Source organism: Pinus tabuliformis, chromosome 5_1 (assembly GCF_031772625.1).
Source record: "Pinus tabuliformis cultivar Carrire ecotype Pingquan chromosome 5_1, CPIR1, whole genome shotgun sequence".
NCBI lineage: Eukaryota > Viridiplantae > Streptophyta > Pinopsida > Pinales > Pinaceae > Pinus > Pinus tabuliformis.
Genome location: NC_142305.1, coordinates 794,025,924 through 794,098,012, shown reverse-complemented (window position 1 = coordinate 794,098,012; position 72,089 = coordinate 794,025,924). Strand labels below are relative to the sequence as shown.

The 72,089-nt window shown below is 36.9% G+C and overlaps 1 protein-coding gene and 1 pseudogene across 1 annotated transcript; one reads left to right on the top strand and one right to left on the bottom strand.

Annotated features, from left to right (window-relative positions):
- The first annotated feature begins 39,706 nt into the window (after positions 1-39,706).
- LOC149167330 (protein CYSTEINE-RICH TRANSMEMBRANE MODULE 12-like) lies at positions 39,707-40,408 on the top strand. Its single transcript, XM_089431508.1, has 3 exons — positions 39,707-39,890; positions 40,004-40,094; positions 40,201-40,408. The coding sequence occupies exons 1-3, from the start codon at positions 39,827-39,829 to the stop codon at positions 40,244-40,246; spliced, it is 201 nt and encodes a 66-aa protein (XP_089287634.1). The 5' UTR covers positions 39,707-39,826; the 3' UTR covers positions 40,247-40,408.
- Positions 40,409-41,266: 858 nt separating this feature from the next.
- Positions 41,267-41,710, bottom strand: LOC149167329 (receptor-like protein 4 pseudogene; annotated as a pseudogene).
- Between the last annotated feature and the right edge of the window lie 30,379 nt (positions 41,711-72,089).

Sequence of the window (72,089 nt, the reverse complement as noted above, 5' to 3'; positions counted from 1 at the left end):
TCCTACGACGACGTCGCCACTCATGTATATGATCAGATATGTGGGTGGCAGTCGTCTGTTTGAAGTTGGTAAGGAGTTCTATTCCCGTTTCATACCTTATTGGTAATTGAAAATGGGTTAAAAAGGTTGTGGCTAAGGTACTGAAGTTGTCGAACGAAGCTCTAGGCAATTCAATGTACCATTTTGCCGCTGGACCCGTTAACGTCCTCTGAAAGAGGCGAAGTCTTATCGAATCATCATTCAGGGTGTTCGATGAACACCATAGATGGAATGTCATCACATGATTCGACGGGTCTTCACCCGGATTTCCATTAAATTTAGGAATATCTGACGGAAGTTTATGTGGAAACGCTGGCCACCAAGGGGCATAAGCAATTGGATCATTCATCAGCCGGTTTAGATCTGGTAATTCTAGAGTTGCTACAAAGGGCAACTGTTGATTCAGGTTCAGCGAAGCATACCCAGGATAAGATGGGATCGCCTGAGCAATGGGTCTTTGCAAACCAGCATAATGCTGGCAACTTTGACAAGGTTGATGGGCATAACCATTATAGTATGGTTGCCCATTACTTACAAAGACTTGTTGCTCAGGTCCTTGATATGATTGCTGGAATGGCGGTTGTTGTGATTGAACCAGCTCTGATTGTTGGACCATTTGCTGTTGACCAATACTGGATGATTGACCAGGATGAGGAGTCACAGTACTTGTTTGAGCCTGAGTCGCTCCAGATAAGGAGGCACTACCCTGAGATTGAGATTGAGTCGTTAAGACAAGAGGTTGTTGTATTGCAACCTGAGAAACTTGGGGTTGACATACAATAGGTGGAGCTTGTACTTGCGACACATTCACTATAGCAGGTATGGTGGGAATATTCGACACAGGGTGTACTGGTTGCATTGAATATACAACCCCTGGTTGTTGAGGCAGTATTGGTACCCAACCGCTGGATATAATTCCAGTTTGACCTGAACTTTGTTGTAAACTCCCATATGGTTGTTCTCTGGGAGGGAACAATGAAAGAGCATACTGCCCTCCATATGGTGGAAAACCAGTACTTAAAGGGTAAATTGGCCTTTGAAGACACATTGGATCAATTTGTTGAGTTTCAACATAAGAAATACCAGATGATAATCCGGATGAAGAAATAGGAACTAACCATGTCGTTGTCCCTGATTGGACTCCGGCTTGTTTTCGATAACTTGCCGGCTCAGATGGTATACCGGCGTACATCGTTGGAATAGCAGCAGGAGGCTCTGCTGCTGCTGTGTCGGACGACACAGTCCTAGATGTCGACGGTTGTTCAGACATATCTAGTCTATCCAAAAGATTTCTTAGCGATTCTACAAGAACTTACGATGCCAAAAGACTAACTTCGAAGATCAACGAGGGAATGGTGATGATTATCCTGTTTAAAATAAATTTTAACGTCGCTTTAGACACAACTTGCTTTTTCACTTTTTAAGAGTCGAGAAAAAGCTAAAGATGACTCTAGTCTCCTTCGATGTTTTAACGAGCCCGAAGTGACAAATGCTCAGATGGACTTTTTCAGTTATAGAGTTTGAAAAAGGCCAAAAGAAACTACTCTGGAGTTCTAGGCAGAGGGTGTGCCAAACTTTTCGCAAAACCACAGAATACGTTTTACGGTACGGGTGGTCGATCTTCGTGAATGCTGTGTTCACTGCATTGCGATCAGTAGGGCGGCTGACACGGCTTCCTATGGATAAAGGCTTTATTCCTATAGGGGTCTCCCAATATATACGCGACGGTACGTGGGAGCACAAGTCCGTATTAGTGCCACCGACTCTCAGGAGGAATCACCCACCTTCGTAGAGATCGACAGTCACTACGTTTAACGACGCCGAAACACGTCTCTAGCTTAGACCTCTATGTGTTTGCGTTATGTTTCAATCCGTTGTTATGTAAATTCAATTTATTTTAAGGTTGATCTTGTTTAGCAGTTTGCCTTTATGGATCACCACGAGATGTATGGTAACACTCCTAAATGCAGTCTAAGATGATAAGCAAGCTTTTCAATCTTTCAACTTTGAAAATCTTAACTACTGAGGGAAAAGAAAGACAACATCTTTTCACACAGATCATAGAGCACACACTAATGCACTTTTTCCTAAATCAACATGCAAGCTGTCATAATGCACATGCACAATGCAGGTATTTCTTTTCTCTTTCTTAATGTTGGTGCGATACAAAAAGAAAGCTGTTGTATAACTTTGAATTCAATTTCAAGTGAAATCAAACAAGCTTGTCCAAAATCAAAAGACACCTTAAGATTTACTTGTTTCGACACTAGAAATATATAAATTCAAACCATATGACGAAAGCAAAAGCTCAATCAGCTATGAACAACAAATAAACTAACTCTTAAGATCAAAACGACACTTTTCACAGGTCTAGATCTAAGAGGCCACAGCAAGACTAGTTCACTTTCGTTATGGGAAACTGTAAATGATACAAGAAATACACAAAGAACAAACACAGTTTCTTTATACAACCGAGGCGGAATAGTGGCAAGGAAAGTTGGTTTCAGATAGGTACATTGACTGGTAACAGGCTGCAAAAACAAGGGTGAAAACAGGGCAAGAAACAGCAGGGAACCCCAGTAGCACAAGGCAAGACTGGTTCAGCGCAGGTGGTACACTGTCAGTTTGACATTCAGCGCAGGTAGCCCCTTCAGGAACTGCGCTGAAATGCAGACAGCCTTCACACAGCCTGCACTGAAGAACGAAACTTTCGTTTCTCTTGGTTTCCGGGTCACAGATTGCTCAAAAATTCACAGTTTTTGGCCAAATCAGAAGCTATCAGTCAAGTACACACTAAGGGATGAAAAGGAGGATGAAAAGCTATCACTAAGAGCTATTTAGAGTCCTTGTGGATCAGCTCTTCAAAGCATAAACTTGCCCAGAAACTGAGCTAGAGTAGCTGCCCTCTACTTTGCATTTGAAAGATCCAAATGTAGTTCGATTCGGTACTCCCTTTGTTTATGAAATGAATAGCAAAAGCACAAACAACCAACAAGAGAGTTTCCCCAGCGGAGTCGCCAATTTGTTGTTGGGAAAAGTATCCAATACGGAATGACCCTATCCCACTCTAAGGGTGATAGTACCTCAGCAACAACCGAATGCAAAGCTATTCGAGATTACTTCTTTATGAGATGTAAGAGGGGGGAGAAAGAGATCCACTAACCGTTGTCTTCCGCTAATGATTGATCCAATATTCTCTCTTTGCTGCTTGCTCCCAGCTCCTTGCTCTTTCACTGGCCCAGCTACACGAAGATCCTGCAAAAGGGTAAGAGAGGGAAACTACAAGAAGCATACATTCATAATTGATTCAAGGATTAGAATAAATCAAATACACAAGTATAACAATTCACCATTGAGACACATGCATATAGAAGAACCTAAAATGCTTTATTAATGGAAGAAGTAAAGTTCTGAGAGTGTTACAACCATAAGAGGCCCAATCCAACAACACCTCCCAGCAGAAAGAAATCTCCTCTTCACCTCCTTCAAGCAAATCACCCAATAGTTCTATACTCAAACCAACAACACTTCCTTACATTCACAAGATTCCAGCCTCTATAGACCTCATGAGAGAGCTCTATATATAGGAGTTTTGGAGAAAGGATGAGTCAGCTTGTAGCTGGCATGAAGCTGACTAGTGTCCTCTCCCACTTCAGTTATTCTTCAGTTCTTGAGTCCACTTGGAGGTTCTTGCTTCCACTTGGAGATCTAGACCCTCTTACTCATCACCAGTCGAATTCCTTGATGCAAGTGTCATTTTGGAAGCTTCCTGGGCTCTGACACCTTGAGGAATGAGTCTGCCACATGTCCAAACTCGTTCAGCGCAGGTAGCTAGTGTTGGAGTTGACATTCAACGCAGGTAGCCAGTGTAGCAGTTGACATTCAGTGCAGGTAGCCAGTGTAGCAGTTGACATGATCCAGAATTGGCTTGTTTTTGAGTGTTTTCAGGTGGAGAACTGTTATTCAGTGCTGTGGTTTGCTGACCTTGTTCCTCTAGGGGTAGGAACAACATGTTTAGGGACTTTGGATCCCTTAGATTATTGACATTTCATGCTTCATGCTGTAAGGCACGAAAATGTCTATAACACTTCCTCAAAGGAATATAGCTCAGTCTCAATACATTCCGCAAAAAGGGCCATGTATCCAGTGTACCTATTAGGTGACCTCCTCTGTCTGCACTGAGAATATGGTTCTCCCACATTCTCTCTCACATCTGACAATAATTTGTCAGCTTCCCTTGAGTGCTTTTTCCCATCTCTGGAAGACTCTGCTTGAGTGGATTCCTCCACTCCTCAAACCTCTACATGTGGTTGCTTTGCATCAGTCTGAGGCTCATACTCCTTAGGAACCAAAAGTTCCTCCACAACCTGTAGTTGGAGCTCCCTCTCAAGGGACACTTGCATGGCCTTCTGCTCATAAAACTTTAGATCTCTGCGTACCATTGTCCTCTGACTGGTATACAAGTACACATGATAGCTGTGAGGTGTACCAATGTACCCCACAAGTATCCCCAACTCAACTGTCGGCTCAAGTTTCTTCTGGGCATCCTTGGTCACATGGAAAAATACTGATGAGCCAAAGATCCTGAAGTGATTGACATCTGGTCTCTTCCTGGAGAAAGCTTCTTCTAGTGTCTTCATCCCAAGTATGTGATGCAAGCTTCTATTTTGCAAATAGACCGTTGTGTTGCATGCCTCAACCCACAAATGAAGTGGTAGGCCTTGGTCATGCAGCATCACCCGAGCTGCCCCCACAATCGTTTTATTCTTCCTCTCAGCCACCCCATTCTGCTGTGGGTTATGAGGTGCCATCAATTCCCTTTTAAGTCCTTCGGCTACACTGAACTCCTTAAACTCTTGAGAGACATACTCTCCACTGTTGTCACTTCTCAAGGCCTTGATCTTCTTCCATGATTCTTTCTCAACCAAAGCTTTGAACTCACAAAACTTTGAGAAGGTTTGATCCTTCTTCTGCATGAAATAGATCCAGCATTTACAAGAAAAATCATTCATGAAAATCACATAATACCTTTGTTTCACAGTGGATACTCTTGAGAATGGTCCACAGACATCTGTATGAACTCACTTGGAGATCGCCTCAGCTGGACTGTCTCGATCATGAAAGGAAGACTTGGCATACCTTCCCAAGGTACAACCTTTGCATGGATCCACTTGCTCAAGTTTACCTTTGGGAAGTCCCGTAGAGATCTGTTGCATTATCTTCAAGGCCGCATGATGCAAGTGGCCCAACTGTCTATGCCATAACTCGCCAATGTCTTAGCTTTGCGCCAATTCTACTTTCGAACTCAATGTAGCACAATCATCTACCTCTAGTTTGTAGATATTCTTGACTTGAATCCCAATCCTCTTGGTCTGACCAGTGGCTATGTGTCTCAGGAATGCCTTTCCTTTACTAAAGAGAACATTGCAGCCTTTTTCTTCCAACATCACAATTGATACCAAGTTCTTCATCAGTCTAGGCACATACTTCACATCTGTCCAGGTGAGAGGAGCTCCATGCTCTCTCTGAAAAGTAACCATGCCCACTCCTGAAACACTGTACTTCCCATCATCACCCATATTTATGCGCATCTTGAAGTATTTCTCCTCCAAGGTATTGAACAAACTCTTATCGCCGTCATGTGGAATGAGGCTCCATTGTCAAGGTACCAAACACAAGCCACCATCAATGAAACCATACATGCGATGAGGGTAAAATCCAATTCGAACTGAGAGGTTAGTGCCTCACCTTCAGATCCTTTCAAGGATCCCTTCTCGGATTTCTTCAATGGACAATTAGTTGCATAATGGCCCACTTCATGACAATTAAAGCATCTCACTTTAGATTTGTCAATCTTCTTCCCACAATGAGAAGAACTTGATTTGGAATAGGAAGCCTTGCCTTTCCCTTTCCTTGCCTTACTAGCTAAGGCTAGATTTTATTCATCAACATGCTTAGATGAAGAACCATCTCTGGTGCTTCTCTTAATCTCCTCCTGCATCAGATCTGACCACAGTCATTCCCAATCCGGTAGTTTCTCTCTTCCATTCACAGAGTCCTGGTAGCTATGCCAGCTCTTAGGAAGACCAAGGAGAGCAAGACTCACCATATCATCATCGGCTATAGTTATTCCTACACTACCAAGCTCATATCTGCAGGTGGTGACCTTGTTCAGATATGTAGAAATAGTGTCGCCCTTTTCACACTTCATTTTCTAAAGCTTTTCCTTGAGCAACAGTTTCTTTTGGTCACTACTATTCTGATAGAGATCCTTCAATGTCTTCCACATTGAAAATGGAGTCTCCTTCCCATAGAGACTTGAGACAATATGGTCTCGAACTCCCTCTAGAAGAATTTGCCTCACCTTCGCCACACACTTCTTCCATTTAGGAAATTCTTGGGCATTAGCTGCAACAGGCTTGGGGATTTCTTGATCAATGAAATCCTTCAAACCATTGTATTCTAATACCACTTCCATGCTATATAATTCAAGCTGCCATCCAGTGCATACTCGATTCTCAAGCCATTGAACGCCATTGGTGAACTTAGAGGTATGATAAGAATTTGATTTAACTTCTCCAACCAAGAACTTAAAACTTTGAATTTTCCCTTATTCAGTATACTGTTTACTGCTTCAATCACCTTTTCTCTGATACCATGTAGAAATTCTCATTATAGATCAACCTGATAATGCAATATACTAAAGCAAAATACTTAATCTACTTCTACAATCAAACTTGCGGAAGCTTAATCAATTTGAGCAAGATCAAACAGAACACATATAACAGAGAAGAAGAATCAATACACATGGAACATAGAAGAATACTATGGAGAAAGGCTCAGCTAAAAACCCTGCTATCTATATTATCATACAAGTGGAAATATCTCAGGATTACACAAAGCTTTAGCTCTCATAGCTCTCCATCTCCCAACACAATCCCTCACTGCTGCTCATAGATAGAATAGACAGCTCATATGCCTTTCCTCTACCCTCCAAGCCTCCTATTTCCTTGCGTAGTTTTCCCTGGGTGTTCCTGCTGTAACCTTCTGTGACACTGATCTCACACACTGCTCCAACACAGTAAAATTGTGCAAATCTCAAGGAATGAATTCCTTCTGCATGCAAGATATTTTCTTATAGGAAAGTTCTTGCAACTGATAGTACACTGTCCCTGCCTTTAATCTCTACTGGGTCTTTGTCTAAACTGACATGCATGGGTTAATTATGAGAGAATATTCAGTTATCTGGAGTACACTAGTTTCATGCATGCACGCATTAACTGACTGAACTCACAATTAGTTCCTGCAATAGTTTGGAACTAATTTAACTAGACTTAACTCAGTTAATTGAGCTAACTAATTACAACTCAAATACAAATCATCCTTGTCTCCTTAATTAAGGGATAAATTCCTCAATCAAAGGGATAACTATTGCATGACTTCACATAGACTCCATGTTTAAATTTCTCCAACTAATTAACTCAAGATGAATTAATTAATTATTTTTCAAATAGCTGGTGAGACTAAATTCGAATTTTAACTCAAGGAAAAATTAAAATTGGATTATTCTTGTTGCCACATTTCAACATATCGAACAAGGAGAAAATGGAAATCCATTTAAAAGATTTATCATATCAATTAGTGCATGGAGTGGATTTTTGGAAGCACCACAATGGTGTCCTTACACTGAGGTGCCTTGGGCTGCATGATACAGAGAAGGTCTTGAAATGTATACACGTTGGACTGACAAGTGGTCACTATGCGGGTGGCACTAGAACACATAAATTTATGAGGGTTGGTTATTATTGGCCCACACTATTTAAGGATGCCCGAACTTATGTTCGCAAGTTCCAAGCATGTTAGTGATGTGTCGGTCATGATTAGAGGCCAACTACCCAATTGCTACCAGTAGCAGTTGAAGAACCATTCCAACTATGGGGCCTTGATGGTATTAGAGATATATTTCCTCATTTTTCAATGAAACACCATTATATTCTAACAACAACATACTACTTCACTTGGTGTTCAGAGGCAGTCCCTCTCAGATAAGTAAATGACTAGGAAGTCATCCACTTTTTGCAATAGAATATTATAACCAGGTTTGGCGTTCCAACATCACATCTTTGATAATGTCACATATTTTTCATCGTTAAAAGTTTATGAATTCACATTAAAAATGGAATTATATTGAAGCATGCATCAAATTATTATCCGCGGGGAAATGGTTTGGTTGAATCAATGAATAAAAACCTTATCCACATAATCAATAAAACCATATTCTCTGAACAAAGGAATTGACATAAATATTTTACAATGCTCTTTGGGCCAACCATGTAACTCCAAAACCTTCCCTAAGAACCTCACCTTACTTCATGATTTACAGTAAATAAGTTATCTTACCTCTCATCCTGTATCTTTCGGCCTTGCAACTCTCTCAAGAGTCACAAGGTAAACCTTGCCTTATGGTTCAAAGAAGAATATATATGCTACTTAAACTTGAGGAAGAAAGGCACAAGGCCAAAGAACTATTTTATGTATATCAAAATCATGTAAATCATTGGTTTGACAAAAAATCTGCAGGGGAAAAGAACTTTGATGCGGTTGACCTAGTATTGAAGTGGGATAAACCCCACGAAGACATAGGTAAACACACAAATTTCTAGCCATTATGGATTGGAGCATCGATTATTAAAGAGAATCTCGGTCATAATGATTTCAAGATGAAATATTTAGATGACAGGATTGACCCCCTTCCCGTAAATGGCTGAGAATTGAAGCATTGTTTCTAGTAGAAACTACGAGTTGAGCTTTCTATACATATTGTTTTGTGTATCTTCTTTTCTTTTCTTTTGTTTCATAAGTGGTTTGTATGTTATGTTTTCATGTCTTGTCGTGTCTTATTTTCAGTCATTTTACATAAATAAGACCCTTGTGTAAGTGCATGGCTCAAAAGGCTTTGTGGTTTAGTCAAATATAAGTGTGACAACCACAATCCTTGGTTTATATTGTTTTCCTTCCTTGTTTTGGAAATTTCCATAGGTTTAGCTGAGGCTAAACAAAAAATATGATTCGTCCAATATGAGAACCTTGAGGGAACCTATAAGATCAATGCCTATGTTGGTATCTAAACTACTCTACTTAATTGTTTGTTAATGCTTGTCCAATATAGTAGAGAAGGGATAAGGGGAAATCTAAAGTGAGAAAACTAATATCAAAGGTCTCAAAATACTTCTCCGAAGGGGTAACCTCCTCTTCTCTTAATAAGTGAGGATCCCTGTTCTGCCCATTGAAAATAATAATTGCCAATTCACAATTCTAGTAAAATAAATAAATAAAGGGTGAAAGAAGAGAAAGGCTTGCTACATAGGGAGGTGAAGCAAGTGACTTTGTTGGGGTATTGTCCAGGCTCCCTGGTAGCAAAGCAATGTTTGTGCTCCTAAAGTGACCTCATCAAGGTATTGTCTGGGCCTGCTAGCAATAGAGAAACACTAGAGATGAAAACCTAATACTCTAAATATTATTAAACTCATTGCGCATATTACCCTTTCCTAGATTGAAAAAATTGAGATACGGTGTATCTTTCTATGTGTCCAACCAAGTAGATAAAAAGTGAATATGTTTTGTATAAAACCAAGTCAAAAGGAGAAATCGAGGCAATCACTACTTCCTGAAGGTCTCATCCTCAACCAAAAACTATTCCCTGATAAAGAAGTTGAAGTTCACCCAATGTGTTGCCAGGTGTTGTTGTTGCTACAACACCCTCCAAAATTTCACTACATTTTAATTTTGGAGCCTACTATCATTGTTTTATTATTGAAAATGCAACAAGAAAGTCTTAATTTTGATTTTTCCTTAATTAAATTGAGGAATTCGAAATTCCATATAAGCAAACAACTTGGAGGAGTTAATTGAGGTGACATGTCTCTTATCACTCAATTAAGAACATTCAATTCGAGTAAATGAGTTGAAATTTAGTTTTCTTGAGTTGATTCCTAAACAATATGAGTTCAGCTCAGTTAATTCGAGTTAAGGGCATTAAGTTCAGTTGTGTGTAGTGATTCAAAAATTTTAAGAGCCTAGGTTGAGTTAATTTTATTTTTAGCAATTTAATTCAGTTAAATTGAGTTATGGTTAGTTAAACTAGTTCCAACTGCTGGAGGAACTAGTGGAGGTAAAGTTGTGGAAGTGGAACTTCAACCACACTTAGTGATCAAGCAGTTAACTAATCAATCAGCCTAAAGTATCTCATGCATGTAGAGAATTCGAGTTACCCTATTGAGATGGAGATTCCAAGGCAGTGTACTATCAGTTGTAGACTATTCCCGTTTGTACATGTGGTGCATGAAGTCAGAGGAATAACCTAAATGAATTACGAATCCAATTGAGGGAATTTCCTAATTAATATGGGCCTAATTCCTTAAGGAACGATGTAAGTAAATAGGAGCTTAGGGGGCTTGAAAATTGGCTAAGTGTCGACTAGATTCAATCAGTCAGATAGAGAGATAAACTATAAACTTGCACATTGTTCTCAGCCATGAGCAATCATATGTACTCATCTCTATTTTTTTATTAATGAAATACAAATAGGAAGGGGTTTTGAGCAGTTTCTTTCCCCAAGATAAATATATGTGCATTTGTGATCTTCCCTTTTGCATGTCTATGATTTGTGTTCTATATGGTGAATTAACTTCCACATATCAACAGAGTAACTTTAAGTCTTATGATTTAGTAAATTTCATGAGACATTTTGAATCTGCACATTAATTTCTACATGTTATTAGAGCAGGATTCACAATAGAGCATAAATTTCAAATTTGTTATAGCAGGAGGATCGGATTTGAAAGATCAATTCTTCAAAGCTAGAAGGATGGATTTCTATGGACTAAGACTTGAGTATGCCCTTAAGGGAAGCTCGAATTATGTTGGTTGGAAGGACCACATGGAGGAAGTGATGGAAGATAATGGATTGAAGGAATTTGTTGATAGTGACATTTTGAAACCAACAACAAATGATACTCAAAATCTAGAAGAATGGAAGAAGTGTGTAGCCAAGGCATGGAGAATCATATTGGATGGAGTACAAGACCATATTGTCTCAAATATCCATAGGCAAGAGAATTTTTATGCAATGTGGCAAGCACTAACAGATTTGTTCCAGAGTAATATTGACCACAGGAAGCTGGCACTCAAGGATAAACTTAGAAATATTAAGATGTAGAAGAATGGGACTATTCTGAATTAACTAAGTAGGTTGACATAATGTCATGATGAACTTGGTAAAACTGGTGTTACTATTGTAGAAGATGATTTGGTAAGCCTAGCCCTTCTAGGCCTTCCCAAGAGATGGAACAACTACCAAGGTTCGGTGAATGGGAGGGAGAAACTACCAAATTGGGAGCGCTTATGGTCTGACTTGGTATAGGAGGAAATAAGGCGGAACACCTAAAATGGAACCTCATCGAAATAACAGGAAGAGGAATTTCCATTAGTCAGAAAAGGAATGAAGGCAAAGGGAAAGATGTTCCAAGGTGAGGTTGATTCTAGTCAAGGGGGCAAGAAGAAAGATTTTTTTTAAATCAAGTGTTTCAATTGTCATGAATTTGGGAACTATGGCATGAGGTCTCCACACAAGAAGGAGCTTGAAGTAGTAGTAGCAAGTGAAGCTTTGGCTTCACATTTCAAGCTTGAATTCACTCTTGTCACATGGATGGTGAGCATAGTTATGGGGAGTGTGTGGTACCTGGATTCAGGCTCCTCATTCCACATGATAGGAAATAAATAATTTTTGCATGACTTGGAGGATAAAGACCTCAAGATGAACATTGTGTTTGGAGGGAAGGTATAGTGCTACCGAGATCAATACAATAACCTTTAAGAGGGAGTCAGGATCCCCTCTTTGACTCAAATATGTTATGTTTGTGTCGAGTCTGAAGAAGAATATCATCTTAGTAGTAGTGTTGCAGGATTGTGGTTACGATGTGATATTCAGCAAAGAGAAAGCATTCTTGAGAAAAATAGCCACAGGATAGGTGATATAGATCGTTGTTTGACTCAAGAACCTGTATACAAATGAGATAGAAGATGCATGCACAACCTTGAGGAGAATGGCAAGGGTTAGGGACTTGGTGGTTGAGAGGGAGCATGATTTACCTCTAAAAATGGAGCCTCAAAAGCATCCTTAGGAAGTTGTGGAGTAGCCACAAATGGAGAAGCGGACAAGAGGTAGAGTGGAGACATCCACTCAACCAAAGACCTCCAGTAGGGGGATAGTTTGAGCTAAGTGAGCAGAGGGAGTGCATGCACCCATACCTCTAGGTATAATATGGGGTGATGTGAAGCCTTGTTCCAAGAGTTGCAGAAATATGAGTAGGGTCCATTGAGGTGTTCCCCTCATGGATCATTTACCTTGCTACAAGCACCCACAATATTAAGTAGCAGAAGGATCAGTGTCAGCAAGATACTGAGGAGTGCAGAGGAGAATTGACAACAGAGCAGGAAGCTTAGTAGTAGAGTCAGAAACAACATAGTTTTCCCAGTAGACAGTTGCAAACACAATTGCTTTAGTTTGTTTTTTTATGCTTCTTAGTCGCAAATGTTGCAGTAGTAACAAAAATAGTGAGAGGTGTTCCATGCAATACATTCCACAGGTGTAGGATAGTGGTGGTTGATAATCCCTTTCTTTCTAAGAGGGAGTATTGAAAATGCAACAAGAAACTCTCAATTTTTTTATTTTCCTTAATCAAATTGAGGAAATTGCAAATTCCATATTAGAAAACAACTTAGAGGAGTTAACTGAGGTGACATGGCTCATGCTACTCAATTAAGAACACTCAATTCAAGTTAATGAGTCAAAGTTCAGTTTTCTTGAGTTGATTCCTAAAAAATAGGAGTCTAGCTCAGTTAATTGGAGTTAAGGACATGAAGTTTAGTTGTGTGCTTTGATTCCTAAATTTTAAGAGACTAGGTTGAGTTAATTTCAATTGTAGCAATTTAATTTAGTTCAATTGCATTATGGTCAATTAAACTAGTTCTAACTGTTGGAGGAACTAGTGGAGGTCAAGTTGTGGCAACGGAGCTTTAACCACACTCAGTGATCAACAAGTTAATTGATCAATCAACCTAAATTAGCTCATGCATGTAGAAAATTCAAGTTACACAATTGAGATGGAGATCCCAATGCAGTGTACTATCAGTTGTAGACTATTCCCATGTGTACAAGTGGTGCATGTAGTCAGAGGAAGAACCTAAAGGAATTGCACAATCTAATTTAGGGAATTTCCTAAATAATAGGGGCCTAATTCCTTAAGGAATAATCCAAGGAAATATGAGCTTAGAGGGCTTGAAAATTGGCTAAGTTTTGGCGAAAGTTAGTCAGTCAGGTAGAGAGAGACTATACAAATGGAGATTGTGCTTAGGCTTGAGAAAGAATATGTATTCATCTCTATTATTTAATTAATGAAATGTAGATAGGAAGGGGTTTTGAGCAGTTTCTTTCCCCTAGATTAATATTTGTGCATGTGTGATGTTTCCTTTTGCATGTTTATGGATTTTATTTTTTTTTTTCTTCTAGATGGTGAATTAACTTTCGCAGATCAGTAAGTAGCTTCAAGTCTCGTGATTTACTAAATATCACGAGAAGTTTTGAATGTACACATTAATTTCTACATTTATCAAGTGTTTCCTTGGTTTTCATGTGTTGTTCCAGGTTGCTTTATATGTTTTAAGTGTTCTTGAATTTTCTCAAGTGTCGTCACATTGATTAGAAATTCTCTAGGTGTTTATGGCAGAAACATCTTTGCTTTTGTAAAACGACACTTTTGGATTGCATATGCACACAGTTCACTCATTGTACTTGGGGAATGTGTATAAAGTGGATTTTTGATGTATATTCATTCTTAATCAATCTTGTATAAGTTTTCTCGATGATTTGGTATGTGTCACACATTGTTTTATGTTTAGAATTCATCTTGTTCACCTCTTTCCCTATCGTCCAGACTTAGAAAATTTTTGTTTTCAAATTGAACCCATTAAGGCCAAAAGCACATGATTTCACTTCAAAGCCTCAATGGGAAACCTTTTGTTGTTTGAAAGTTCTTCTTGCACCCTCCAAGAGGGAATAGCACACTTATAAAGCCCAATTACTCTTCCTTGTTCCGAACTATACCCTTTGAAAATGACTAAGTCTTCCTTGACGACACTCCTTCAACTCAAATAAGTGCACCCACCTTGAGCACACTAGCACACCCTAAAGACTCAAAGCTCAATTCCTCATCCTTCCCCTATGCACCATGTTACCTCCTATATTTCTTGAGTGTGTGAGTGCATTCAAAAGGCATGAAGCCTCAACCTTCAACCTTTAAGAGTGTTCCCTACACCCTCCCAAAGGCCTCTTGAGCACATGAGTGCACCCCAAAGGCATGAAGCCTCACCCTTCAGCCTTCAAGAGTGTGCCTTGTGCCCTCCATCTCTCCCTTGAGTGTAAAATGCACTTAGGAAGCATGAAACCTTCCCCTTCATCCTTTAGACTTTTGACGTGTGCCCTGCCTTGAATGTCTCTTTATCTTGAGTGCATGTGCTGATGCTGAAGCCCTAAATCCTTCCCTCTTCATCCCTTCAACCTTTCAAAGTGTGCCCATGCACCAAGAAGCCCCTATGCCCCTTTTGAGCACACTAAAAAAGGAAATAATAGAAAATATGCGTCAAACATGATAGAATAGGATATTTTTAGGTTGATAGTTACTCGTCATGGGTGATTGCAAAAAAGGTATTCCAGGAACCTCACGACAAGCACACATGAGGAAGATTGGTAAAATAGAACAAGGAAAGGAAGAATGGAAAGAACAAAGAACACACTTGAATCTTGATGACTAAAGCACCCTAAAGACTCCAACATTGAAGACCCTTTGGAGGGTGAACCTACCATGAAGAATGAAGACAAACTGACATGCATCTCAACAATAAATAAAATATGATGTCATTAGTCACTATTGGTCCCAGTCATCAAAGATAGTGAGATGTTAAGTCTCATCATATGATGACGTGGAAGTTAAGATGTATTATTGTAATCATTATAACAGATAAGTAAGTGGAAGACCAAGAATCCTGTATGAACCAAAGAGCCATGGAACTCAAAAAGACATGTAATACCAAAAGTCATATGTAATTTCAAAAATCATTTAAAATTCCAAAGGCTTTAAGTCCGAAAGTCACTAGAAGTTAGAAAGTCAAGATTCATGAGGATGTGAAAGGTCATTCCTCAAGTTATAAATAGATCACAATTTCTCATGTAAGGGAATTTTAACCTTAGCATCTCTCACAAGGCATCAAAGAGATAGAGTTGGTAATTTTGGGGAGCAAGTAGTGGCTCTAATGCTCCACTATTTGAGCTAGTGGTATTCATTGTATTTATGTATGTTGGGACTTTTGCTTAATATTGAAGCCTTCCATGCCAACATGTTTTCACACATGGATTGTGAATATTTTTAAGACTATTCTTTAAATTTTTATGGTTCATGTCCACTTTAATTAGTATTGGATTAATTGAACTATTTCATTTACTTGGGTGCTTCTTGTTGGAAATATGTTGTTATGTTTATAATGATCATCACGTCCTTGTGAACTATTTCACTTGATGTTAGACAAACCTTTCTCCTTCATGTGTGTCTCCATTAGGGTAGTAATTTTAATTCTCTCTTAGAGGCTCACTTATTTTGCGCGCGCACCCCCCCCCCCCCCCCCCCCCACGGCCCCCACCCCTGTAGTAGAAGAACCTTGATACGTTGACAATTGAACATTGACAAGGAATACTAGCTTGCTCATTTGAAAGGACAATTGTTTTTCTCTGTCATGTTGATAGCTAATGTGGAGGCATATCTTTAAGTAAATGGTAGTGGGGAAATATTTTGAATGGGACTCCTATACCAAACAGTGTGAGGTCTAATTGGGACCTTATATTGGGGAGATCCCTTGTATGTTGGCAATATCTAGTACTATCAATAGAAATTCATGTACTAGATCCCCTTGTGTCATTGATTAAGCAAGTAGCTAACATGATCAAGCGTCCACTCCATAAGAACTCATGAAATTAAACATGTACACTGTTGGGATGTTAATTTTTCATTATTGTTATGATTTTTTGGTGCCTATTTCACCCATTTCTACCATTTTTTATCATGTCATTTATCATAATTTATCATATAATTCCATTTTATAATTATTTATGCTCTTATGGATAAATACTATTTTTCTCCTTTATTTTTAATAAATTGATGATTATTATGAATGATTTTACCAATGATGGTTTATTAATGGATTTGTTGTAACATCACTCATGATTTTAGCCTCCAATATCTTTTCCAGATTGCAAATTTGATCTCCAACTCACAATTAAATATTCCAACTCAAAAATTCGCTGGAATAAGAAGCGACGGTTTTGCATTAGACGTTGTAGACAAATGAAGGAGAATATGGAAAATCTGAAACATGGGTTTTGTCCAGAACGGATCAAATTAGTTTTGAAATGAGCAGTTTTCTAAAATTTGATTTGTATTAAGAGAAACGGAAACTTCTTCGAAGATGATTTTCTAAGATTTGTTGTTGCAGTCATTTTCCAAATTCTTCTAGTTGCAATACCAAATTTGACTTGTTCCTACTGAATGTTGATAGAAAGATCTTTCAAATATGATCTTGCTTATCAATTTGTTTTGCATAATCCAAATTTGTAATGGAAATCATTTTGTAATCAGCTTTGTTGTAACTTCCCTTTTCTCTCTGCGTATTTAAATGAAAATAAAGATCAAAGAGAGGAGGATAACATGGGGAGAATTGGAGAATAGGGAGGAGAATAGAGAGGAGGAAACTTCTCGCCTTTTTACTTCAATTGTAATTTTAATATACAGACCATGATTTTGAAGAACACTTCGTGTTGTAATGACATTTGGATCTGATGAATAATACATAATTCATGTTGTTGTTCATTGGCAATATTACGAAGTAGTTAAGAAGTATTCGTTGGTGGCTTAGGCCCGGTCACTGGTGGATTTTACTGCTATTTCCTATTTTATACTTTTACTTTTCCTTTATTGCAAGTTTAATTATTCTTCTTTACAACTTTACGATTGATTTACTTTCATCAGTGTGGAGTTTGTGTATTCATTTCATTAATTCTTAATTCTGTCAATTGATTTCATTTATTTATGTTGTGGATTGAATTAATTATTAGATAAGAATAATTTCTTGTTAATTAAAGGACAGAGTGTTATTGATTAGATCAGGTTCTTTATTTCTATGTAGTAGTTTAGATTCAGCTGAAAGAGCTCTGTTATTTCTACGGTGCACTCAGTTGATGTAATTGCAATTAGAATCTCTTGATTAAGATTGAGTTTGGTTTAGATTAAGATTTAGTTTTGATGCTTGAATAGGTTAATTGACTTGAATTTACAAGCTTGAGATTTATGGTTTGATCCATTTACTATTGTATTGAAATTGATAAGTTATCTTAAAGCATTACTCTCTATAGATATAACGATTTCCATCACTTGCACATATTTTGTACACTCTTGAAACAAAAAGACTTACCCAGGTTGATAATTAATGTGAGGCAATTAGGAGTTCTAAAAGACACCTTATATGCACCCAACACTTTGGCGCCATTGCCCAGGAGAGTGTTTCTATTTCGCAAAAGCGATGTATGTTTGATATTTGTTGCTGGGAAAGAATTGGGTATTAAAAATGGAAGGTAAGAACCTGCATATGAGTAAGTAAAGTGCTTGTTCCCTTGCCCACCTTTTAGCGGAATTGCATAGGAATTGATGTAGAAATAAAAGTTTGATGTTTGTTTGCTGCAAAAGAACTGGGTATTAAAAACGGAAGGTAAGAACCCACGTACGAGTAAGTAAAGTGCTTGCTCTTGTGCCCTTTTTCTGCAAAATTGCGTAGGAATTAAAGTAGAAATAAATGCTTGAATTTCTATGTGAATAACTAAGAAGAAAAGGTAGAAATTTTGAAAAACAAATCTCATGATTTCACTTAAGTGGTGCTGTAAGCACCACCCATTTCACTAACCAATTGACAGGAACATTTGAAGGAGGAGCCTCAAAGAAACACATGAAGAACGTCTTCTATTATGGTAAGAAATGGCTCACATTTCTACTTTTGAATTCCATATCAAAGATCTAGGAGGAGTGGCACAAATGCACATAATTCCCCCATCTTCTCTACCAAACTTTCATGGTTTAGAAAACGAAGACCTAGACACATTTTTATTTGAGTTTGAAGTACTTTGTAGAGGATACGATTATTGTACTAATGATCCAAGGTTGAAAGTGTTTCCTCTTACTCTAAAAGGAGCAGCTCTCCGATGGTTCATGAGCCTTAGTGAGAACTACATCCAAACATGGGAGGACATGAAGAACATATTCTTGAAGAAGTACCAAGACTATTGCAAGGTCGGTGAAGATATTTTCAATATGATACAAGGGGAAGATGAAAGCTTGGAGGACTATGTAGAGCAATTTCATTACAACCATCAAAAATCAAAGCATAAGAATTTGAAAAAAGAGATCTTAAGAACACTCATTCTTAAAGGAATCAAAGACGAATTTTTAGAACTCTTAAATCTAATGGGAAAAGGTGATATTTTTCAATTATCATATGATGATCTTTGTGAATTATGCATAAGGTATTCAAGAGGAATCTCCAAGGCTGGTAAGAATTCTAGGGAAGTTTCTTCTTCCTTTTCCAAATCTACTGCAAGAACAGGAGACATAAGAGCTGAAATCAATGTTTTATTTGAAAATTTTAAATATGGTTTTATTATCTCTCTAAATTCACAATTGTATGTTTTGCAGGTTGAGAAAAATCAAGCAGAATTTGATGAAGTGTTTTTCCGTCATTACCAAAAGGAGCATCCCATAGATAGTCACTCTTCCGTAGCTAGGACGAAAGTAGCATATCAAAGAGATGGGGAAGCCATAACAAGGTCAAAACCATGGAAATCATGGCCTACATGTATGGTTCAAAACACTTCTTTTCCATTTTCTTACTTGCATAATCCATTATGGAATACTCATGTGTTAGGGCGGCCATGCAAATCTCAATATAACCCCCACCAATCTTATCTACAAGTTTGGCATGGTTTGTCTTATGATTACATGAATACTCTCCCACATCTTGTAGCACAAACACATCATCCATATTCTTCACCAAATCTTCCACAACATCTTGCTTGCTCATCAAAATCATCCACACAACCCAATCAACTACATCATCAAAATGCTCCATGCCCTACACAATTTCATGCTCAACTCATTCCACACCCTCATCATAATAAACCAATACAAAATGCTTACAGTGTTGAATTGCAAAATTTACCTACCCTTCCCACCCATTCTATCTCACATGCACCATTGCATAAAACTTATATTGAGATTCTGAATGTTTCAAATCCAAAAATTGTAGAAGTTATGAAAGAAAATGAGGTTTCTTCTAGCTTGCATCAACAAGCCATTTTAAAAACTCAAGAACTTTATGATATGATGGTTATGGAAAATCAATAAACTAAGGGATATATTGAAGATTGGTTTCACTCCATCATTTGTTTACAGCCTCACTCCATACTTCAACAATTTTTGGCACCATCTTTTCAAGGGAAGTTGGCTTCTCATACCCTACTATTTATTAACATGCGTTTTTCAAATTTGGGTATGTACATACTGGAGGCCTTATTTCGAAAATGCCTCCACTAGAAGTATTATTATACGTAAGCATATTCATTTTTCAAAGCAAAGTAGGTTAGTGTAGGAACTAAAATAAATAAGAACATAAATAAATACATTTTTTATTATTATTATGTAAACATAGTCTTTTTTGTTGCAACATGCTGTGGAAATCAACATCGGTGATAAAATTTTAATTTATTTGTGTATGTAGATGTATTATTTGTGTATCATATTCATTTTTATCACCAATTTGGAAAACTTGCTTGAATATTATACTTTTTGGCTTGCGAGCTTGATGAAAATTTTGAAAACACAGTTGGGACAGTCATGTTTTGAGGGACCAAAAGTGAATATTTCAAAAAACTATTTCTATCCTAAGTAGCCCTTGATTCTACTTTCCAACTCAATTTGAATCACTCCATCTGGATTTGAAACGAACACTTTATAACCAAAACATTGACAGGGCACCTAGTACTAGCTCAGGAACAGAGTTGGGACAATCAATTTTTGGAGGCCTAAATGACTATATTTTTAAAATCTGTTTCTATGGTATATTCCTCTATGAATATATCTTACAAGAAAATTTTAATCACTTGATTTCGATATCATATGAGAAATTTATAACCCAAATACTGATTGTCTATCCTAAATCAACACTCTTAAAACTCTGTTTTTCTATCTGTTCATTAATGTATTTGACCCATCAATTCTTCTTGTATTCAAAGATTGTTTGTATTGGAGATAAATAAATGAATCTAATTTCATTTCCAATTTGAATAAGCTCAATCCATCATCAAACAAAAAAATTATTCTTCAAATATCAATTGTTAGTCTAAGCTAGGAAATAAAAAATGACTATGTTATGCAGGTCGTTCTAAGTAAAATTGACATATCATATCATGGAATTTTTAAAACATGTTTTTATTAGAGATATCCCTCTGAATTGAATTTCATTTGGCTTTGGAATCACTCAAATCAGACAAAAAACAAAGAATTTATGATTAAAACTGCAAGTTAACATGATTGGTCACTGCTCTCCTGCAGGTAATAAATTAATTTTACTTTGTTATTTTCTTCATAGATTTGTTTTACAAAGTAACTACTTGTTATTTTTTTCATAATTCTTGGATTAGGGGAGCCCGATCACCTCTCTTTCTCCATGATTTAATGTTTTATTGCAGGTAGACACTCGTTTTTTTGCAGGTGCTAGGAGAATAAAGAAGGTGAATTTATGAACGAACGATTCTTGAAAGAAATTTTAATGAAACAATGACATTTCATCCAATTCATTACTTAATGGATTCATAAAAGAAGAAAGGGAGAATTGATTTCCATGTGAAGATTCATATCACTACTTCTAAACCATTTTTCCAAGAGATCATTTTTTTTTCCATTAACAAATTGATATTCCCTTAGGAAATAACATCATAGCTGTTGTAACTTAATTAATTTATTTATTTACTGTTTTTAAATAAAGCATTGTTTCTTTTTTTATTTCTCTTATGTTTTTGTGTTTCAGGTGTTGCTTCCTTCAAAGTTGTAGTTTTTGCTCCGTTGGCGATTGAACAACACTTTTTTTGTGTATTTTTTTGTTTAAACTTTTGAACAACTATTGTTCAAACTTTTGAACAACACTTTTTTCTTGTGTATTTTGTTGTTCAAACTTTTGAACAACACTTTTTCTTGCATGTTGTGTTGTTCAAACTTTTGAACAGCTGTTGTTCAAACTTTTGAACAACATTTTTTTTCCTTGCATGTTTTGTTGTTCAAACTTTTGAACAACACCTTCTTTTGCATATTTTGTTGTTCAAACTTTTGAACAGCTGATGTTCAAACTTTTGAACAACACTTTTTTTTGTGTATTTTTCTATTCAAACTTTTGAACAACTACTATTCAAACTTTTGAACAACACTTTTTTTCCTTGTGTATTTTGTTGTCCAAACTTTTGAACAACACCTTTTTTGCGTATTTTGTTGTCTAAAATTTTGAACAACACCATTTTTGCGTATTTTGTTGTTCAAACTTTTGAACAACACTTTTTTGCATATTTTGTTGTTCAAACTTTTGAACAGCTGTTGTTCAAACTCTTGAACAACACTTTTTTCTTGTGTGTTTTGTTGTTCAAACTTTTGAACAACACTTTTTTTTGTGTATTTTGTTGTTCAAACTTTTGAACAACATTTTTTTTTGTGTATTTTGTTGTTCAAACTTTTGAACGAAACTTTTTTTTTTGTGTATGTTGCTGTTCAAACTTTTGAACAACTGTTGTTCAATTTTTTGAATAGCACTTTTTTCTGGCGTGTTTTGCTGTTCAAAATTTTGAACAACTGCTGTTCAAACCTTTGAACAACACTTTTTTTGCGTATTTTGCTGTTCAAACTTTTGAACAACACTTTTTCTTCTTGCGATTATTTTGCTGTTCAATCTATTGAACAACACTTTTGTGTGTTTTACTTTTGTTGTTCAAATGATTGAATGATTGTTGTCAATCAATCAAACAACACTTTTTATGTTTTTGTAGGAATAACTGTGATTTCTCTTTACTGTTTCATCGCTAGTCATTTTGTCATTTTCTTTCTCCTTTATGTTTTGAATAAAAAAACTATCCGGTTGGATTTTTGCCTAAGATAAAGAAAAACAATAATATTAATACCATTATGACTTATAAAACCTTTTGATGGTCATCTTTATTCCGAAGCTGACATGGTGCATCTTTATAATGACTGATTGAATATGTTCTCTTTGGACACATCATAAAATGATTTATTATTCTAATACCATGCTAGTTTATCTTTTACACTTTCAAAAGGATAAATCCATTTGATATGATGATATGGGGGAAACGCATAACTTTCATTGGAATTTTTTTACTTCTTACGCCATCCCTGACTCTTAAGGAGTAAATGAGCCTCCCTCTCTTTACAATAAAAGCATTAAAATATAAAAATATGAAAATGTAACAAGCATTGTCTTAAAGAGAATAGGGGGTCTCATCACGAGCTAGCCTACCATGATCATAAGGGTGTAACAGGTGACATTCCATTATGGCCACCACACCAAGGTAATGACCTTATTGATGGTTAAAACTGTCAGAAGGACAAGGGGTCTCATCACGAGCCAGCCTGATCACTTTGTTATATCCTAGTGAATGGCACTATGATTATCTGGTTACCATGCCAGCATAGTGGTCTCTTTATAACAATAAAAAACAAAAAACCATCTACATACTAAATGGAGGACTCTGGCTCATTTTTAGAGTTAAAAAGCAACCTCGTCGAGGCTATGAACACCTGCTAGTAGTAGTGGCTCTACTTGTGGTATTGAAGTACTATGTTACACTACCAAATACTCTCTATCCTATTATCCCCTATGGATTCATTTCTAAAGGATAATTTACCATTTGAAAAGCATTTCTAATTCGATTAGCCAACATGCATAGTAAACTATATCTTTATATGCATTATATCGTTATTGTCCAATCACTCTACCACTAGTCATTAACATTTATCGCCAGTCATGCTTTCGTCATATTCTTCCACCTAAGGTAAATATCTATTTACATAATGATCTAAATCCCTGTTTTATTTTATGGGAATTTCACATCTTTTGACCTGTACTGCTCTGATTTCTTTTACTATATTTACGCTGCTTTGATTGATTTTCCTGCTGCATTTATGAATCCTCAATATTCTTTCCCTTTTTCCTATGCTTCATGATCATGGACGCACTTTTCGTATTTGAGGGGGGAAGATATGAATTATGGAATAGCTTGTGTAACAATTACCAAACTCCACCATAACTTGCTGATTTGACAAAATATTATTATTGTATCTATACAAAGGTTTTTTCTTATTGAAATTTTTGCATGCGGCTTATCTGTTGTTGTTCAAAACTAAAATTGTGGATTCAAGAAAATTGCATATAGAGTAGTGAATTGGTTATAGGAGAACAACAAGTATGGGGGGAAACCGTATTCGCAGCGAGTCCACACTATTGTAACTAACAAAAGAGGCTCGAGCAACTTGTAGATAGGATGTGTTTGCATGGCTTCCATCTTTTGCATCACTTTTAGCATCATCTTAGCCAACATTCAGCTTCAGCAAATACCAGTCCATACATGTTATTCCACATTTTTTTGGAGGTAAAACTTGAGGTAGAATAGCATAAGTTTCTGATTTATTAAAAGTTTAGGATAATTTCATGAAAATCCATTGAGCATTATTTATCAGCATTCATTCCACATATTTACCACTTCTCATTTTTAGAGACATAGAAGCTTTTAGTTTGGGGGAGTGTTAATTTCATTCATTTCTTTATTATGATCATGCCATCATCCATCAATTTCCTTATTCATTCTCAAAACCTCTCTTATTCCATGTTGTTTTACACAAAGCATAGATTTCAACCACAATTGTAGCAACCACCTCAATTTCTTTTCTTGTATTGCACGAGGACATGCTAATTCTCCAGTTTGGGGGAGGAATTGCTACACATGATGGATGTTTTCTACTTTTTTCTCTCATTTAAGGTATACAATTTCATTTTTATACAGTGCAGAAATTGATTTGTTCATACCTTTAAAGCTATGAATTGAATTCTTTTGATTTTTGCACAGCAAAGAGGTACCATTAAAATACACAAACCTAGAAAGTTTCAAGTTAAATTAGTTTGTAAAATTTCAGAAATCACGCATTATCACCTACAACCATTTTGCCTATATCTAATGCTCCGTTCATCAAAACGATATGATTTTTGGATTAGAGAAGCATTAATATAGTAGAAATATTCTTGCCAAATTTCAGCAAAATCTAGTTTGTAGTTATTGAGAAAATGGTTAATGAAGTTTTTTGTTACTTATATCATATTTTGTTGCAATTTCATATACATATGGTTGAAAGTCAATGTGAAAATTGTTACGCCTTCATCAACATTGCTAAAATTGAATATTCATTATTCGAGGAAGAACTCATTTGTCCCATCACTTTCATGACTTGGGATGAACATTTCTTATAGCTTGGTTAATATAGAGGCTTTGGGGTTGCATGACGACATGCAAAATATTCAGTTTGGGGGTATGTTGGGCCGCTAATTTGTCATTATTATTATCACTTTTTGACACCTATTTCACCAATTTCTATCATTCTTTATCACGTCATTTATCATAATTTATCATATAATTCCATTTTATAATTATTTATGCTCTTATGGATAAATACTTTTTTTTCTCCTTTATTTTTAATAAATTGATGATTATTATGCATGATTTTACCAATGATTGTTTATTAATGGATTTTTTGTAACATCACTCATGATTTTAGCCTCCAAGATCTTTTCTAGATTGAAAATTTGATCTCCAGCTCACAATTAACCTTGAAGAAGAAGAACCTTGATACATCAACAATTGAACATTGACAAGGAATACTAGCTTGCTCATTCGAAAGGACAATTGTTCTTCTCTCTCATGTTGATAGCTAATGCCGAGGCATATATTTAAGTAAATGTTAGTGGGGAAATATTTTGAATGGGACTCCTACACCAAACAATGTGAGGTCTAATTAGGACCTTATATTGGGGAGATCCCTTGTATGTTGGCAATATCTAGTACTATCAACAGAAATTCATGTACTAGATCCCCTTGTGTCATCAACTAAGAAAGTAGCTAACATGATCAAGCATCAACTCCATAAGAAAGCATGAAATTAAACATGTACATTCACCATCACATCCTCATGTCAACAGATCACATCCTCATCCTACTCCTCCTAATCTGTAAATTACCATGGATATTCCAATGGATAGTTCATCACATCATATATGATAAAATTGTATTTAAAAATAAAAAAAAATATACATTTTTACAGTTTTATTTCTCTTCAGAATTTTGCATCTATAGATTACTATTAATTGCATATGAATGCAAATTAAAATTATGCAAGAAATAGAGAGCAATGAAATAAAAATCCACAAACACATTTGACACAATATATAAGTTGGGAAAACCTTTTGGAGGAAAACCTAGCTAGAAGGTGAGGCTCCTTTGCTCTCTTTTTGTGAATGGATAAAGGCTACAAGTACAAAGAAGTATAGCATGTGACTCATGGGCTACTACAATTCAAAAATCCTCTTTGTGTTCTCTATTTCTTATCCCTCTCGTCTATCTTACTCATTTATGGAAAAATGCACTCGAAAGAATGGAACCCTCTTTTCCTCCTAGTGGCCTAGTTATAATGCAACTCAATAGCCTACTAGTGGTTAGGTTTGACTACCTCAAATTTTAAACAAAGTTACAATATGGAATATTATAGACTATTCTTCATCATAATCATATGGCTATCCCATTTTCCACGAATAATGGGGGCTAGCATGGCATCCTCTTGAATTATGGTGGTGAAAATAGGAAGTACAACTTTTGAGTGGCATAATTTTGAATATGAACTTTGATTGATGTGATTATTGTGTTGTTGGAAAGGGATCTATTTTTAAATATGAGATAAAGGTGCAACACTAAAGTGATAAATTTTTGACCCCTAAAAATGTCATTTGATGCCTCAAAATGCTACGAGAAGGTTTGAGACCATAATTTGCCAAATTTGGTCATGTTAGTAAAAATGGTTCTATGAATTGACTCCTCCACCTTTTCCACTCTAAAATTATTTATATGGATGAAAAAATTATAATGATCCAATCTAAATCACCCGCTCATCACCAGGAAGTATCCTGCATGGCACCCCTTACATCTCTAGACTCACTACCTTGAGCAACGAATAGTGAGCCCATATTTATGAGCTCAATGAGAAGATGAAGTGGTTTAGCCTATTGAAATACATCTCCAAACTACAAATAATTTATATATCCATAGTAAATATGTAATCCTCAATCCTAGAAACAATCCACCTCTTCCCGGTATCAACCTTCCATATATGTCTGCAATGCATGTCAACAAAAGGGGATAGGAACTGATCCTACCCTCATTCTCCTCAACCAACCTCTCCAAGTCTAGATCATCAGGCCAACCATTTATCTCCATGGTCTCACTAAACTCCTTAGACTCTCTGCTGGTCAGTCTATGGCATGAATCATCATCCTAAACCTCATCCACAAATCTAATCCTACAATCTCCATCATCTTAGTATAGGTCTTCATGAATTCTCATAATACATGCATCAACATCCTTAATGTCATCTACATACTCGACATCTCCTTTACCATCATCAGACGTAGAAGTCTCAATATCAACCTTCTCACGCTTAATCATGGAAGCCTCAACATATAAGGTCTCTCTGAAATCCTCAGAATCCCATCTTCCAAGTCAACCATCATCCTTGAATGATGAATATGGAATCAATATGATCTAGTCTAACACAAGTCTCTCCATCCAACTTTCATCCCTCCATATGGATAGTTGTCATCCTACGTCCATTTACCATGTCCCCAATAGTTGGAACAACCACTGGTTCATCTCTTGAGACAATGAACAATCTCCCCATATGAGGTGTTGATACAACTCTCTATTCAACCATAAAATTAATTCCCATTACAATCTCACAGTCATCCATCCTAATATTCACAATGTCAATATTCCCTTTCCAACTTCCAAACTGTACTAGAATACCAAGAACTTCTCCAAGGATGCACATACCCTAAAAATTCTCCACTTTGAATGATGCATGTACTGGTGATAATTTTCAAGCCCAATCTTCTAGCCACATCTTCCCTCATAAAGTTATGAGTATAGTCATTATCAACTATACCCAATGACTTACTCCCATTCACATCAATGTTCATAGAGTTCAACTTAGTCCACTTTAGATCATGATTTGGAGTAGCCTCCTCCAAAGAAGATGCACCTAAAACATGTATCATTTCCATAGACATGTGAGAAATATTCCCCATTCTCTATTCCTTCTTATCCTATTGTATAGCCTCCACTTTTGTCTTCAACAAAAAATTCATCACCATGTGATCCTTTCTACATAACCAACATTGTAGAGATTTCCTCTCCTTCTTACTACTCTTATTTGATCCATCCTCCTTTGAATATTTCCCTTTTTTCCTTATTTGACTTCTTATTCTTCTCACCAAGCTCCTTCCCTTCGGAGTTTCCTACTACATGGTTATTCATAAGCTTGTCCGCAATAGTGATACATTCTTCAAGGGTCTGCACATTCTTTCTCTTCACTTTAATTTGAGCCCAAAGTTGTAGACCTATCCTTCTCAGCCATATCTAAAATCTCCAACATAATACTCAAATACTCCAAATGTAACCCTTCACACTTCCTGTCTTCCTCAAAAAATTCAACTTTCTCCTTGCATCCCAAGTCTAATCTTATAGTCCAAACTAAGAATAAAATGCTTCCTTCAACTTCGATCATGTGGTAAGGTCATCCTGCATCTGAGCCAAGGAAGCCTACTCTTCTCCTCTTCTCCACCAAAGCTCCATATTCCTTGTTAAGAATGAGGAATCAACCTTCACCTTGACCTCATCTGAGCACTCTCCTAGATGACGTAGGTACTTCTCGTACCATCATATGATTCTAATTATTTCACCTCCACCTTTACTGAAGCACTAGATGAAATCTACCTATCTACTTTCCTCAACACTACAATCATCTTTATCTACGCTTACATAACATAAGCAAGAACCTTAATCTTCTCTTCCAGCCAACATAATATATCAAAATCATATCCTTCATCCATGTCCTTCTCAATAACCCTATAAATCATTTCAAATTCATACATCCCCTTGGTTTATAATTTACTCATGGACTTCAATTGTTATTAGGTTTCTGAATCTCTCTTTGTTAACCTTTGAACAATATCTTCCGAGAAACCTAGTTGCTCCTATAAGAAATCCAACTTCTCATCCAATTTTTGTTGAATAACCTCCATGATTTAATTCTTCCTGTGTCAAACCTACTCTAATACCAATTGTCATGCCCCCAAAGTTCCCTTCATCCCAAATCCCTCTAGTCATGTGGCACTAGTGTGGTTCTTTGTAATGGCTTGACCAAATTACAACTACTTACACTTGGATTATGCCTCTATCATTTGAACTTTTATCATGAGTTAGATGTATTATTTTTGTGGACTTAACACGCAATCTTAACCCAAGCACAATGCTTATTTACTTCATTTCGCTTATACCTCACAAGTATACAATCATCCATATATATAGATATGCCACAATATAATGTCACAGTATAATTGCACAAAGCTATATAAACTTCAATATATAATGTGCACCAAATTATACAAGCATAAGGGAAACCTCATTGGTTCCCAACTTTACATTATAAACTTTAGCAATTTTTCAATGTTACAACATCCATGTTGGGTTGTGTTATATTCTTTCCACGACTAGCCCACGTAGTTAAGCGGGGGTTAGAAGGGGGGCAGAGCCCCCCTTCGTTGCGCCAATTGTGTAGCGGGGGAGTCATAGGGGGGTTGAGGGGTGCAGGTAACCCCACTCAATGGGGTCTAGGTCAGTGCCTCGGAAAATTTTGGTTTTGGACCCTATGTTAGGTTGGGCAGACCTACCTATGGTTTTGTGCATGATTTTTGCACATGGTTTTGGATGCGATAGTTTTCGGTCCATGGTTTTGGACACGATGGTTTTCAGTCCACGGTATTCGATGCTTCGGCATGTATATATATGTATTGTAACATTGAAAGGAAAAATAATGAAAAATCAATCTGGTAGTCTCGATTTTGGGATCTAGGGGAAAATCTCTATGTATATGTGTTTTATGTGTTATGCTCTCGCATTGTTTATTTTCTGTGTTTTAGAATTCGTATGCAGGTAATTTCTGTATGGGGTTAAAACCTACATTTGGTATCAGAGTTGTTTTGGCTTCAAGGGGACGCCTTTTTTATTGAAGGGTTTCGCTCGGGCCTGTGGTAGACCCCGTTCAGTGGGAGATTTGCGGGATCAATTCTGGTGGTGAATGAAGATGGCAAGCAGTGGAAAGATAGAGATCGAGAAATTTAATGGTCAGAGTTTTGAGTTATGGAAATTCAAGATGGAGGATCTGTTGGTGGATAAATATCAATGGATTGTGGTAGATCCGGGTACTAAACCAATGGGAGTGTCTAATGAAGAATGGAAGAAGTTGGATCGAAAGGTAAAGAGCACAATACAATTGTGTGTCTCAGATTCAGTATTACTAAATGTATTAGGGGAAGCTATGGAAAATGAGTTGTGGGACAAGTTAGGGACTTTGTACCAATCTAAGTCTCTAGTGAATAAACTATTCCTATGGAAAAAGCTATATAACATGAGGATGAAATATGGAGACTTGGTGACAAAGCATCTGAATGCATTTAATATTGTGGTAAGTTAGTTATCATCTATTGATATAAAAATATCAGATGAAGATAAGTGCATTAGTTTGTTGTGTTCTCTACCAGTTTCGTGGGATAGTCTGGTTATTTCAATAGGTAGCAATGCAACTGCCTTGCAGTTTGATGAAATAGTCTCATCCTTGCTGACGGAGGAGATGAGATGGAAAAATATGGAGAGCCAGAATGGTGATGCCTTGTATGTATGAGGACGGTCCCAGAACAAAAAAAAAAATAAGTCATCGAGTGGGAGATCTAATCTAAATCTCCTGGAAAACCTGTAAAGGTGGTGTGCTGGAAATGCAGAAAGGAAGGGCACTACAAAAGGGACTGTAAATGTAAAGCTCTTGGTAAAGGAAAGGGATCTGATGATGCTCCTTCTGCAGAGGTGAAAGCCACCTCAGATGAAGGTGGGGATGTGTACTTGGCTTCTTCAAGTACACATGTAGATCATGAGGCATAGTTGATTGACTCAGGTGCATCCTTTCACTTCACTCCCCATAGAGAGTGGTTTTGTGAGTATGAGAAATATAATGGTGGCGATTTCTTCTTGGGGGATGACAGGAAGGCTAGAATCGTTGGTCATGGAAAATTAAAGTTGAAGTTGCAAGGTGGAAGGGTTAGAACACTCCTGGGTGTTCTGCATATTCCTGCATTAACCAAAAATTTGATTTCTGTAAGCAAGCTAGATGATGCAGGTGTAAAAACAGTGTTCAAGAAGGATACCTAAAAAATGGTTTGGGGAGTGCTGGTATTGATGCGGGGAGTTCGAATTGGAACTCTGTACACGTTACAAGGTAGCATTGTTGTTAATGGGTACAACAGTTTTGTGGTTCCTGAAAGTGGAGCAGAAAATCTACTGGTCTCTAGAGAGAAGACCATGTTGTGGCATCAAAGGCTTCGACATATTAGAGAGAAGGGACTTCGAATACTTCATGGTAAAGCTATGATAGAAGGTATGAGTAATAGCTCTCTCGATTTTGATTTCTATGAAAATTGTGTATATGGGAAGCAGAATCGGGTGAGTTTCCCCTCTGGTGGTAAGAGGGCGAAACAAATATTAGAGCTTGTGCACAGTGATGTGTTTGGACGTGTGAAGGTTCTATCACTGGGTAAGTCTATGTACTATGTATCATTTATAGTTGACTTCTCAAGGAATACATGCATATATTTCCTTAAGAAGAAATCTAAAGTCTTTGATAGGTTTAAAGAATTTAAGGCTCTGGTTGAAAACTAGACAGAGAACAAGATAAAGGTGTTGAGGATAGATAACGATGGAGAGTTTTGAAGTAAGGAATTTGAATAATTCTGTAAGAAGTGTGGTATAGCACAGTAGAAAAATACTTCATATACACCTCAGCAAAATGGAGTTGCAGAAAGAATGAACAAGACGTTGATGGAAAGGGCAAGAAGCATGCTTAATGGTGCCAGGTTAGGACAGGAATTTTGGGCAGAGGCGATGGAGACAACATGTTACGTGGTAAACAGATCACCTTCATCAGCGTTGGAGGATAAGACTCCACAAGAGGTAAGGATTGGTAAGAAGCCCTCTCTTTCACATCTGAGGGTATTTGGATTTGATGCATATGTACATGTTCTAAAGGAGAAACAAACCAAGTTGGATAGTAAATCGAAAAGTTCATCTTTATTGGGTATAAGGATGGTTTAAAGGGTTATAAACTTTGGAACCCATTAACAAGGAAGGTTGTGTACAGCCGAGATGTGGTGTTCAGAGAGATGAAAGATGCTATTAAACATGAATTCCAACCAAAGGAACCTGAGAAGTTAGAGTTTGAGCCAAAGAAGGAAGAATCAGACTCTACACCAGAGGAGGAATCAGAAGATGAAGAGCCACAAACTCTAGTGTGAGAAGATCAATTTGAGAAAGAAGGCAGCCATAAAGGTATAGTCCACTTGCTTTTTGTTCAAATTTTTCTTTATCTATTACTGATGATGATCCTAGAATTGTGAAGGAAGCAGTAGATTCATAGGATGGAAAAATCTGGAAAGAGGCCATGGTTGATGAAATGGCATCTTTGCACAAAAATGAGGCTTGGGATCTGGTGGAGTTGCCGACTAGAAGGAAACCCATTAGCAGAAAATGGGTGTTCAAGAAGAAGACAAATGTAGAAGGAAAGGTGGAGAAATACAAAGCTCGGTTCGTAGCAAAAGGTTATTCCCAGGTGTTGGGGATTCATTTTGGTGATATTTTTTCTCCTATTGCCAAGGTAGCTTCTATCAGATTACTTTTATCTGTTGTTGCTTCTTTTGATTTTGAGGTAGAACAAATGGATGTGAAGACAACATTTCTTCACGGGGATCTGGAAGAGGAGATCTACATGAAGCAACCTGAAGGCTTTATGGTGAAGGGTAAGAAAGAACTAGTATGAAAGTTAAATAAGTCTCTGTATGGATTAAAACAGTCACCAAGGATGTGGTACTAGAAATTTGATACATTTATATGGGGACTTGGCTTCACCAGAAGCAAAGTAGATCACTGTGTGTATTTTAAACTAATTGGTGACCGTGTTATTTATCTAGTCTTTTATGTGGATGATATGTTACTAGTTGGAAATGACAAAGAAATTATCCAGGATTTCAAGACCCAATTGTCCTCCAAATTCGACATGAAAGATCTTGGTGCTACTAACTATATTTTGGGCATGGAAATTAAAAGAGATCAGGCAAAGAGGAATCTCTAGTTAAACCGGATGAAGTATGTCGAGACAATATTGTAGAGGTTTAATATTCAGGATAGTAAACCGGTGAAGGTTCCTATTCTTGTAGGTGTAAAGTTATTTGCTTAACAGTGTCCCAAGACACAAGAAGAGGAAGACGATATGTCTCATGTTCCATATGCAGGTGCAGTCGGTAGCCTGAGGTATGTGATGGTCTGTACTAGACCAGACATTGCACATGCAATGGTAGTATTGAGCAGGTTTATGTCGAAACTAGGGAAGGAGCATTGGACAACAGTAAAGTGGGTTTCAAGGTATTTGCGTGGCACTAGTGATTATGGTTTGTGCTACCAAGGAAGACCAGGATTGGACAGAGTTTTGGATATCCATGGCTTTGTTGATGCAGACTACGCTAGAGATCTAGATAAGAGAAAATCTACAAGTGGGTATGTGTTTAACCTATTTGGAGGTGCAGTCAATTGGATGAGTAAGAAATAATCTGTAGTGGCACTATCAACTATAGAGGTAGAATACATGGCAGCCACCCATGCAAGCAAGGAAGCAGTTTGGTTGCAGAGATTGTGTTCAAGTATGGGGTTAGTACATGGAGCTATAAGGATAGACTGTGATAGCCAAAGTGCAATTTTCTTGGAAAAGAACCCTGCTTACCATTCAAAGACAAAGCACATTGATGTTTAGTATCACTTTGTGAGGGATATGACAGAAGACAAAAAGGTGTTGCTGGTAAAGGTGGACACTTTGAAGAATACTGCAGGTGCATTGACAAAATCTGCGAGCTATAAGAAGTTCTCTTGGTGTAGAGAAACAATGGGCATTGCAGGGTTGGATAAATGACTGAGCTCTCTTGTGGCCCCCTATGGAAAGAAAACAACAAGTGGGAAAATGTTGGGTTGTGTTATATTCTTTCCACGACTAGCCCATGTAGTTAACTGGGGGTTAGAAGGGGGGCGGAGCCCCCCCTTCATTGTGCCAATTGTGTAGTGGGGGGAGTCCCAAGGGGGTTGAGGGGTGCATGTAACCCCACTCAATGGGGTCCGGGGCAGCGCCCCGAAAAATTTTGGTTTTGGAACCTATGTTAGGTTAGGCGAACCTACCTATGGTTTTGTGCATGATTTTCACACATGGTTTTCAATGCGATGGTTTTAGGTCCATGGTATTGGATGCTTCAGCATGTGTATATATGTATTGTAACATTGAAAGGAACAATAATGAAAAATCAAGCTGGTAGTCCCGGTTTTGGGATCCAGGGGAAAATCTCTGTGTATATGTGTTTTATGTGTTATGCTCTCGCATTGTTTATTTTCTGTGTTTTAGAATTCATATGCAGGTAATTTCTGTATGGGGTTAAAACCTAAAATCCATATATTTTATCCTTCACCTACATCCATGTAAAATAGACCACAATTCATGCCATAACCCTACTAGATTTCTTGAATTTTATACATAGTCAAAATCATGTCAAATATGCCACTTATGGTTGCTCCACAACAATCTCAACCTGCTCACGCAATCCAACCAAAATTTTCCTTTATATGCTCTCAAGGCAAGTTATACCACAATATTTCCCTATTCGCATAACTGTCTTTCCCAACTCATATGACTATCTTACCTAGCCCATAAAACTACCTCGCCCAACCTGCATGATTACCGTGCATATCCCACATAAATGCCTCACGCAGTTCACCCAAATTCCTCGCACATCCCACGTGATTGTCTTTCCAAGCGTGCACAAATGTCTTTCCAAACTTGCACAATTGTCTTGCATTGCATGCACTTGTTTGTCTCGACTGAGCCTTGGTTACCTTCTTGTTCCATTCGGTCCATTGGTTGTCCCATTCTTGCCTCAATTGTTACAACTCCTATTCTACTTATATGATTGATGTGGTCATATGGAGGGGTGCGTTGTTCTAATCAAAATGTTAGTTCATTCAAACCGCCCTCATACGAGCCCATTCCGCTAACTGCTCCACCCAAGATAACCCGTTCAACCCGTTCTCCTAGGAAAACCATTCTAACCATGTATCCAAGATGACCATTCCACTTGTGTGCCTAGGCTAACCCATTTTGTTGGTGTGCCCATCATGCACACCCTTTCTTGGTCGTTCATCTTGCACACCATTTCCAGATCACCTATCTTGAATGCCTTCTTTTGGTTTCCCATCCTAGTTGTCATACCTCACCCATCTTGTGTGCCTTTCCCAAGGCCATGTCTCGGTCTATTCGATGCACGACTCCACTTTGTCACAAGATGTAAAAAAATTCCAGTAAAACCAAAAAATGTTGCCTCTAATGTTGCAAATGTTGTTATGCCATTCCACCTCTACAACTCAACTCACCTCATTTTAGATGACTCAGGTGTGCATCCTTGAGGGTCTTATAGGCGTGCTGCTTAGAAATAATTTATCCTAAATTTATTTGGTGTGAAATATTTTCTTTGGAATTAGTTATTATTATTCTTGTTTTGAGGATTTGTGGGTGTCTAATTATTTTTTTCTGCTGGTGTAATCCATTTGTTGTGTTTATGCCATTCATTTTCTAGGGGAATTGGGTCTATTTTTTAAGTTAGTTAGGTGGAAGGTGGAATTTACCATGGTGGGAGCCCGTGATTTTGATATATATAGTGACCTTCAGCTATTAGCATGGGCTAGAAGGAAACTGTGGTTGTGTTCCCCTCTAGCTACATGGGGTAGGTGGTGTCTATGTTATATCTATTTGGGTTGGGGTTGAAGTTAGTTTGGTGGGGCTAGTGGTTGAACATAACTAGGCATAATTGGGACTTGGAATTTGGTAGAATCGAGAGCTTGAGATAGGAGTCAACTTGTGTTCGTCCTTCTCGATAGGGTGTCCTAATAGCTAGCGTAAGGACCATGTGTCAATTAGTATTTGGTCACTCAGAAGCAAGGTGGATTGGGGGAGAGAGGCTCTTCTTGCTTAGAACAAATATTATTGTCTAGTCGAGGCCCCTAGGTTTGTATTCATAATGCCAAGGGAGAGAGGTAGCTAAGGAGAGGGATTTCATATTATGAGGAAAGAGCTCGTAGAGGAAATTTACATTTACATAATAAAATAGTAGGATTTGAAGCTAGTTATGACGACCAGATCCTTATGCATATGTAAGAATAATTGATCAATATTGAAGGGGAGGGGTTGCTCTCAAAGAACTTCCCTCTTAGATTCTGAAGTATTGGTGGAGTGGAGAAGATGGAACCCAGATATAGGACATACACATTGCATAGCTAACAAGTATCTGTAGATAGTATATCTACATTGATGAATGAAATTCCTCTGGGGACACACACTATTGGACAACCAAGAGTTTAGAAGGGACCATGATCACTCCCTGGATCATATGCATGGCCACATGAAACGTTATGACTACAAGTTGGAAAAGATAGATCACATGTTGGCAAGGATCAGACAACACCTTGGCATCCCTCCAGTTGTTGTTAAATCCTTAGCAGACCCTATAGACCCTATTTCGATTGTAAGCTTAGACTCTAAACTACTTCCCTAACTATGTGATAGATCAAGTTTATGGATTTCATTTTGTAGTGAATTATGTATATGGCTAAATATGCCAATGTCCTAGAATATATTTGTTTAATGTTAGTCCTTTCAGTTTTTGGTTGTCTCTTAGGTCCCTTTGAATGATATAATTTTGGTTGTGGTCCGGTATCCCATACAAGAGACGAGTATGAATTTTAATAATGGTTGATGTAATTTCCTATTTTTTAGGTAATTAAATTACCTTAAAAAATATGTTACTTTTATATTTTGAAAATAATAATATCATTTTATCTATACTATCATAGAATTCTACAACTCCAATATAGATAAAAATTGAACTTTCATAATTATGTTTAGCTGTCCCTTCTTTTAAAAAAAACAAAATATAAGATGATAATTTACATCAAATCGTATCAAATTCATTTTAATATAATATATAAACATTTTATGAAATTCATTTTATATAAAAAAACATATTTTGAGCTTTAGTAATTTAAATGTTAAAATATTTTAAATATTATTATATTTAAAATTTTGAGAAAAATTAAAATATAATAAAGATTTTAAAATAAAAATAAATTAAGATATTGCATGAAAGAATTAAAAATCAAAATATTATAAAGAGATTATCTATTGTAATTTAAAAACAAAAATATCATTTTATTTTGATTTAAAAAAGAAAAGGCGACATTATTAAAACATAAGAAAATTCCCATAAATAACCACACATGATTTTGAGAGCCTATTTTTAAAAATGTGTAAGTAAAAGAACATATTAATTTCAAAGCTCTAGATAGGGTGTCTCACACAAAAAAAATGGTGGGGGTTGGGATTTCATAGTTCCACTTGGCCATATGGCTGGGGAACGTGGCAACACACCGCTTTAATGTTTTTGCAATGACATTTGAACTCGACATGGGGGATGCCTCATGACACCATCTTATTCCCGATATATGAAATACATCCCCTCCAACTACAAACCTCAATGGGTCTTCTTAGCCTAGCAACAAATCCTCTCACTTACTCATTTGCTCTCGCTACCTCATGCAATTAGTCTTTTAATACAACCACTAATGAGTGCCTAAATTTCTAGGTTGAGGGCCATCACTCACATCACATTCAGAGGCAACCTTAGGTGGCAAGGCATCTGGCTAGGCAGTAGAGAACTCTGTGTTAAAATGTGTACTCCATGACAAAGTGGCATTAGAATCATTTGCTAATACACGACAAATTTACTATTCTATTGCCACCATTGGTCTTCATTCACTTCAACACTTTTAGTGGGATTTTTAGTGGGGAAATCTAGTTTAATGATGAGCCTTTCTTTGCCACTATGGTTTCTTCCATCCATACCATAAGGCTTTAGTCCAAGTCAATGGTCATGTTTCACTTCTCGGATGAGCAATACCTTGAGTTTTTGGGTTGGAAATTAGGTTCTAATGAAGTTGAAAGCTCTCTCCTCTATGGTCTTTCCATTTTTCTACTCAGGTTGGCCATCACTCTTCACTCTTCCACGTTAAGCTATTCTACTTTCCTTTTCCTTGGTGCAATTTCATTTATTTTTACTTGGGTTACTGGGTTTTGTCTCTTCCAAGTTTGTTTTCTTTCTTCTCCAGCATTGTCAGGTTTCCAATAATTCAAGCCACACAAGTATTTGAGGGGTTGTATCTCTCCAATCTCTAATCCTTGAGAATTTATATCATGTTTAGCTCTCTTTTGAGCCTTACCATTTGTTTTGGGTCCCACTTTGTGTTATCCCTTCAATGTTTACCTCACTCTCCTCCCACCCCTTTCTCATCTTTGACAATTCTCCCGTCAATTCTTGAAACAATCTCTCTCTTCATACAATAAGAATGTTGTGCTAGTGGGCTCATGTTTGATGGGGGACAATGTATTATTAGGAACATGGAGATCGAGGATGTACACAGGGTCAACTCAAAGCAAAAACCTTGATAGTATGGCTTCGGGAACTCACCCTTACTCCTATCCAAGAAGAGCTCTCACAGGCTAAGAGGGAAAGTGCCAATCAACAATGTCTTCTCTTAGATATAGAGATTTTGGAAGTTCTCACTGATTAAGTGCTCTATGTAGGTCACAAGCGATGACAATACAATCAATATGTGTATGTGGTGAACATCTATTAGCACATGACACATCTGTTGGGCAAAGTATTATTGGATAGACACGAAAACTAGGACATCCTCCCCTCCATGGAACACTTTCCTCGATATATCGCAAATCTAGTGCGTCAACTTGAGTGCATTGAAAAGCACACAGACATCCCTACTACTACTCGTTGCTCACCCAACATCAATAAGGAGCCTATTCTGATAGCAGCCACAGATTTAGACTCCTCCTCCAAGTCAATTTCCTCATGTTATGGTTTTAGCTTAACAATTTCAATTATCCTTTCTTCCTTAAGGCACTGAACATCCGATATCTAGCATATGTTTTTAAAATTTTGTCTCTTTAGACAATATTTTGTCCTTTACCTTTTTGAAATAATTGGATTTTCCTAGTAACCAACCTATCTAAAATGTTTCAAAATATTATATAATATCTCATTTAGAAAACAATACAAATAGATATATTAATTTAAAACCACTTTTCTCACAACTTTTTAATATAAAAATAAAATTTTAAAGTGAAGATGATTCTTTACTTCACATTCAAGTTAGATATTAATGAAACATTAAACACCATCATTATTATCATAATAAAAAATAATGATTAAACGCATACATAACTATATAATAAATTCTATCATACTAGTTGTAAAAATTGGAAATTTTAGTGGATTTTTTTGGGGAGAAATTTACCAAACCAGTTGTAAAAATTGGAAAATTTAGGGTTTCTTTTGGTGGTCGGGAGAAATTAAGAATATAGCAAGTAAATGAGCCATTTTTGCCATTGAGAATCTTTTTGATATAATGATGGCAATTTTATATTTTTGTTGGTATTGAAGGATAGTAATTATATTTACAGTATAATTATTCAATGTTTTAATTAATTAATTAATTAATTTTATATATGTTCACATAATTATTCAATATTTAATCAATTAAGTTTTTATAAAATTATAATTTTTATTACTTAAAATATGTTCTTAAAAATATGGTTAAACTACTGCGGATGAACATATATCTGTTCAAGTGGATCTGGAGATTTCTTAGGATTCTCTGGTTGAGATGACTAACGATTTTCAGCAAACCAGGGCCTACTGCTTTACTTTTAGTACCTGATGCATTATGTTTTCACCGAAAAAATACAATTGTCGGTGACGAATAATCCAATTAGCTGTGCACTTTAGACTTTGCGCTCATTCCCTTTACTTTCATCATTGTGTATATATTATATATATGACACTTTACTTTCATCATTGTGTATATATATCACACTTTACTTTCATCATTGTGTATATATATCACACTAATGGTAAACAACCCCATTGCACAATCAGTTCATCATCGTTGCTCTTCCTGTGAGTTGAAGCTCTGAAGCTGTTGATTATCAAGAAGCCCGCCATGTCTGGCAACAACAGGTCTCCACCACCACCTGCAACCTTCCCAGAAGGAAATCCTCCGCCAGGTTCCGTATTCTCTTCACTTCTCTTCCTGCCATCCCTCGTAGTCTTTATTGTTTCGTTGATTGATAATCGCAATTAATCCTTATTTCCATCAAAATACTTTTCTTGCTATCAGGGTATCCCACGCAAGCTCCTCGGCCTCAGTATGCTGAAGCTCACACTATCAAAACGCAGCAGAGAGACGAGAAAGGATTCATTGAAGGATGGTACGAGTTTAATTCAAAATTTCATTAATATATTTGTATTTGTCTGTATGTTGTTAGGGTTAGGGTTTTCTGTTATTTATTTGTTTCTGTGAATGTGGATCTTCAGCCTTGCAGCTCTGTGCTGTTGTTTTCTGTGCGAGGAATGTTGCTGACTCAGACGAGAGTGGGGAGAAAGTTGAATTATATCCTATTATTGAAGTATTGTCATGTTTTACGATTTCTGGGATAAGATATACCATTACCATCTCTTGGAGTGAATAGATCCACTGTGTGTACATGTACGTTCAGTGCAACCGAAAGCTTTTTCCTTCGTATGTCTATTTTGCAAAAGTGTGATTTAGTGGATGTTAATGGACATTTTTCTCACAGCGTAAACATATGTAATGTCCAAATGATAATTAGTCTTTCTAAATAGTAAAAGATTAAATCAAATTCATTTTCCTGTTGTGAGTAAAAGTTGTTTTAAATTAAAAAAATATCTAGTATGGAAAACAAATTGCAGAGCAAATTGAATAATTGTAACGTTGGAACACAATTTCCGCTTTAAATTTATTAAGATTTTGAATTTATTTTTACTTAATGCAAGATTAAATGCTTGTTTAAATATAACATAAAAATAAAAATAAAAATTGCAGTCGAGAGATTTGAGGAGTGGATATTAATTACAATTATAGTGTATATTAATTACAATTATAGTAATTTTGAATTTATTTTGAGTTAATGAAGAGATCAAATTAAACTTTTCAGAATGAAAGATTAAACGCTTATTCAAATCTAAAACTTCAAATAAAAATTGCATTTGAGAGATTTGAGAAGTGGATATTAATTACAATTATTAATTCATTCAGCATTGAGCGATTTCATCTGGAAATAGATATTAATGACGATTATTAATTAAATCCACTTCAGATTTATATGTTTTATGTGGAATCAAATTCTTAAATGTGTAAATATTTTTTTCACTCTAAATTTAAAATTATAATAAATGTTTAAAAATATTTTGCATATTAATAAATTTTATTGTTTTTTAATATATAATAAGTTTGATATATATATACCTTTATTATGAACCAAAATTTGTCTCTCTTAATATAAACTTATTAAAATATTAAAATATTATTATTATTATTATTAGTCCAGTTTGACTATTATATTTTTGGTATATTGGCATTTTAACCTAAGTTTATGCAAAGTTTTGGTGCGGAAAATAATTGGAGTCTTATTATCGGCTTCGAGTTGTTCGATGCAAAGAACGGTTGATATGCCGCGGAAGTTGGTTTGTCGTAGGACTCGCCGTACACGCTGTGGTCTGCTCCACAGTCCACCCGCTTAGCAATCCTGAATATGGCAGTATCCCCCCACTCAGCCCCAAAATCATAAGCTTGTGGATGAAGTTGAAGAATCTCGATGCTCATTACCGAAGGATCACCGTGGCCGGTGCTGTGAAAGAAGACATTGGCAGCAGTGTCCAAGACAAAAACTGAAGCTTCGACATATGCCTGGTCGTCGTTCATGCTCCAGCCCGGCTTTAAAGAATAAACCTGTGTTCCTTCAATGGAGACGTCAAAGAGCCGCTCGCGGTCGGCCAAAACGTCCTCGTTGAGGCCAAAGAACATTCTAACGGAATAATGGCCGTTCCGTAGACGTTGTAGCAGTTCTCGGGACCGTCCGAGAGCTTAAAGAAACGGAGTTTCTTGAGCTGAGGAGCGATGTAACTCGTGGTGTAACTGTAGTCTTTTACCCAAAGCATATTCGTCTCGGGGTATGTGTGTTCTCCCATGAACCGCAGCTGATCCGGATGGCCAACGGCTCTGCAAAACCAAAAATGTTGTTATACTCTTCTTTCGACTACTTTGAGAAGTAGAATTTAATCAAAATATGATTTGAATTGTTGAATCTTGAAGCTATCGGCTTCTGAAGTTGAAATTTGAAAACCTTCAAAATATTCTGGAATTTTAACTTAACTGAGATCATGTGGCTTTGATCTTACCTGCATTCTGTGAAAATGTTGTGTAAATTCTCGTCCACACACAAATACATGCCACTGCAGTCAATCTAAAGCCAACCATGACTGTTTCCTTCGCCATTTTTCAGTAACAGGATATGGTTCCTTAACGGAGAGCCTAAACTTCATCAGAAATGGAGACATAACGTCAATGAGAACTCCAAAACTCCAAGACTATAGCTGGAATCATGAGGCGTCTTCAGGGGCTCCACAGTAGTCCAAGAACCGCAAGATATTGCAATGATGGCGTTTTCCTGCCTTTTTACAGTCATACAGCCGTAATGTTTGTTGGTTCCCGTGGATCTGTGTTCCCACGCCGATCAAGTGTTCGAATCTCATCGCTCGATGTAGTCAACGCCCAAACATTTATGAGAGTTGAAGTGATTGATCTTGTAGTCGGCCTGTTCTATTCATGTTTATATAATATATTGTTAAATTTATTTATTTATTTAATAACAATATCTTTTTATTTTCTAAGAGATTTATATTGGTACAAGCATATGGATTACTCTTTTGGGATTTTAATCTTAAAAGAGAGAACTTAAATCTAGTTTTTAGTTCTGAATCCAAATCATGCAGCAAAGTCAAAAGTAAATGGTCCTCATGTTGAATAGGACATCTAAGCAAGCAGCCAAGTCAACGGTAAATGGTCCTTCCCCTTCTCGGCATGGACTTTCACCATTTTTGTGGCTCTTGTTTTAAATGTGATGTTGTCAACGCATTTAAATGTATAAAAAATTACATATATATTTTATATTGGATTGTAAAAAAAAAAACTTTTAATATATAATAAAAACTTTTTTTTACTTTCAATTATTTTATATTGAGAAAAATTTGATATTAAAATTATTAATTTGACATGTTTATTAAAAATATTTTATGTGTAATTCACAATTTCTTTACCATTTTCTTTTAATTAATATTTGTTATTATTATTTATTTTACTTAATATAATATTTTTAATAATAATTTTAAAACATTATATATCAAATATATATGTCAATTCTATATTAAATATTAAAAAATTATATATCTATCTCATACTATAATGTAAAATATATATTTCAAACCTACTTTATCCAAATCCAAATTAATATAAATATCCAAATTACATTTACGATTTTTTTAACTCTTCCTTTTAACAAATATAGTTTCCTATAAATGCCTAACTCTACTCACTTTATACTCGTACACTATTAATATGTTAAATTCACATGGATTTTATATAAGTTAAGTGATAAAGAAACCTCAGGTAGATTATAGGTATTACTTCAATAGTGGGAAGAACATAAACAAACCCTTTCACTATCCTATTTATTATTGCTTTTAATCCTTGTTTTAAACCTGGGAAGAAGGAAAAAACAAAAGTTATTTAAAACTAAACTATATAGATATTTTGTGTAATAATTTGTCACAACAGATTTCATAGATATTTTGTGTAATAATTTGTCACAACAGATTTCATAAATTTAAATTTATATGAGAAATTTAAAATATTTACTATGAGAGTATTTTCCTTAGTTTTTTGGATTTATTAAGTTATGGTTTTTATGCATGTATTATAGAAAATGTAGAAAATATAGAATAGACAAAATACAATCACTCACAATTATAATAACACAAGACTTAATCTCAAAAAACTAGTTGGAAAATGATGTTGTTTTTTTCTTTCTTTCTATGAATGGGAATGGTTGTAAGTATAATGAAGTGAGACTCTTGGCCCACAGGCTACTATAGTGCAAAATCCTTCTCTATTTACTCTCTTCCTATCCACTCATTGATACTCTTCTCATCTATAAAATAAAATGTACTTGAATAGAATGGAACCCCTTTTCCTCCTAGTGACCTGATTATAACACAACACATTAGCTTACTAGTGGTTAAATTGGACTTAAACTCTTAACTAGGGTTACAATATTGACACTTCTATAGTCATCTTCATTATGACCACATGACTAGTCACTTTTCCATGAATAATGGGGGACGATGAGACATTCTCTTAAATCATGGTGATCAAAATAGGAAAGTCAACTTCCAAGTGGAATATCTTTTACATATAAACTCTAATTGAGGTGTTTTTTCGCCATTGAAAGGGTATTTGTGTGTAGAATGGTGTTGGGGATACAAAAATAAACATAAAAGTTTTTACCCCCCAAAAAAAACCATTTGATTCATCAAATTCTTTCATAAAGTTTCAGACCCTAATTGGCCAAATTGGGACCCACTGTTATAAATAGTCACGTGAGCTTATTCCTTCACTGTTTCCACTCTAAAAGAATCAAGATGGATGAAAAATAATGATGATGATGATTAACATCCATTGAGATCAATGAGATCTATCGGACCTTTAGAAAGAAAAAGATTAATTGATATTTTTTAATATTTTATTTCTATGATCGAAGACGAGGGAAAAAAAACGTTCCTAGATCACTATAGTTTTGTTGACTTAACAAATCAATAAGGTTGATAGTGTGGAATATTTTTTGGAAATAGGAATAGGTATGAGTGAGACCCACGCAATCCAAGAGAAAGTGTTTTTCATCTTCAAGCCTCTTAGAATCATATAGTTGACATATTCTTTCATCCCAGGGTGTTTCAGGGATAGGCCAATGCCCGATTTCTCTTCAGAGAACAAGCTAGTTAGTTCTTATCTTTTCAATGTTCATCAAGTTCTTCTTAGCATTGGGCAAGACAAAGAGATAATTCTAGTTATTGAGAGTGGGATTGATTAACTCATTATAATTCCTTAGCTTCCTTTTCCCCTCTAGCTCCTTATCATTCTACAATTTGGCATTAAATTTGGAAGTAATAGTATTTTTGATATTATCTTTATTATTCAAGATGATCTCCTTTAACCCCTAATAGTCGAGTGAAGACTCGACATCCTTTTGTCAACTACACTTGAGCGAGAGGCATGGTTTTTTCCTAGAGTTAAAATCCATTTTGGGGAACCTCTTAGTTTCCATCTTTTAAAGCTTCTTCTTATACATCAGATAATGAAACATAGCCATGATTTCAATGAGTGAATGTCTAGCTTCAGTGAAAATGATAGGGTAGGGAGTATTACCATTAATATTTAGTTTATGGGTTATAAATTTATTTTGGATCAACTCAATATTCCTCCATGATTCTCTAGATATACTACAACCCCAAACCTCAAATACATCCACAATGACATCGGTGACGAGAGTCTCAAAGATGAACCTTTTTTTCTCTAAACCCATAGATCAGTCATCTTGCAATTATTTTCAAGCTCATAATAAGTTTTCCAGAAACTAATAGTCCTTTTCTCAATGCTATAATTCCAATTGAGATGATGATGAATGTCAATACCTAAATATTTGTATAAAGAAACCATCCAAGTAATTGTTATCATAGATGAAATTGTCATGGTTGATCCTTTCGGATTTAATTATAATGACTTTAGTCTTGTGAGTATTAATAGTCATACCCATCTTGGAGAAGAAATCATGGAGGATTTTAAGTTGTTTGTCGAGATCCTCATGGATTTTGGAAAGAAAAAATATATCATTAGCATAAAGGAGAAGATTAATCACCATACCAACGAGCATGGGGCCATCATATCCTTTAGCCTCCATATATGATTCCATCTTATCATTGTAAATTAATTAAACGGTAGTGGATAAGGGACAACCTTGATTAACATCGATGTTGCATGTAATTTCTTTAGACCAACCCTCGATGGTCTTAATAATTCTGACCACATTCTTGTATAGCCAAATCACAATAACCTTCAACTCTAGAGGAACCATTATCTCTTCAAATCTTTTCCAGAACTTATCCTAATGAACCATGTTGAAACAATTATAAAGTCAACAAAACAACAAAAGAGACCAGTTTTACTATTGTGGAAATCCTTGACAATAATCCAAAGAGTGACAATATGGTCAATAATTGAGTGATGTTTTATAAAACCCAATTGTCCTTTAGCTCTTTTAACATGAATTTCAATCCATACGCTAATATTATTTTCCAAAATTAGCCCATAGAGTTTGGCTAAGATGTGGCTAATCATAATGGTCCTATAATTAGAGGGAACATTTTGACCCCCACTTTTAAAGAGAGGCACAATTAGGCTTTGAGTCCAACGCTTAAGGAAGTGATGCTTTACCGCCAAATTGAGAAAATTGTGAATATGAGGAATGAGGATAGACCTTCCTATTTTGAAAATTTCAACTTGGTAGCCTTCAATATGCCTAGCTTTTCCATTAGCGAGTTTCTTAATCCTGAAATCCACGTCTTTCAAAGAGAAAATATCCTCCTCTATAAGAGTGTTTAAGATGCTTCTCGTGGTGTTTGGAGAGTCATAAAGGATCTTAAGATAAGTATCCCAGTTCTTCACAGGGATCATATTATTTTATTTTATTTTATGAACAAGTATATTCCTCCAAAATTTTCTTGGCTTAGCTTTAGAAAGGTTAAGAAGACACACTTGCCTCTTAATGATATAGGACCTTCTCTTTTTTTTATAAGAGTTTTGTACATACTTGTTTTTCAAGCTTTGCAATTTCGTTATGAGCTTCTCTAATCACTCTTTTGGAAATTTTACAAACATTGTCATACCAAGGGTTGGAGGTTCTATTATTCTTTTTATATGACACCAAGCAATAGAAAATTCATTAATGTTATTAGAAAGGTTCGTAGTAAGATTATGGTAGATGAGATCAATGTTGTTGTTCTACGCTAAGAAACCAAGATCCCTCTTTACATATTGTATGAATAGATCCATTTTATTTTTGTTAAAACGAATGTGCCTTTGACTATCATAATTATTTTGCATGTCATTAGTGTGTATGCTAATATTTAGGGTTAGGGATAAGGGTCTATGGTCAGAATCAGGCTTGTGGTCATTTAGGATGTGAAAATTTACCATACGGTTGATAACATGGATGTCTGATAATTGAATAATCCACAACACGTTTAGCCAGACCATGAATGAAAGTCATATGGCCATAGATGGGCCACTTATTAATTCTGTTACAAATAATCAAGTCTTGGGAACTACAAATCTTGATAAGATCGGTACCAAATAAGTTCTCTGGTATGTCTTCAGAATTTATTTTGAATCTATTGGAGCTATCACAGTCCTCATCTAGCCATACGAGGTTATGGCTAGTGATATTTCTTAGGAGAGTTGCTTGGTTAGTAGCAGTTCTAGCATTGAAGTCCCATAGAAAAAGGATATCACCTTCGCTCCTTAGATTGTGGATATCCTATTCTAAGGCATTGAAGAGGAAATTCTTATTTACGTTTTTTTTCTTATAGGAGGTAGAGTTCATAGGGGGAAATAAAAAATTGAGAGAAAAATCCCATTGGTGTTAAAATCAGAAATTTCGATCCATATATACTAATTGAGGGTGTTGATCTTATGAAGCCAAATGTGAGAAGAAACGTTATCTATTATATAACAGGTTATAACACCAAAACATTTATGAGAGGATTTCTTATTCCAAGTTGACCAGATAATGTATCCATCCATATGGGGGACCGTAGATTCATCACGCTCCCAGGTTTCAAAGAAGAAGATAAGATCAATATCACTTGGGATCCAACTTAACATAGGTCATTTACTCCATGGAAAACCATGATAGTTCCAAAATAGGATCTGGAGTGTTGCTAATTCCTATTTATTACTTTTATTTTGAATTATCTCTCTAATACACTACTACACAACAGGGTTGTTTAAGACAAAAGTAGCATTTTGTCTTAAATATTTAGAGGGGACGATGATTTCATCTTAAATATTTAAATGAAGGTAAAAGGGGGTTGATTTCATCTTAAATATTTAAGGGGGGAGGGGTCTTTTAATTCAATTAACTAATATGAAAGTAGCATCTTTTCTTCAATATTTAATTGAATTAATTCGGATATAGGTCATGTATGGCACTTCTCAATAAAATCAATATCATGTTTTCAGATAGCATGCTGGGGAGGAGCATAGGTTGGCCAATTTAGGGCTTAAATAGGAAGAGGAAGAGTAGAAAGCAGTCAAAAACCAAAGTTTCTTTGAGATCATGTTTAATTTTGGGTGACAATGCTCAACAACAGGAGGAGGAAGATGTTTAGGAAGTAGAGGAGGAGGAGGCAAATAAACCCATAGGACCAGTTGACCTTATTAAATGTGTAGGCTCAACATCTTCCTTCGTGGTCGTCACCAAGGATTCCGATGAGAAATTCCTTCCTCATGGTGGGCTTGATATCAAGGTTCGAATCCGGGCATCCTTGGGGGAAGAAGAATAAGAACAAGAAGCCTTTTTCAAGGACCATGATGAAAGCAACTACATAGACACATACATACTTTCCAAGCATGGCAACATGGGTTCTTTATCATTGGATACTCCAAAATAGACTGCGTGAATAACAATAATCTTGGCATTTTTTCGAGAGCCAACCATCCTCCTTAGGGAAGAGACTTAGACACCCACATCACCACAATAAAATTATCCAACAACTAGCTCATCGTAGATTACTGAGGTAATATTTCATGATTATTTCAAATATATACAATGTTTATACATCTCTGGAGAAATCCTAGATCAACCTAGTCTAGGTTTGATTCATTTGTATTGATTGATCTCTTTATAAATTACTTGTTCTGAGATTTAATAGCAATCCTCATGGCTCTACCATTGGTTCAGTCATTTCTTGGAGAAGTGGAGCAAATCAAAATGATGGCATGTACTTTAATTTTCATCTGTAGGGGTTGTATAACTATATTGATCGTCTAATTTCTTTTTGATTCCATAAACATAGAAGTTGAGGTTAGTTATCCTCTAAATCTTCATGTGCAAGGTTTAGGGTGTGCTAATGTCAGTTATATCCTAATCTAGGTCTCTTGAAAATATCAATAATAATCATTTTATTCATGTTGAGTTGAATAACAATTTGTGTGTATATTTTATTCCCGTTGAGTTAAATTGCAATTTTGGTATGTTTATGATTGTGCAACATCTGTGTAATATGAACACAATAAAGTTTGTGTGCATGGGATTAGGGCCTCTAGGATGTGCACCGTATTTCATGTGGGAGTGTAAAAACACAAAATGGGAATGCATTGAGTAAATAAATAACATGGCAATAGTGTATAATTTTTATCTCAATTACAAGTTGGAACATGCTAGCAATAGACTATCAGGCTCCAGTATAATCTTCTACGATATATATGTTGCAGGCATTGATATAGTGTAGAATCATGGTAGTTATGGTAAGAACACAAAGGAAATACATTTGTATTAATTAACCTATGATAATGTGTGTAGGAATTACATGATAGTGGTCTTATTCATGGATTATTTAGGTTTGAATCCATGCATTAGTTTTTTTCTGTAACAACCCTCTTGAAAATTCCATGTAATAAAATTAATAAAGGAAAAATAATAACCATGGTTGATGTGACGTATTCCAAGCAAAATGTTGGGAAAAGTGATAGTGATGGGGGTCATTGGTGATTTATTAATGGATAAGGAAATTGGTAAAGGCAATGGCAAAGGCTTTGGAAAATAAAAACGATATTTTGGCATATTTATTCATGAAAATAATGGAAATTAGGAGAAAAGGGAGGTGAAAGGTCACAGGTTGCATGTAGGAGGGAAATGAAGGAAATTAATGGACAATGAAGAAAATATAGACCTCATTAATAAAAATGATTCTGAGGATTAGTTCACAGACTTTTGCTAGTTCAATTTTGGAGCTCTCTCTCTATTCTCTTTATCTCATACTCTTGGACAAAGAGTTTTCTTGGAGCACTCTTTGAGAGTGTGGCATACCTGGAGTTTTGGAGAAATAAGGCAAAGGAAGGCTAAGAAAGCACAAGAGGACATAAGGATCAACAGCTACATTGAGTTTCTCTTATAGGTACCAAGTTGCATGTATGTTTCCTCACTAGCTTTTACATACATGGAATATGCATGTGGTTTATTGGTCATGATCTATCATTGGCATGGAGGATTGCCTGGATTGGTAGTGGATTTTCCTAGCATTGTCATTTCCTAGATAGTCATGGTGTTGTGGGTTCATTTTTATTTTTTCTAGTTGGTTCTCATGTTTCCTTTAGCTTGGGTTGAGTTACTAGTTCCTAGAAGTCCTGTAACAACTTGGGTTGAGTTACTAGTCTTGGAAGCCATGGTTGAACAAACGCTCTAGAAGCCCTTGGTGGGTTAGTTACTAGTCCTGGAAACCCTAGTTGGACAAATGCTCTACAATCCATGTGTAAGTTGTGGGTTGAGTTACTAGTCCTGGAATCCTTGGTTAGAACTAACACTTTGGAGTCGTGGAAGGCTTGGGTAGAGACAAATTTGGTGATGTTTTTGTGATGTCCAATCGTAATGTGGAATCACTACATGATGGGTTGAGGTCGTTGGCCTATGGAATCCTTGGATGGTTTTGATTGATGTGTTTTATGAGTTCCCACATTCATGCTTGGAATATGGCTCAGGCATGATTAGCTAAAGAGAGATTTAGCTCAGCCATGTCTACGGTCAGGTGGTTCCTAGAAGTCCCACAACTAGTTTTCCTTCGGATCATTAATATGAGGTTATTTCTCATTGTTATTTCATGGGTATTGTACTAGATTATATGTGGATGATATGGCTATGATTCCTTGATAATTCTGTTGCTATTATGTTGGTTATGAATATGTATTATGACAATGGCTATGTATGACTCTCATCATGTTTTTACTTGTAAATGAATGAATAATTTATCTACAACCTAATGGATGAAACAACATATAATGTGTTGAGGCATCAATGCTTCTTAGTGATTCTTAGATGAGTATGAGACCTCTATGCTTAGATCAGTTGTTTAAACCTGTAGATTACATAATTGTGACATGTTTGACGAAATGGCTATTATGGATAGTAGGGTTCCATTCAAGTAATTGTTCAAGTAGTTGCATTTTTTTCCTTATTCTATTGTTATATTTCGGTTCAGAAAGTATCATTGAGTTATGGGCAGTGACCTAGGCTCTAGGCCTAAAAAGTGTCTCAAATCTCGGAGATAAAATCACAACACTGAGTAGAAAAGTCCCTAGACACATGCATATCCATTTTGTGGGAGCGTCCATAGCTTCCTAGACGCATGCATGCCCATATCAAGGGAGTTTTTGGGTGTTATGAAACCAACTCACAAAATAGAAGAAAAGATAGACCAACGACTTCAAAATGACCCTCTTTGAGGGGGAAATCTCCTTTACATTACACAAATGAACAATTCTTGGATGATACAAATGAAAAGACCTCCTTTCTATATATAGGAGTCTAAGGGGTCACAATATAGTCAGAGTCGACATAGCAATAATAATGTATGGGCACGCCAATAACAATAGTGGGCTTCTATGTGGCACAATAATAACAATATGGGGACAACATAGGCACAACAATAACAATAAGTGGCTACAATGACAATACTAATAAGGGAATACACTAGTATTATAGGGACCTAACATGCCCCTCTCCTTCAAAAAAGTGTTGTCGTCAACGCTTGGGTAGTTCTAGATGCTTCTGTATAAATTCTCATCCTCCCATGTGGAATCTTCAGCAGGTAAGTCCTTCCACTTGTTGAGAGACTCTGAAATTGATCGATTTCACAGTTGTTGAGTTCTTGTTTCTATGACTGCTTCAGGTTCCAATATGATTTTTCCTTCCTTGTAAATTTCTGGAAATATTATTTAAACTGGGATCTTGTCACCTATAACCTTCTTTAAGCATGAAACATGGAAAACTGGGTGCACTCAGGAAGTTGCAAGAAGCTCCAACTTGTATGCCATATTACCAATCTTTTGCAATACCTTGTACAGACCATAATACTTTGGTGATAATTTATTATCCTTCTTAGATTTATTGAGGGACATTTGTTCATATGGTTGTATTTGTAGAAATACCTAGTCACCTACATCAAAACTTATTTGGCTGCGATGTTGATCTGCCTATTGATTCATTCTATTATCCTTTAAGAGTTGGAGAACTTGTTGTTGATGCTCGATGCGATCTTCCACTGCTTTAACCTTAGAAGTTTCTCTTAAATATGAAGTGATGGATAGTGGATGATATTCATAAAGTACCATAAATGAGGTCATTTTTGCTACAATATGAAAGGAAGTTTTATACCACCATTCAGCTAGAGGCAACCATTTGACCCATTGTGTCTGTATATCAGATACAAACCAACAAAGATATTCTTCCAAACATTTGTTTACTATCTCAGTTTGCCCATCAGATTGAGGATGATAAGATGACCTATGAGCTAACTGAGTACCCAGACAAGAAAATATTTTTTTCCAAAAATTTCTAGTGAAAATGGGATCTCTGTCGCTTATAATAATCTTTGGGTTTCCATGTAGCTTTTGAATTGTTTCCATAAATGTAGTAGAAACTATACTGGCTTTAAATGGATGAGATAATGCATAAAAGTGTGCATACTTGGTAAGTCTATCAACTACCACCATGATGAAACTCTTTCGTTCAGACTTCGGTAAACCTTAAAATCCATTGAAACCTCCTCTTGACATTGACTTGGAATGGACAAAGGTTGTAATAGACTTGGGGTCTTAATTGTTTCAACTTTATTTTGTTGGCAAACAAAAAATTCCACCACAAAATTTTGAATATTAGATTTAAGGCCATCCCAAAAGAATTCCTTCTTAACCCTGTGGTAACTTTTTAAAAATCCTGAGTGCCCTCCTAAGGGAGAGGTGTGCAATTCCATAAGAATCTTTCGTCTGAGTTGGGAATTCTTACAGAGATATAAGCGATCTTTGTACCATAACAAATCATTTTTCCAGTTAAATGTATCATATGTACTGTGATCTTGTTGTACCTTTTAAATGAGTTCCCACACTTCTTCATCATTCTTCCATTCATCCCTTGCTTTGTTTATCCACTCTGGTTGGATAATAAGAGTGGTGTAAAGTAATTCTTCCACATCCTCATCCTTTCTTGAGAGTGCAATTGCAACAACATTTTTCTTCCCTTTTTTGTAGATTATTTCAAAATCATAACCCAACATTTTTGTGACCTATTTTTGCTACTATTCTAAAGATAATATTTGTTCTAAAAATTATTTAAGACTATCATGATCCTTTTTTACCTTGAAGTGTCTTCCCATTATGTAAGGTCACCATTTCTTAAGTGCATGTAGTATTGCCAACATTTCCTTCTGATAAATAGATTTGTGTAAATACTTTCCTTTGATTGGATGAAATTCGAACGTAAGGGTCTTTCTTCTTGCATCAAAACAACACCAATTCCATTTCTTGAGGCATCACATTCCACAATAAAGGTTTTTGTGAATTATGGCGTAGCTAAGACTAGTGCTTGGCACATTGCCTCTTTATGATGTTCAAAGGTCTTCTTTTCTTGTGGAGTCCATGAAAATGCATCTTTCTTCAATAATTTTGTTATACATGATGTTACTCTCCCATAATTCTTAACAAGCTTGCGATAATACCCTGTCAACCCAAGAAATCCCTACAAATGCTTTATGGATGTGGGAATTTTCCATTCCTTAATGGATTTAATTTTGCTAGTGTCTAGCTTAGCACCTTCATGAGATAGAATATCACCCAGATATTCCACCTCTTGCACTCCAAAGAAACATTTGGAGCTTTTTGCATATAATTGTTTCTCCTGCAATAGTTTGAGCACCATGTCAACACGTTGAACATGATCCTTCCAAGACTTGTTGTAGATTAGTATATCATCAAAAAATACTAACACAAATTTTCTAAGGAAGGTTTTGAAAATGGAATTCATCAAATCTTGAATGTGGATTAGTAAGGCCAAAAGGCATGACCAAAAATTCATAATTACCCTCATGAGTTCTAAATGTTGTTTTCAGAATATCTTCAGTCTTCATTCTGATTTGATGATATCTTGAATGAAGATCCAACTTGATAAAGTAAATTGATCCTTGCAATTCATACAATAATTCATCAATAACATGAATGGGAAATTTATCTTTAATAGTGAGCTTGTTGAGCTCCCTATAATCCGAACACATGCGCCATGATCCATCCTTATTGTGCACAAATACTACTGGAGCAGAGAAAGAACTTTGACTAGGTTGAATTATACCAACCTCTAGCATATCTCCAACCATATGTTTAATTTAACTCTTTTGGGCATAGGGATATCTGTAAGGCCTGATGTTTGGAGGAACACTTCCTCGAATCAAATGAATAGCATGATCATGATCACGAATAGGTGGGAGGCTTTTGGTAGTCTGAAATACCTTGGAATGATTGTCCAAGAGATTTTGGAGATCAAGAGAAATAGATTATTTCGATGTGGGAACCTCTAGCGAACACAATTATGAAATTACACCTCATTTTTCTTTCTTCAGAAGCTTTTTCATGCCATTAGAGATGATTATCTTTCCCAGTTTCCCTACGATACCCATTAATTCAACTTCCTTTCCTTCCAAAAAAAATTCAAGAAAAGTTCTTGAAAATTAAAAGCTATCATACCCAAAGATTGTAGCCATTGGAATCCTAGTACAACATCAACACCACCCATTGGAATGGAAAGCATTGGATTATTCAATACATATTCTCCCATGGATAGCTTGATATTATGGAACTTTCCAAAAAAAATTATGGTTCCTCCATTTGCAACCATCAATTGACACTCTGGTGCTGGATATAGGAAGCAATTCAATTCCTTTGTTATCTTACAATGAATAAAATTATGGGTACTGTCCAAATCAATCACCACTATTACCTTTTTTCTTCTTGATATGTCCTTATACCTTGAGAGTTTTAGGAGTGATAATTTCAGCCAATGCATTACAAGATATGGTCGGATTCATTTCTTTTTTCTCTAGGGTTTGTTCCTCATGTCTATCCTCTTCTTTTGACATTTCTTGTTCATTTTCTTCCTCCTCTTCACAATCTACATAAAATAATTTATTCTCAGCACACTTATGACCTTTAATGTATTTTCTATCACAATTGTAACAAAGCCCTTTTGCTCTTTTTTCTTCCAATTGTTGTGGTGTCAACCTTGTAGGTTGTGGAAGGCTAGGGAAAAAACACTTCCATATTTATAGTTGTGAGTGGTAGGCTTCCTTGTGCACCATAATTTTGCTTTCAATTTTTCTTTCCAACTTGAATGCCTTCTTCAATGAATCAGGTTCCCAAAGGTGAACCTAATGTTAGATTTTATCCTTTTAAGTCCCTATGAACACATCAATCATATTCTCCACTGGAATATGTTTTAACCTTATATTCAATTTTCGAAAGTCCTCAATGTGCTCGACCATTGAACCCTTTTGTTAGAGATTTATCAATTGGCTAAAAAAAGTGTTTCTTTTTGTATTGTCATAATGTGCTATCATTTATTTTGTAAAAATTTCCCAAGTTAAAATTTGTTTATGAGAGAAAATCCATCGATACCATACAAACTGATTGGGTTCCAAACATAAAGTTGCAATGCATACCTTTTTCATGTTTTGTACACTATGGAGATCGAAATATTGCTCCATCTGTAGTATTCGTGTTATGGGATCCTTGCCATTAAACTTCCTCATATCAATCTTTGGAACATGGTTAGTCTTCAATCCAACATTAGATTTTATGAAATGACGATTACCATTTATTTTGTTCTCATCATGAGTTTCCTTTACTACCCTTTCACCATTATTAAGCATTTCTTGTAGCAACTTTGTCAAATATATCTTCAAATCTTCCATGTTTTCTTTAAGTTTTTCTTCTATACCATCCATCTTAGCTTCCATGCCATCCATCTTAACTTCCACGCCATCCATCTTAGCTTCCATGCCATCCATCATATCTTCCATGCCATCCATCTTAGCTTCCATGCCATTCATCTTAGTTTCCATGAATTTCTTTAAACCATCCGTCTTAGCTTCTATTACTTTTTTTCAGAGTGAAAATTGTTGCACTTGGTCTCATAATTTTGATATATCATGTTGCATTTCTTCCTCTTCTTCATGAGTCATGGTAGAGACTTTAGTTTGCTTACTAGGTGTTTCCATTTTCTTTCTTCGGGGCATCAATTAATGGTAATTATGTCTCACTATGCCCTTTGAATCACTTCAAACTAATTTTTCAAACCAAACTTATGCAAATTTTAAAAAAACTACACATCTTTTTTTCGCTTGGTAGGCGCTCGATGAATCTATTGTATATCTGTAATCTCGGATCTCCCAGGTTTGAAATTGCATCTTGTGGTATCCCTATGAGTCATATTTCTAACCCCATCAGTTTGATCAATATTGGATTCTTCAAGAAAGAGTTATGCCAAATATCCCACGATGACCTGATTATAGACTAGGTCAGTAGAGCAGACTTGTATGACCTTCCACATGTCACGTTTTTGCCCTTCGGACCTGAAAATGATACATACAAAACTACAGTCTATTCTCTTTTTGTAACATCTGATGAAATTTCAATCCGATGCTCAAAGAGGAAGTTATGACTATTTTCCCAAGGTCACCTATTTGGGAGGTAATTTGGGAGCATGCAAAAAAACCTAACTTCCTTGGATAATATCTCTGAGAATATAGCAAGAGAAGATATGAAATTTGGACACAAGGTTCATAAAGATTTCAGCTCAAATGGGTTTTAATTTCAGATTCTGAAACATAGTAGAAACAAAGTTATAGTGAAAATTCCATGATGATTTGTTTGGATAAGTAAAACCCTAGAATCCAAAGCTCTCATACCAAATGTTATGCAACCAGCTCACAAAATAGAAGAAAAGATAGATCAACGACTTCAAAATGAGCCTCTTTGAGGAGGAAACCTACTTTAAATTACACAAATTAAAAATTCTTGGATGATACAAATGACAAGTCCTCCTTTCTATATATAGGAGTCTAAGGGGTCACAATAGAATCAGAGCTAGCATAACAATAATAATGTAAGGGAACAACAATAACAATAGTGGGATTCTATGGGGCACAATAATAACAATATGGCGACAACATAGGCACAAAAATAACAATAAGGGACTACGATGACAATACTAATAATGGAATACATTAGTATTATAGGGACCTAACGTCGGGGGTTTAATGGTCTAAAAACTTAGTTGGTCTCAGGGGCTGGTTACCTAAGTGGTTGGGATGGATCCTAGGAGTTCTATTTTTGATCTGGAAGGTATGTATGGTGTGTTTTTGTCAGTTCCACTTTATTAAAAGATGTATACGGAGTCCAGTCATATCGTAGTAACTTCTCGTCACATGTTTACCCCGGTTGGCTGGTTACTTGGGTAGTTGTGGGAGGAGGGTGTTACAGAGTGGTAATAGAGCATGGTTCACCCTTAGACTGGATGGTCTATGTGTTGATCATACATTCATGTTGAATACATATGTGCTTCTTGTGTTGTAAGACCATTTTCTTGTTGCATTTGTATGGTATGGGTTATGGTTGTAGTGAGTACACCATGGGAAGTTGATGATGTTGTTGTGGAGTGTGTTGTCATGAGTGTATGGTTGTTAATGCATTGTTTATGCACATTAATATTCACATGTGTTCAAGTGTATAGTGATGTGGTGGTTTTTTTCATGCATGAGGTCATGGTATGTGTAGTTGGTATGGTCATGCATTGATGACTGGAATCTCTCTAAAATAAGGGTTATATGCTGATATGCTTATGTGTTGTATATATATATATATATATATATATATATATATATATATATATATATGTTGTCGTGATCATGTTACACATAGATTACGTTGATTTTTTGATCTTGCTGATGAGGCATCCTCCTTGAATTATTCTAAGGTATGCTGGTTTGTTATGATTTGGTTTAACTGTCATGATATACCTTGCAGGAAGAATATCAAAGATGACTAGAAAGATGATAGACTACAGTGCCCAAGACTCTCCCTATGGATCAAATGAGAAGTGTGGTGTTGGGCACTATTCTGATTTGGTAGACACATTGAGAAGCTTAAAGGCATAAATAAGGAGTTGTAAGGCAGACAATGATAGAATCATATGGGAATAGGAGAGACAAGCAGAGGTAAATGCAGTGATACTTCAGAGTTTATCAGAATTGCAATGATAGGGACCCCTTTAGATCAACCATGAGTAAGAGGATAAAACTAATGGGGAATATTGTAGAAGGTATTATGGTGGGCATAGGTTGGATATAGATGACATGGTTAGAGATGGCAAATTTTTGGATACTACGGATAGGAAAGGTGATAGACACAGGTACTATTCTAGTTCTGGTTCTATCAGGAATGATGATCAGGATTGTTATCATCCTTACAGAAGGAGTGAAAAGGGATATTTTTAGGATGAGTTTAAGAAAGAAAATCCGCCTATATTTTATGGAGAGATGAAGAAGTCATAGGATGTAGAAACATGGTTTCTTTGTATGAGGAAGTTCTTCAAGTTGCATGATTATTGAGAGAACATGAAAGCTAGAATAGCTACATTCAATCTCAAAGGGAAAGCAGATATTTTGTGGGATGATGTGAAGAAAGTCAGAGGTATTCATGACGATGAATTAACTTTGAATGAGTTAGACAGACTACTCAAGAACAAGTACCTATCAGAGAGATACTTTGATGATAGGCCAAAATAATTCTATGAGCTAAAGATGGGATCGATGATAAATACAGAGCACACTAGAAGGTTCTTGGAGCTACTGAGGTATGTGTCTTACCTCAAGGAGGAGAAGGACAAGATTCAAAGATTCACTAGTGGGTTACCAATTGCATTCAAAGATAGGATTGAGTTCGATGAGCCTAGATGATTAGAAGATGCCATCCAAAAGCTAAAGCATTGTTATGAGCAATCAAAGCGCATTTAGGAGACTAATCGAACTGGAAAGGTAATGCAAGGAACAAAGGAAAGTGGAACAATAAGTGAGCAAGACCTTAGGTTATAGATAGTAAAGAGAATGCAGCACCATATAAGAAGTTAATTGCATCTGACAAAGGATAGGGACATTGATCTTAGGAGCAGAACAAGGATGTAGGTTGGAAGCCTATAGAGCAGTGTACTTGTGTCAAAGATCATCGAAGGAGAGATTGTCCACAACATCAGAGTGGTATAGCACATATCTACAATGTTCAGGAGGCACAGACAGTGGGAAATGTTGGGAAGGGTATTCCTAGGATCTATGTAGTGCTGGATAATAGACAGGCATACCATCAGGCATCTATCATTGAGATGGAAAGTAAGCTTTATCATAAATTTGTTTCTATTTTAATTGACCCTGAATCTAATCATAATTATGTTAGTCCTGACTGAGTGGATAAGTGTGGTTTGAAAAAATAAGTGCATGCAGAGTATTGGTTAGTGTAGTTCGCTACAGGTACTGATGAGCACCAGTATTGTAGCAAGAATGATGCAACTCCTGGGGCTACCAAATTTACTTTATCAAGCCGGGGTTACTACAAACTTGGAGGTGACAATGTTGTATATACAAGCATATGTGATGGGTCCACTCTTTGTCACTGCTAAGCTGGTGATAGACCACTATGGTTTCTCAAACCAGAATTATATTGATTCAGAAGAAGCTTGATTACCAATGAGGAAAGGGGAAATTTGCACTAATTGAAATCTTATCGATTGTAGTAAGGAAAGACTGAAATCAAATGCTTAAATACACCATTCATCTAACTAACTGTTAAGAGGATTTGCTTCAAAATAATGCTAAATCCACTTGGTGATGTGGCAGGTGGGTTAGAGATGGTGGTGGAAGGTCAGATGGCTTAGGATGAAATTAGGGTCTTCTCCTATCTTCCTAGATGCCTTTTCCACAATTCGTCCTCAAAGCAGGCCACTACAAGTCATTCTACAGGATGTCCTAATGCTTCCTACAGGATGTCCTAATGCTCCTACAAGATCCCCTGTATTCCTACTAGATCCAGCCGAGAGCAATAAGAGTGATTTGGAAGGTAGTGTAGGCCTTAGGGAAGGTGAATGGTGGGAGAAATAAGGCAAGGGAGTGGCTAGGAATCCTTCAGAGCTCAAAAAAAAGTTTGTAAGATGGTTGGATTTGCTCAACAACCCTGGAAGGTTGTTCTTATGGAACGATGAATTGGGTGAGGGACTTAGTGGCTTTTATAATCATGGATGGATGAGGTTAGGTTGGGGTTTGTTGGTCATGAGATCTCCCTTCACTGTTGAAACTCCTCCACTACATCAATCACTGGCATTTATCCATGAATCATGTCAAACAAGAAAGATTTTCAATCAACTAAGAAAACAAAATTCCATTATCTAATTGCATATTTCATGCATGGAAAAGCTTGCGGAATAATGTGGAACACTATGAGATCTAATGCAAGGCTGAAGATATTAGAAATGGCATTTGAATCCTATTCTTGAAAACGGAAAAGATGCTGGCCTAAGTAGCAAAAGACCCTAAATTCCATAAGAAATCAGAATTCTGTCTGTTTGGGGCTGCATAGGAGTTCTTTCCTGAGAACATGGTCCCTGAAGGGAGGAGTGAGGCCAAATCTACCTACTATCAGCTTTTTAGTATTCATTTATCTTTCTAATCTATTTCTAAAGCAATGCACAAATGGAAATAACCTAATTAAATCCACAACTACTTGTAATGAAATAGTGCTAAAACCAATTCAACCATTAATATATGAAATCAAATAATCTTACAAGTATAAGAAGAGGAGCCTTTGCTGCTAGGGTTCGGCCCTAAGCCAAGAGCTTCAGCTCTCTTAGTCAACTCAGTGTTGCATCAAGGAAATGCTCATTCTCATTATCATATCAGAAAAATTACATAACAATGTCTTCCACAAGTTGTGAACTTGAAAATGCTTTGTTCTTTTACATAAAAATTTGAATCCTAATGAGGCTATAGGCCTCTTTATTTATACAACTGAAGTCTCCAACAACTTCCTTAAATCTAGGGTGGCTTGGCTCCCAAAATCAGGATGAACTAGTTCTTTAACTGTCACTGGCTCGACTGCCTTTTGATCTTCATGACTTGGCTACTTGCAACTCCTTGCCAATGTGATTTTATGGAGGAATATTCAAATGAGTGAGGATTAAATGAGGAGGATCTATCTCCTACAATCTCTCCTCATTGTCTCATTCTAGTTTCTACCCTTAATTAGCCAAAATTTCCATGATTTGTTCTCAAAAACCTGCAATCGATGCACATTAGTCCACTAGACATAACATCTTACTTTTACTCATCTCATTAAGAAAAATATCATCAAAATATGTAAGGAATTATGAGAAGAGTCGATTTAAATAAGCTTGGAGGTGTATTAAGGTCCATATAGTTACCCAATGATGAGACTTATCATCACGACCCTATTGAAATTGTTCCTCATTCTCTGAGCAACTCAATCTATATCCATGTCCTTCATTTGTCTATTGGCCTCCTTGACATCCCATGCTTCTGTTGTAGTTTCCTCTTCCTGTGAATAGAATCATGCCTTCCTCTCTGTCTCTTCCCACTGTGCTCCTTCTTCCACTTCCTTCCCTCCTTCCAACATTCCTAAGAGCAGTGGTGGACCGAGTCTCAAGCCAATCCAATTGACTTTGAGTCTTTGTAGAGCTTTCTTGTACATGGGTGTTCGGTTTAGTGCTTCTCTCATTCTATGAGGAGAATGGTATTATCTGATTTTCAGGCTGTAGGGAAAGGTGTTCCATCTCCTTTGGAAAGCTTGCATGCTGCCATCTCCTAACAACCTGAACATGTCTTCAAAGTGTGTGACTGCTTGCTCTTGGGTAGCAAGGTACCTAGGTGCAAGATTAGGATCATTTGCAATTAGGTTGTGGGTGTTGATGACAACCATTGGGTTAGATTTCTCAACTCTTATCATGAGGGGTTTTGTTTCTTCTCTTTCCATTACCTTCTTCATCTCTGCAGCTCTTGCCTCCTCATGATTCATCCATGATGCTAAGGCCATCAATTACAATTCCCTAAGTTTTGAATTTGGGTCCCACACATTCAAATATGTCAGGGCCAAGTTGTGTAGGTAAAACTCAATCATTTTAGCTCTATCCTCCAAGGTGCTTTGATCACAGAGATGAATTAATTGTCTATAGTCTTGGAAGGGCATAGTGCCTCTCTATGCTAAAGTCTTAATTTGGAACGGTAGCCACTGCTCCTTAAGGTACAAGGCATAAGACTTTGTTGGCATCCTGCACTAGATTGCCTTTAAGGATAAACTGGCCATAGCTGTCAACTAGATTTCCCTTTCTTGTAACTGTCCCCTTAGCCATCCATTCTCTACTTCCAACTGAGCTTTCATCATTCCCTCTCTGTCTCTTATGCTGCTCAGTTCTCTACCCATCTCCTTTACTTTCTCCCCCATGTGGCCCACATCCTCCACTCATTTAGACTTGGCAAGTTGCATCCACCTATGTGTTATTGCCCTTTCTTTCTCAAACTCAAAGAATAAGGGGATGGAAAATTTCCGTGGGACGACCCTACCCCATTCAATGAACTTGTAGTAAGAGTCGAATTTGGGTTGAGGACTAGGTTCTCTCATAGTTGGGTATTCCTTCTTTGTTTCTTGTTGAGTGATACCTTCCTTTTCCATTTTCTGAGTTTTCGGTAGGTTTAGCAGAGTTTCTTGTTGGATGGCCTCTACTTCCTGTAGGTCCTTCTGTGTCTCCTGTAGGAGACCTCTTCCCTTTGATGAAGCAAACATGGTGACAGGCATACTAACGTAAGTGATGGGATATTTGGGAGAGGCATGTCCTGATGATCCTTATCCCTGATTTTTCTCAAGAGAAACTACCTTTTCTTGCTACTTTAGTGAGTCTTCAATGACAATAGGAATTTTGGTGGGTGTTTGTGGTGTTCCTTACCTGATTCTTGTGCTTTTTCTTGTCCTAAAGTACAATGGGGTTTGTCTCTATCTCTTCCATTTTTGCTTGATAGGTGTACTTAGGGCAGTAAGAGCAAATGTTGCCTCTTTCTTAATGGGATCTGGAGATACCCTTGGTGATTCCTCCCCTTCTCTGCCTTACCAGCTACTGCCTCTTTCTCAATGGGTTCTAGAGATACCCTTTGTGATTATTCCCCTTCTCTCCCTTGAACTATAGACCTCCATGCATCCTTGCCTTTTATTTCCTCTTTTCCCTTCTCCTTCTCATCCTTGTCTTTCTCTTCCTCTTCTTCCTCCAGTTCCTCACTCTGTTCAGTTGCTTCTTCTTTTTCTTCTTCTTTTGTATCTTCTTCATTTTCCTCCTCTTTTTCTTCCTCTTTTTCCTCCTTCGTTTCTTGTTCATCCCTCTCACTAGTAGTGAGGATTTTCTCATATTCAAGAGCTTTTGTTTCTCCCTCTGCCTACATGTCTCTGAATGTTTTCCATGTAATATGGAGTCTTAGGTTTTGGAGAGCATCTTCTAGGATAAGTTTGATTAACCCATAATGGGCTAGCCATTGATGTTTCCCTTCTTGCGCTTTGATGCTCATATCTATCATTGATTAAAGAAGAAAGTAGGGTATACTTAGTCTCTTTTGAGGAGGTGTGTTTGCTCCAAATATTCGTTCTTGGAGAAGCCGAAATGGTATCCATACACCACACTGTATCTCCCTTCACATGATATATATTTAATGAGGTGGTAGCTACTTTCATTCCAAGGCTATGGAAGGCTTTCTCTTCTGACCCCATTTTTTTCCTCCATTGCCTCCTCCCCTTCCAAAAATAATTTCTTCTTTGCAAGGGTGTTGTTACCCTTATCTTCCTTTCTCCAAGGCAACCCTAAAGGAAGTGTGGTGATTCTGCCTATGACTTCAGGGGTGATTTCTAGTGAGAAGCCTTTCACCAGAGCAGTGGCATGGGTCCTAAATAGTGGTATGAGTGAGAGAGAAAAGTATATGGCCACCTCATCATTGTATCCCCAATTTTTTCAAAGAAACCCATCCAATTGTTCTTTGTGAAGATTTCTACTACAAGAGGGTGCTGATGAATTCTCACTGTGTTTGTGGGTTCCCTCTTGTTAAATACCCCTGTCATTTTTCCTTTCCTAATTGTGGAGGCTTGTATGGGTATAATTCCAAATTCTAGTGAGTGAGAGATTTTAAATGACAACCTTGTGATATAATTCCCCTAGACTACAAATTCCTTAACCAAATGGAAGATTTTTATATATTTTTATAACTGGAAAATGTGGGAAGGTGTACCTCCTACCTCCTAGTTACTATTTGATGAAGCCAACGTTTGATCCTTCCTATCTAAATGCCCACTGATAATCCTATAGATGGATGCTTTGTATCCTGTAGGTTCTCTTATAAGATTTTGTACGTTTTATTGTAGGATCCTGTAGGTGCTCCTGCATTGAAAACTGCTCACTACTTTTCCAGTAGATGCTACTTCAAGGGCCGATAGCAAACTTGCTTTGATGAATCCTCAAGATTGTGAATGCTTCCTTTGCATGGAAATCAATGTTTTATTTCCTCATATGGGTGATTGTGTGGGATGGTGTGTTGGCTACCTAAGTACGAGCATCCAATCTTGGACCATTGGTCCCACTACCACTCCATCATAACTCCTTACCTCGTAATCATCTCCCACTTCGATCATTCGTAACTTAATCATTTTTGGCCTCATCTCCTTTTTCTTCTGATTTTACTGTTGCCACGTGCGGAGTAATTTAATTGTATTCTCCTCATCAACTCGCCGAAGGTGGCCAAGTTAACCGGCCACCTTTTCTTATAAAACCATCTCTTACACAATCCTGCATTTTTATCATATTATGGTAACGAGAGAGATTAAGAAAGATGACATACCTATGGGTAAGATGCCTTGATGATGCTGCTTGTTCGAGAATGATGTCCCTGTGTTGTGCATTGGTTGCATATTTTTTTATTATTGGCCTCCTTTGATGCTTTTTTCCTTTGATGTGAAGGTATTGGAGTGTGATGTTGATGATCCTGCTGCTACTGCTAAGCTCTAGAGAAACTTCCTTGACATTTGGATCTCTATGCTGAAGATGACTGTAACCTGTGAAATTTCATCTTGTGGGATAGGTTGCTACAAGATTTCCTATAGGAAACCTACAGGATGTTCTGTAGCTACCTTTTCCCTAAACTTTTCATTCTTTTTTCACTTCTAGAGCATGAGGATTGTTGTCATGGGTATAGAAGGAGTCTATTGATTCGTAGGTGAGAGGTATAGACTTCAGGTATTGTCCCCTTGTCCTCTCTTCTTACCCTCTTTTATTTGTTTTTTTCTCTGAAAACTGTAATCTTTTTGCAACTGATTTATTGGATGAATGTAGGGGTATCATGGTGATGAGAGGCATGGTGGTGACATGGTGGAATAATTTTTTTTTTTTGACACAGGTTGGTCATCCCCTTGCTCTAGGGTTAATTTTCTTGGGATTCCCATGCCACTTTAATTCCTACAGGATATTCCTATAGGTTTTCAGGGAATCTTGTAGGATTATAGGGAATCCTATAGAAACACAGGGCCTGTGTAAACCAAGCTGGAGGAGTTCATAAATGGAGGGATTGATGGGATAATGAAGGATATGGGATGGAAGAATGAAAATATGGAGTGTATAGGTCCTTTTGCTCCTCTCTTATTGCTCTGATCCTCCTCCTGCTGACCTGCAAACAACATTTTCAAAGTTTTTCCTTTTCTCTCTCTCTCTCTCTCTCTCTCTCTCTCTCTCTCTCTCTCTCTCTCTCTCTCTCTCTCTCTATATATATATATATATATATATATATATATATATATATATATAGATATAGATATAGATATTATTTTTTCATTGTTTTTTGTTTTTTTTTAAATGACTAGTCTACCTCCAAGAGGTTTTCATCCTAGCTTTTTGCTCTGGGTGCCTAAAAAGTGGTTTTCACCTAGAGATATTTTTATTTTTTCCCTTTTTTTTGACACCATTGGGCCTCCTCAAGAGGTTTTCAACCCAACAGTGGAACTCAGGTGTCTCATGGAGGTTTTCACCTAAATCTCTTTGTTTTTTTTCTCTTTTTTCTTTCTTTCAGGGACTTGATGGGGTAGAAGTTGAGACTTGCTCCACCACCATCACTGTCTTGCTGATGCCATTGATGAATTCTTGCTTTGACAAGGGCTTCTTGTAGACCTTCAATCTATACCCATTGACAAGTAAAGGAATAGCCTCTACATCAATGGTTCTTATCTGTACTGAACCATTATCATGACATTTTTCTATGACATAAGGCCCTAACCATCTAGTCCTTAACTTGCCTTTAAAATCCTTGTATCTGGAATCATACAACAAATCTGAATCACCTTCTTGAAACTGTTTTTCCTTTATGTTCTTTTCATGCCAGATCCTCCTTTGAACTTGAGTCACCTCTATGTGCAGGAGGGTCTGCATTCTAAACTCATCTAACCCATTCAACTAGAGCAATCTCTCTTTTTTGCCCTGGTGAGATCTAGATCTAGTTGTGTTGCCTCTCTTAAGGTGTTATATTCAAATTCAATGGACATCAGGGCCTTGTTCCCATAGACCAACTCATAAGGAGTGGATCCAGTGGTGGTCTTCCAGGTGGTATTGTAGGCCCAAGTGGCCTCAACTAACCTATCTGCCCAGTCCTTTCTACTACTGCTAATCACCTTGGTTAGAATTCCTTCTAGCGCTCTGTTGGTTACCTCCACTTGCCCATTATCTTGTGGGTGGTAAGGAGTGGATGTTCTATGCTTGATCTTGTGTTGGCCTAACAAATTTTCAATCATGTGAGATGTAAATTGGTTGCCTTGATTAGTGACTAGTTCTATAGGGTACCCAAACTTATAAAATACATTTTTCCTTAAGAACTTAGCCACCTTCTCCTATGTTGTTGCTTTGATCACCTTGGCTTCAGCCCACTTGGTTAAATAGTCAGTGCACACTATGATGTACTACTTTGAAATAGATGGAGGGTCAATGGGCCCAATGAAATCCATGCCTATTTTTCAAATGGATCGAAAGTCACTTGAGGCTGTAGAGGCATTTCATCCCTTGGGGTAGGTTTCCCCATCCTTTGGCACCAATCACACTAACTAGTATACCTCCTCACATCCTGGTGAAGAGTGGGCCAGTAATAACTAGCTTGTAGCACCTTTAATGATGTCCTTTTGGCTACAAAGTGACCTCCACAAGGCCCATCATGATAGGTCAGAAGGATGTCAAAGACTTCCTCCTCCCTAACACATCTTCTCAGAATTTGATTCGAGCCTAGTTTGAAGAGGTTGCCCCTAATCCAAGTGAATGGGGCACTCTTCCTCACAATCTTGCTTTTTTCTTTGGAGGACAAATTTGGTGGAAACTATGAAGACACCAAGTAATTTGCTATGTCATCAAACCATGGAGAGAGAACTAAAATGGAGAATAAGTGTTCATTCAATAACTGATCATCAACCATTCCTTCCTCTCCTGCAGGCAAAGTCAATCTAGATAAAAAAAATATGCAAGAAAATTCTCCTTGCGAGGCTTATCGATAATAGTTAGATCAAACTGTTGTAATAAAAGTAACGGTCTAATAATCCAGCCATTTACATCAGGTTTATTCATAAAGTACTTAATTGCATCATGGTCAGTATGCAAAAATGTTTGGTAACCTGTAATGTAATTCCTAAATTGGTTCAATGAATGCATAAAAGCTAGGAGCTCATTTTTAGTCACTATGTAGTTTAGTTCGACTTTTGACAGATTTTTACTTATGAAGTAAATGGCACAAGGTAAGTTGTCATCTATTTGGCCTAGAGCTTCTCCTATGGCTTTGTGAGAGGCATCAACATGTATAAGGAAAGGAAGGGCCCAATTTCAACCTCGGAGAATAGGTGCAGTGGTCAAATTGTCCTTTAGGGTGTTAAAGGCCTCTTCACAGCTTTATGACCATACAAATTCAGAGTCTTTGGCCAATAACCCAAACAAAGGAGAAGCTAACTTGCTAAAGTCTTTTATAAATCTACTATAGTATCTAGCTAAACCTTAAAAACTTCTAACATCCCTCTATTTTTGTGGAGGTGGGACCCTTGGGATGATGGTTATCTTATTTGGGTCCACCTACAGTTCTTCTTGGGATATTGAATGACCGAGAACAGTCCCTACAGTCATCAAGAACTCACATATTTCGAGACTAAGGGACAAGTTCATTTCAATTCATTTGTTCAGTACCTTACCCAAGTTGGATAGAGCCTCCTAGAAATCACACGCATATGGTGTAAAATCATCCATATAAATTTCTACTGCATCATGGACTAGCTCGGCAAAGATACTCAAGACTGCCCTCTGGAAAGTGGTAGGGGCATTGCATAGGCCAAAAAGAAGGACCCTATAAGCAAAAGTACCCCAAGGATAGATGAAGGTGGTTTTATGCTGGTCTTCTAGGCTAATCTGGATTTGATTGTACCCAGTGGATCCATCTAGGAAAGAGAAAAACTTTTGTCTTTCTAGGCCATCTAGTGCTTGGTCAATGAAAGGTAGATGGAAACGTCATTATTTGTTGATTTTTTTAATTCTCCGTAATCAACACAAATCCTCCACTTCACATTTTTCTTTAGAACCAACACCAAAGGAGAAACCCACTCATTGTCCGAGATAGGGTAAATGAATCCTGCACCGAGCAGCTTTTGGAGTTCTTCTTTGACTATATCCTTGAGAGCTGGATCCATTCTCCTTTGGGGTTGTCGGACTAGTTTGCAACCTTCTTTAATATAAATGTGGTGAGTACACACTGAGGGGTGCACTCCCTTCATTTCCTTGTAGCTCCAAGCAAAGGCATCTAGATGTTCCCTTAGCATGTTGCAAAACTTTTCTTCTTGGTGTACAGAAAGAGAGGGGTTGACTTTGAAAGTTCTTTCAGGGCCGAATTCTATTGTTTTGACATAGGTAGGTTTGAATAAACTACTATTATTTGCATTTACTACTTCTTTTAAGGATAAGGTGCTGGGAGTTGGACTTTGGAGTATGTGTTCAATCAAATCATGTTCATCCAGCTGTCCTCCTCCCATGGCAGTTTCTAGGGTATAGAGTTGGGCTGAGTAGATTTCATCTTCTTCCTCCTCTTCTAGCCATAAAGGTAAGTCATGTTCTAGAGATGGCTGAGAAGGAGGGTACAAGACCAACTTCTTGGACAGATGCTCATTTTTTATAGTAATGTTTCTAGCCTTGCAGCTAATGTAAGCATTGGCAGTGGCTAACCAGGGCCTCCCAAATATGAGAGGATAACGAGTAAGCTTGGCCTTAGGCTGGAGAACTAGGAAGGCTATAGGGTACTCCCAGGAGTCAATGGAGACCATCACATCATCAACAATCCCGTTAGGGGTTACTGTGGAACGGTCTCCAAGTTGCAAGACTATTTTGGTTTTTCTTAATGAACCCTGGAGATTGAGTTTGAGCATGGTGTCCTTAGTCATTACATTAATGGTAGCCCCAAGATCAATCAAAGTGTGTGGGACAATGGTGCCATTGATGTGCACATATACTACAGGGTTTCCAGGGTCCAAATACTTTGGGAAAATTACCTACCCCAGCATTAAGTCAGACAGTTTTCCAATGACATTAATGGTAGGGGTGTCTCTTTTTCGCCTCCCTGGATGTTTGAAACACTTCTCTTTAATCAATTTGTTGTAAATAGGTACATCCTTGATGGCTTGGAGAAGTGGAATGTTGACACATAGATTTTTCAATTGTCCTAGAAGTTCATTCTCTTCTGGGGTAGGTTGGACTGGATGAGTTAATCTTTCTAGAAAGGGTGGTGGATTCACTCTAGGCATGCTTTCCTCTCTTTCCTCCTCACTCTCCCTAAGTGGAGGTGGAGGTTGGTTGTTCGGGAGTACTCTTCCAGATCTTAGGTTGATTTCCTGTATCTCCATAGAATAATCAGGATAGGATGTCTCTCCACTGTACACTTGTTGTGCATGTTTATTGTTCGGGTTCGGATTTGGCTAGGCAGGCATCTGAGGTTGTTTAGGTGGAGCAGGGTGTAAAAGTTGTGGTTGAGTAGGTGGTGAAGGCAATAAAGATAGAGAATTTTTGTATGGGGACCTCCACCCCTGGGGTGGTGCATTCCACTGAGGCTGTGGCGGAGTATATGGTTGAAATGATTGGTTGGTCAGCTGGGAATGGTACTGAGGTGCAAAAGACCAAGGAGGGGGTGTAGACCAGGAGAGATGAGCAGCCCCCCCCAAGAGGGAATTTATGTGTTCTAGTTAGGGTTGTAATATGCTTGGGATGACCCTTGCATGCCCTGCTTGTATGGTCGAGACCCATGGGGTCTCCTTTGATTTATGTAGCATAGTTGTTCAGTCACCCCTTCAATTCCCTGATACACAACTTTTTGTCTAGGTATAGAAGGGCACTTGTCTGTGGAGTGGTTTTCCTCATAGACCGAGAAAACTTCAATCAGGTTTAACAAACATTCATTACTAGGGTGCCTCCTTATGCATATAGGGTAGAAGATGGTTAATTCTCTCTCTATCTCCTCTTGCTTTCTCTTGATGTGCATAGTGTCCATCTGTAGGGAAAGGGGTTGCAACATTTCACTCTTGAAATCTTCCATCATATTTCCAATTTCACCTTTAATGGATGTGTTGGAATAGGATGGGCTAGCCATTGGTTGACTACCCCTACCCTTTTTCCTAGCTGCCCTAGAATGATTCCTAAAGACAATCTTGATATCTTCATAGGGTAGCTGGTAGATGTCCCCTCCTGCTAGAAGGTTTAGGGTATCCAGAAGATCTTCCCTTACCCCTCGGACTAGCACTAGCTTCAGTGGCTCATGATCAAGTGTGGACCTAGCCCTTTTGTAGCTAAGATGGAATCTTTCTTCATAATCCTCTGGGGATTCATCATGCCCCAAGGTCATCCTAAAAATTTCCTCTTTAGTGTCTTTGGACCTGCAGTAGTCTCAATACTTGTTGTTGAAGGCTTGCTACATCTGACCCCGAGTTGTGATGTTATCCCTAGTTAAACCCATGAACCAGCACAAAGCTACATCCTTGAGAGTGGATGGGAATAGTTTCAACTTCTGCTCATCAGTGGTGTAATCATAAGTTCTGCATATGACAATGAACTCAAACAAGAAAGTGTTTGGATATTCTAAGTTCAGGCCATGGAAATGAGGAAGAGAAGAGGGGCATATGTTTTTCATCTTGGTATCCCCATTAGTTTCTCTGATGGGAAAGGCACCCTCAATTCTTTCTCTACCTCCTCAGCCATTTCTATTTTCACCCATTAGGTCAATTAGAATGGGTTGTCTTTCTTCTTCTCCCCATGTAGGCTCTTCAAAAATATTTGGTTGTTCACCTAAGGGGTCCTCCAATTCACAGCCACCAAAGGAGAGGGAAGGTTCGTTGTTTGAAGTGGTGGGGGTATTCGGTAGAAATTTTCCTCAGTTATCCCTATTCCTATGAGGCATGAAAGAAGTGTTTTTGTTTTGTTTTGTGGTTTTTCTTCCCAAACTTCGAGACTAATCTCAAAATTAAAATAACAAATTGAATGGAAACTAATTGTAGAATGAAAGCTCACTTGCAGAGTAGAGAAGAAAGAAAACCAAATTTACAATTACTTTTGCAGAAATTAAGCTAATAGTAGAATGACAGAGAAAAGAAATGGAAGAAAGAAAGAAGAAATCACATCTTACTCAGACACCTCCATGGCAACGGCACCAAAAAGTGATGAGCACCAGTATTGCAACAAGAATGTTGCAACTCTTGGGGCTACCAACTTTACTTTATCAACCCAGGGTTCATACAAACTTGGAGGTGACAGTGTTGTATACACAAGTAGATGCCATGGGTCCACTCTTTGTCATTGTTGAGCTGGCGATAAGCCACTATGGTTTCTCAAACCAGCCTTCTATTGATTCAGAAGATGGTTGATTACCAATGAGGAAAGGGGAATTTGCACTAACTCAAATCTTATCTACTATAGTAAGGAAAGACTGAAATCAAATGCTTAAATACACCATTCATCTAACTAACTTCTAAGAGGATTTGATTCAAAATAATGCTAAATTAACATGTGTGTAATCCTACTGTCCTAGGGATGCCATCTGAAATAATGAAACACTCTACTGTTGTG

What these genes read in the sequence shown, in the direction of transcription:
- LOC149167330 (XM_089431508.1), top strand. Translation starts at nt 39,827, where the DNA reads ATGTCTGGCAACAACAGGTCTCCACCACCACCTGCAACCTTCCCAGAA. An exon ending in AGAAGGAAATCCTCCGCCAG is followed by an intron (nt 39,891 to 40,003) that starts GTTCCGTATTCT and finishes TCTTGCTATCAG; the next exon opens with GGTATCCCACGCAAGCTCCT. An exon ending in AAAGGATTCATTGAAGGATG is followed by an intron (nt 40,095 to 40,200) that starts GTACGAGTTTAA and finishes GTGGATCTTCAG; the next exon opens with CCTTGCAGCTCTGTGCTGTT.